The sequence below is a fragment of the Gossypium raimondii genome, chromosome 4 (genome assembly GCF_025698545.1).
Source record: "Gossypium raimondii isolate GPD5lz chromosome 4, ASM2569854v1, whole genome shotgun sequence".
NCBI classification, from domain to species: Eukaryota; Viridiplantae; Streptophyta; class Magnoliopsida; order Malvales; family Malvaceae; genus Gossypium; species Gossypium raimondii.
The window spans coordinates 8893898-8965986 of record NC_068568.1 but is presented as its reverse complement, the minus strand read 5'-3'; the positions used below and the strand labels follow the sequence as shown (position 1 = coordinate 8965986).

Genomic DNA, 72089 nt, shown 5'->3' with positions numbered 1-72089 from the left:
GTTAGCTATCTTGATACTGCCCACGGTAAAAGCAGATTCCAAGACTTTAGTGCCGGAGTTAATTACCAATATCCGTAGCCAAATGGGGTACACGCCCTCTTACCGCAAGGCTTGGGTAGCTAAGCAAAAGGCGTTGGAGAAGATGCATAGTGGGTGGGACGCCTCATATAATGAAATATGACAGTGGTGTCAAGTACTAGAGAGATACGTCCCAGGTGCCATCAAAGACCTTGAAACGAAATATGCGTATTACAACGGCCGATTGCTACGTGGATGCCAAGTGTTCAAACGCCTATTTTGGACTTTTAAGCAATGCTGAGACATATTTCCATACTGCAAGCCATTGGTACAAATTAACGGTACCTTTATGTTTGGTAGGTATACTCATCGGCTATTGCTTGCAGTGGCACAGGATGGCAGTGGGAGAAATCTTCCAATTGCATTTGCAATAACACCGGGAGAGTCATCTGATGACTGAGATTTCTTTCTCTCTAGGTTAAGGAGGCATGTGTGCCCCCAACCTAATATCTGTGTTATTTCAGATCGGGGCGCCGATATACTAGCTGCGTTTGATCGACAGGGAAGCTTATGGTAGCGCACACACCATCGATATTGCCTAAGACACGTTGCTTTCAAGTACTACAGGTAATATCCATCTAAGAGTGAACGACGACAAGTGACCAACATGGGTATTTAGTCTATATTTGTGTTATTTCGTTTCTCAATTTGAATTAATTTTATTGGTAGAAGTGGCATGTAATATTCGCTATGAACTTATATTGGCAGGGTATGAAATAAATAAAGATCGTTTTCACGAGATGTTGGCAACTTTACGTTCAATTAACGGAGAAGGGGCGGACTACCTTTGTAACATACGTTTCGAATAGTGGGCACAAGCATACGACGACGACCTACGATATGGCCATATGACGTCAAACCTGGTTGAATGCATAAATTCTGTTCTTAAAGGGACGCGTCATTTACCGATAACATCGATTGTGCGAGAAACATATTTTCGTTTGGCGGCGCTATTTCCAAAGGGAGCAGCTAGTTATGCAGGCCAGATGCAGGGAAGACTTGTATGGTGCAGTAAGATAGTTCAAGAAATTAACAAGGCTAAGGCGCGGGCAAACACCATGCACACAGTGTGTCACGATCGAGACAACTTATAGTTTTGCGTGACAGAGTTTGACAGACCGCACCAAGGTGTTGTTAGCGGGCAATATCGTGTACACTTGCGAAATAGGACTTGCGACTGTAGGATGTTTGATGCACTTCGTTATCCATGCGCTCATGTTATTACAGCTTGTCAAAATCTCCGTCTGGATCCGATGAGTTATGTGGATGAAGTGTACAAATTAGAAAACATGTACAACATCTGAAGACACGTTTTTCCACCGGTCCTAGATAAACGTAAGTGGCCGCCCTTTATCTCTTGCTCCTTTTAAGCTGTTACCGGATAGAGAATTTCATTGTAAACCAAAGGGTCGACCTTGCTCGACTAGAATACGTAACAATATGGATATCCGAGAAACAGCCAGTCAACATAAGTTATGCGGATGGTGTAGGAATCCAGGCCATACAAGTCGATCATGCCCTAATCGCAATAGTTGAATGTAATTTAAAAAAAATTATATTTTTTTCAATTATTAACTGACAATTGTATTAATTGTTAGTAAAATTATCTAATTATATCAAATTATTAATTGTTAGTACTAGTCAAAACATTTTTCCAAATATAACATTATGTGAATATAAAATTATTAAATGATAATTGTATTAATGTTAGTAAAATTATCAAATTATATTTAAGTTAAGGGTTAGGGTTTTTAAGTTAAGGGTTTTGGGTTTTAAAGTTAAGAGTATAGGGTTTTAAAGTTAAGGGCTTAGGGTTTTAGGTTAAGGGTTAGGGTTTTTAGGTTTAGGGTTTAGGGATTTTAATTTAAGGGTTAGGGTTTTTAAGTTAAGGGTTTAGGTTTTTTAAGTTAAGGGTCTAGGGTTTTAAAGTTATGGTTTAGGGTTTTCAGGTTAAGGGTTAGTGTTTTTAGGTTAAGGGTTTAGGGTTTTTAATTTAAGGGTTAGGGTTTTTAAGTTAAGGGTTTAGGGTTTTTAAGTTAAAGGTCTAGGGTTCTAAAGTTAAGGTTTAGGGTTTTTAGGTTAAGTGTTTAAGGTTTTTAATTTAAGGGTTAGGGTTTTTAAGTTAAGGGTTTAGGGTTTTTAAGTTAAGGGTCTAGGGTTTTAAAGTTAAGGTTTTGGGTTTTTAGGTTAAGGGTTAGGATTTTTAGGTTAAGGGTTTAGGGTTTTTACTTTAGGGCTAGGGTTTTTAAGTTAAGGGTTCAAGGTTTTTAAGTTAAGGGTTTAAGGTTTTAAAGTTAAGGTTTAGAGTTTTTAGGTTAAGGGTTAGGGTTTTTAGGTTAAGGGTTTAGGGTTTTTAATTTAAGGGTTATAGTTTTTAAGTTAAGGGTTTACGGTTTTTAGGTTAAGGGTCTAGGGTTTTAACGTTAAGGGTTAGTGTTTTAAAGTTAATGGTTAGGGTTTTTTGGTTAAGGATTTAGGTTTAGGGTTTTTAGGTTAAGGGTTTAGTGTTTTAAAGTTAAGGGTTAGGGTTTTTAGGTTAAGGGGTTAAGGGTTTTAAGTTAAGGGTTAGGAGTAGGGTTTTTAGGTTAAGGGTTTAAGGTTTGTGAATTAAATTATGTATTTAATTATAAATTATAAATTTATAAATTTTTAATAAGTTAAGGGTTTAGGGTTTTTAAGTAATAACTCAAAAATTTTTCTATTTTATTATATCAAAAAATATCAAAATATTTGTAGAAATAAATTTAAATACAAAAATCAATGTCTGCGCCTGCAGGATTCAGTGCCACATGGCGGCCGTCGACGGTTACGCACTGGATTCCTCCTTTGTCCAGCTTTTGGCGGCGGTTGTGGTTCTTCCGGCGGGGATTCTGGTTCTTCCAGTAGGGCATCTGGTTGTCAGAGTTGGGACGATGAGCCACCTTGATAGAATTGTGAATGTAGACGTGTTTGCATCACCAACGGAGACGGTGTTTGAAACCCATACGGTGGTGGGGATTGGTAAAAAGAAGAGCTCCCCGACGGCCCCTCTTGCGATCCCTCTTGCGTCGCTGGCCTATACATCGGCGGTCCACTCGGCGTAACAGGAAATGGAGTTGAACTGGGCCATTTGCTCCAACTTGCCATAGGACTCGAAAAAGGAAACATATAAGGGTTAGGATACATAAAAGGGCTAGGAAACTCACCTGTCATCATCTGAAAAGGCGGTTCCGTGGGTATTATCGGTTGAACTACTGGGTCGGGTGACTGTGTCGGTGCTCTCGTTGGGCCGGGTGAATGTCTAGGCGTCGTTGAGGGGCCAGCGTCGTCGTCTTGTCGTCTTGGATTTAAAGGACCACGTCTTTCCCTTTGGACATGTAATTGCCGCTGCCTCTCCTCTGGCGATAGTAAATATGGCTTGCCATGGATCCTAAACCATGACATGTATTCCGGCACGCACACTAACTCCGGAATGATGATCGGTTCCATACTAGGTATATAGTCATACCGATCTTCCCACATTTGGATGTACTCGGACCAGAATCTCGGCCAATCCGTATTCAATTGCCGAAGGTCGATTTTGTGGTGATCGTCAAACACCTCAGGTTCTACGAGAATTGGTTGTCTACATCCAAATTGCCGTAACACCTTGTCTGACTGGTGCATTTCCATGGTCCCGTAGTTGATCAACGCGACTTTCACGTGCCAAGTGTTTGGATTTTGTAAGAACTCTTCCGAAATTACTGCCCGAATTGCCGGATCCTCGTACGGTGTCCATTGAAACTATATGAACATGATAGAAATATTAGTTATATACATAATACTAAATACTAAATACTAAATACTAAATACTAAATACTAAATACTAAATACTAAATACTAAATAATAAATACTAAATACTAAATACTAAATACTAAATACTAAATACTAAATACTAAATACTAAATACCAATCAACTAGCGGATGATGGAAATATCAATTTTATTTAATACTTACATGTGCTTCCGACTGTTGGTCTAATAGAAGCCATATATCTTCAAGAGAGGTAGGTAATCGAGCATAACTTGCAAGATGGTTCCACCTAATTAAATAAATTTTTAGCATACTTTTATTTTTAAAAGTCTACATAATAATTGTAAAATTTAATATAAAATTTACCTCGTTATCAGTGGGAATGTATATGGGTGGTCCACTTGAGGACGTAGAAATGGAAAGTGAAACCGTGCCCATGACTGCAGTAGGGACAGGCAACCTCCGATTTTTTCTTTCCTCGGTCGCGTCGCCCTGCACATCTCCCTATATAACGTTGTCGAGACGGCAGACCCCCAACTCAATTCACCAGATGCTCTAAAATCAACGAGTTTCAGCAGCCATCTTAGATGTACGCGGCTCCGTGACAAGTCGGGCATCAGATAACCTCCAATTAACTGAAGAATGTATGCCCGAACATATCGGATTCTTTCTATTTCGGTTGAATCTTCATTCGGATCCGAGAATGTGTCTCGTAACCAGCCCATCTCGATCTTACCTCCCTCCATTTTCTTCGGAATAGCGCCCAAAAGCTCGTAGCACACTGCAAGCCAATCGCTAGATTGGGCAGACCCGGTGACTGGGTACCCCTCCACCGGCAATCCCAATTGCAGACTGACATCTTCCAAAGTGATAGTGCACTCTCCACATGGAAGATAGAATGTGTGCATCTTGGGTCTCCTCCTCTCGATCAACGCACTAATTAGTTTCGGGGTCCACCTTGCATCCTCGGCCTACCGTCGCCACGTGCCAAAAACCCGCTTCCCGCAGGTAGTTCTCTACCAACAGTGATGGAGGAGCATGCATATTCCGGATATTGCATTCTAATATCCAATCTACAGACTTTTATAACAAATAATAAATTAATAATTATCTAAAAATGCATAAATAAAAAATTCTTAAATAATATTTAAAAATTAAATTTAACGCTTACCATTTTCATTTGTTCCACCGATATGTGATGCTTATCAAGACGAGTCAAATCTCCGGCCATTGCTAAAATCGTACAAATTTTTACGGTTTAAAAAATTTTAAAAAAATAAAAAATTTTAAAATTATTTAAAAATAGGGATTTAAGAGAAATTTAAGAGGAACTTTAGAGCAAATTGAAAATAAATATGGATTTGAGAGAAATTTTGAAGGAAATTGAGAGGAAATTGAGAGGAAATTTAGAAGAAATTGAGAGGAAATTTGAGAGAGGATTAGTTTATGAAAAAAAGGGGTGGGGGTATTTATAGTTTTTTTTTGTCCGTTGGGGGGGCAACGATCAATTTTTTGACCGTTGCACTGTTCACGCGCGGGGCAAATCTCGACCACACAAATCGCGTCCTCTGAAGCGCGATTTGTTGCCATGTCAGCAAAGCGGGCTGACGTGGCCGCGATTTGCTGGCACGTACCCTGACATCACGCTGACGTGGACGCGATTTCGGGGAAAAAGGCCCATTCCGGTAAATAATAAAATACCGAGTCCATTTCGGTAAATTTTTAAAAAATTAAGCTTTTTTTAGTAAATTGCCCTAAAAAATACATTACAACATTTATGGACATGCAAAAATAAATACTCAATCCCAAGAGTTTCAACTTTCTAGTTCATGTTCTGCACATTCAAATAAAAAGCATATATTATATTATTATAGATGTGCGTTAATTAGGAAATAATATAAATTTTAAAGATTAAAATGCATCTCTAAATTAAAGATGATCAGATGGAGGAAAGGTTGCACATCAAACATACTAAACAAATAAAAAGTATACGTTGATTCAAAAACAATCCTTCATACAAGGTTTATAACATAAGTGTTGCACTGAAACATACTTGATCAATTTTAACAAGAATTGGAAACAAAGCTAGATGTTTTAATATGCTTACTACTTCTTTTATTAGTTTTTGATTAATGATTAATCAAAGATGCTAAATTTAATCAATTAATTGAAAGATATGGCTATGGCTTTTTTCAATAGGCAACTTCTTAACTAAATATATAACGCTTGATTCGGTTGAAAACATATCACTTGTAATCATTTGAAAAATATATAAGCTATGAAACATTTTAATGCTGCTTAAAAAACTAAGGTTAAAAATGTCAATGAAACTAAACTCTGATGTTCAAGAATTAGCTCATGAATTCAAAGTTGGAATAATACCATTTCTCTTTTTCTTTTTGTGTTCATCTAAACATCTTAAACTTTCGGGACTAACAAAAGATTCATCAAAAGCTCCAATCAAACAACTTGATAATCTTTCCAAAATATTATATTATATATAAAACATACATACAAAATTAATTAACGCTACCCCTACTACCTATCGAACACAAAATTTTATGCAGAAAAAAAACCTTAGTATCTAACCTTTGAAGCCAAGAGTACACAAATAAAGAACCCAAAGAGTTTGCAACATTTAGATTTTGGAGCAAGAAGAGCCCAATAAAAAACATTTCACAACAAAGAAAGAAACAATAAAGAGATAGGAAATTACAAGCGACCCTCATATTCCCACAAAAGATCTGTATTTTGTAGAGGGTTCTTTGGTGGAGAGAGGAAGCGATGCAAACAAGTGAATGGGATATAGAAGAAAAAAATAGCGAGAAAGATTAGAACAAATCCGATAATATTGAGAGCAGTTGTAGGTGGTGGTTGGTAAAGTGGAGAAACAAAAAGTTGGCTGACGATCAAGCTCAACAAAGAAACAAGTAGAAAGAATTTCAAAGAGAATGCTTTGAGAGTCCAAAGTGCCAAAATTCCTTTCACCAATTGTGAAAGCTTTTATTTATGGTGTCTCAAAAATGAGAGTGACAAAATTGATAATTAATGGGAATAATGAAATTAATATTTTTTCAGTTACAAAGGTATTAATGGTTCTTTTTATTATTAAAGGATTTTGTTGATGATGCTGATGATAAGTAGCAAACAAGAGTTCAATATGTTTCTAAAAAAAGGGAAAACCACTTAGTGTTACAAGAAAATGTTAAGAGGAAACATCTTAACTACCTTCATATATGATCCATCAAGCCAAGTTTTCTGGAACATCCCAATAGTAAAGACAACCCAAGAACCTTGCCATATTTTGAGGTTATTCCACTTTTACTTTGGTGAAGCAACACCCTGTGAAACATCTACCGCAAAACATCTCTTAGAATGAAAGGCGATGGATGCTCTTGAATAAGAGTTGTTATTGAATAAGATTTATTCTGACTTGTTCCAAACGCGAGTTGTTCTCAACATAGTTGTTCTAAGAAAAAGTTCTATGGTGATGCTTTTTTTTGATAAAGCTTATTCTGAATAATGGCTCTTCCAAAAAGAAAAAACACAATTACTCTAAATACAAGTTGTTCTAAAGAATGATTGTTCTAAACATAACTATTCCCGGAACACTATTGTTCTAAAAAAGAGTTGTTCCAAACTTTAATTGTTATTACAAGTTGTTCTAAACAATGATTGTTCTAAATATAACTATTCTCGAAACACTATTATTCTAAATAAGATTTGTTTTGAACTTTAGTTGTTATAACTAAAGTCCTGTTCTAAACATATCTATTCTAGATATAACTATTCTCGAACAACAGTTGTGTTGAACAACAACTATTTTAAACAAGAGTTATTGCTCGAAAGAGATATTAAATGAAATGACAATACTAATTATTTGACACTTGATAATCCATTTTTTGAAATATAATATTATTTTCCTCAAAGAAAAAAATAAAATGTTTATAGTCAAAACTGAGTATTTAAAAATTAACATAAAAACAAGATGATTCTTTGCCTCCAGTCCACCTTTGGAAGTGATGGAGGTGACTATAAGGAGCTGCACTTCGATTATAAAACTAGTTAGACTTAATCCTCAAGACAAATGGTTTTTTTTTTTGAGTGATAACCAGTTGGAGCATTTATTAAAAAAAGAAAAGTAAACTGACAGTAATAGTTGTAAAAACCAATAAACAAAGCCAACAACAAGTTAAAAGAAAACCAACAAAAACCAAAAGCTTCCAGCCTAGAAAATGAAATTGATCCCCTAATAGTCAAATAGAGACACGAAACCTCAGGATATTTCCAAGAAACAAGAGCGAGTCCAACAACAAACTTCTGGAAAAATCAATTAAGATCCCCTCCCCTAAACCTCCATCTCTGATTTCTATCTTAGCAGTGACCATACAACCTTGAACCAAAATAACATCCCAACCTTCTTTCTTCTCCTGCGAAAATCTCCTTTCACCTTTACAGACCACAAAAACCAAGAAGAAAGAATTTTGTTCAACCAGGATCCCTCCCGTTCCCCTTCCCACCAGCTACATGGGCACCGTAATGATCTAGATCCAACGCCTCCACTAAATAGCTCTGGACATAAACACCTAGGTTCATACTTTCTCCCCTCTTCAACCCTTTCCTAGCTAGGATATGAGGCATACTATTAGCTTCCCGGGAACATAGGCAAAACGACAATATTTGAACATCCTCGCCTCCGATTTCATATCTTGAGTATACTCCCCTATAACCGAGCCATCAACAAAACTTAGATTCACTTTCTTTATCACCGAGAGCGAATTACCTTTCACCACAATGTCCCTAATCCCTAGATTTATCCCCAATCTAATTGATTGAAGCATACGAGAGTTTCAGTAGCAAAAACCGACGATATGTGTTCATTGACTATTGCTTTAAAACCAATTACCCGACTTCTACCGTCTCTAACAATTATCCCTCAACAAGACTTTAAGGACTGTACTTGAAACACCGCATCAAAATTTACCTTAAAGAAAGGCTCCTCCGATGGCCTCCAATGTTCATGCCCAACTCTCGGTACATGTAACTTCTTTTCAATTCCATCAAGTTCTTGTAAATAAGATGGTATCTTAGTAAAAATGTTTTGTGGTGAGGAAAATGATTTGTCATAAACCCATTTGTTCTTTTCAAACCAGAGAAACCATAACATACATGCAACCAATCGACAGGTATGATTCGATAAAAGCTAGATTCACTAATCAACCCGTCTTGGGGTAAAAACTTCTTTCACTTACGTTTTCTTCCACTTAACTCTTGTACATAGGAAATGAGATTTTTTTTGTCTAATTTATTGCGAATTTAACGCTGCTTTCTTTCACTCATATATAACTATCTAATTTAGTTTATCAACTCAACTTATTTTCTAGAACAAAAGGAATAGGTAAAATAAAAGTTTCTATTTCAATGAATCGTATGTAGAGATATCAATAAAACACATAGAGTTAATGGTATTTCATAACTAATTGATTGAGCTGGTATTGAACATGTACTACAACTAGTCTTGCAAAGATAAATCACATATCTCATTGTCCCATTTTATATCCAGCAGGCCCTATCCCTCAGCTACAAATAGACAATCACGAATGCCATGTTCCAAATTCTCTACACCCCTAGCGCACTAGGTGCAAACCATAGATCCAACTAGCCTTTTGTTGTATAAATTGTAAAAATTAGGGATTAGATTATTGAAAATACGCCATACTGTAATTTTAATCTTTTCTGGAAAGTTAACCTTCCAAATCTTCTTATAGAAAAGATTGTAGCCATTATTGTTAACAGTGGCATTAGTCATTTGAAGACCTTGTAATACTAGCTTGTAGCCACTCCTAATAGTATATTCACTTAAAGGTTCTTCCCCCCAAACAACCATGTCAGACTATGGGTTTAAAGTAAGCAAAATACACATAATTTTTCCCACCACCTCAGAGTAAAAACAACTGGTAATTTTACCCATATCCCATTTTCTTTCATGTTCTAAAATCATATAAGACACTGTAGTGAATGACACATTATCCCCTAAATACTGAATTTTTGGTTCTACTAATCCAGGAACCTAAACATCATCCCAAATACTGATTTTGGTGCTTGTTCCCATTTTCCAACCCATTCCTTCATTAAGTAACCCTTCATAAACCACATGCTCTTCCAGGTATAGGAAGGGTAAGTTCCTAAATTTGCATCCAAAAAATAAGTATTAAGATAATATTTAGCTTTAAGAGGCCTTACTAGTAACGAGCTCTGATCCTTAATCAAGCGCCACCCTTGTTTGGCAAGAGGGGCACTATTAAATTTACCAAGACTTCGAAAACCCATACCTCTATTTTCTTTCAATTCGCACAGCTTCGACCGCACCAATGTATCCCCCGTTTCCCCCTAAATTTTTGCCACCATAATTGACTAATAATACATTCTAAATCCAAGCACAACGAAGCTGGAAATAGAAAACAAGACATCGTAAAAGTGGGAATGGCCTTTTGCACACTCTTTATAAATATTTCCTTTCCCCCTTGGACAACAACAACACACACTAGCTATTAATGTGCCTCTTTAAATGATCCTTCAGCCCTTGGAAAGCTCTTTTCTTACTTCTCTCCACCATATTTGGTAAGCCTAGATATTGCTCAGGGTCGAAAGACATACTAACCCTAAACAATCTGATATACTTTTCCTCTCCTATTCCTCAACATTCGAACTAAAATAAACTAAAGTTTTATCATAGTTCACACATTGCCCCGACGAATCCTCATACTCTTTAATAATTTGCTTTAGAGCCAAAGTCCTCTCTATCGTAGCCCCTCTAAATAAAATACATTCATCAACAAACAAAAGATGGGAGACCTCCGGACCACTCTTATAAATTCTTGCACCCTTAACCAATCCATCTTGGCTTGCTATGCGCTTTAGAGAAGACAACCCTTTGCTACATATTGAGAACAAATACAAGCTAAGTGGATCCTCTTGTCGAAGCCCTTATCCAAGAGAAGAACTCCGCCCCACTTCTCTATTAAGAAGAAAAGAATATGAGACTGTACTCACACATTGAATAATAAAATCCAACCAAACCCTCGCAAAGCCCATCTTCAACATCATCTTCTCTATAAACTCTCATTCCACCCTGTCATATGCCTTACTCATATCATGTTTAACAGCAAGGTGCCCTTTCCTTCCAAGCCTTTTCCGCTTATACACCTCAAGAATTTCATACGCAAGGAGGGTATTATCTGTTATTAACCTTCAAAGAACAAAAACACTTTGTACTTCATCAACACAACAATTTAATACTTTTTGAAACTGGTTACCACTGTTTTGGAGAAAATCTTGTACAACACTGTACAAAGACTAATTGGACGAAAGTGCTTCATACAATTAGGGTTAGACATTTTTGGAATTAGAACTATATGAGTATCATTAATTTTTGCTAACGATGTACTTCTCTTGTGAAAATCAAGACAAAAAGACCCAACATCCTACCCAACTATATGCCAATAAGTCTGAAAAAATAATCTAGGATAACCATTAGGCCTCAAAGCTTTAGTAGGCACCATTGCTTTTATTGCTGCAAAGATCTCTTCCCTTTCATAGCAGGCTGTAAGACACCTATTCATATAATCCATAATGCATCCTTTCACCCCTATTAAAATATGATCAGAATTACACGTACCTTGTGAATGAATATCTCGATAAAGTACTCATTAGCAATGCTAGATATTTCACTACTGTCTTTACCGATTTGATCATCACCACTATCCAACCCTTTTACTTTATTAGTTCGATTTTTTTATGCAGCCCAATGAAAAAAGCTTGTGTTTTGATTTTCTTGCTTTAGCCAATTTACTCATGCCCTTTGTCCGAATACATCTCCTCATTTTCCAACTCTAAATTTAGTTATATTTTACTCCCCAAAAGGTTCAAAATATTGTCCTCATCCCTATTCCCCTCGTTAAGTTTAGCAATTCTTCTACACAAATTCCTTATCCTCTTGTCCTTTTCCTTCCTTAACCAAGTAACCTATGTCTTCAAATCCAACCCCAACGAATCAAGACAGTAAGGAACAATCCCCCTACTGCTTTCCCAAAGCTGATGAACCTCTACCTCACAAGATTCCTCCAATGTCCAAGAAGCCTCACAACGAAATTAAGCCTCCCTAACCCGCCTCTCCTTTTTATCTATAATCATGAACAAAGGGCAGTGGTCAAAAAACAAATGTGATAGATGTTGCACAAAAAAATTGAGAATTTTTCCTACCAAGAAGAATTAGTAACCCCTTTATCCAACCTTTCTCTAATATTGTTATGTTCAAAATTGCCTCACTCCCAAGTAAACCAAGGTCCTTCAAAACCTAGATCTTCCAATTTACAATCCGTTAGTACCCTTTGGAACTCCTCCATTCGCCCCTCATTACGGCTAACTCCCATTTTCTTTTCAAACGAACAGAGAATCCAATTGAAATTGCTACACATCATCCAAGGAAAACTATGATCTCTACCTAACCCACGTAAGAGACCCCATGAATCAACTCGACTCTTCAAATTAGGGGAACTGTAAAACCCTATCATCCTCCACTTAACATCATCCTCAGACTCCTGAATTACCACATCAACATGATTTTTCGAGAAACTCCTTAAACTAACAACAACCTTAGGATGCCAACCCAGATTGAACACACCCCTAGATCCTTTCTCTAGTACATCAATGCCATTCAAAATACCTCCATTCTTATGCACTTTCTCTGTAACACCCTAACCCATCTCTGTCTCTAGATTAGAGTTGCGAAGTATTACGATAGTTAACGAATTCAATAACAATCTAATACAATTCGAAAATAAATTTAAATATCAAATATTCACAATCAATCATTATTCATAGCATATATACGAATACGTGCCTTAAATCGAGCTTACATAGCCCTAAAATTAGTTTGGAAATAAATAGGGACTAATTAGAAACAAAATAAAAAATTTGGGAAAAAACTGAAAACATGGGTCACACAGCCGTGTGGCTAGGCATTGTGATAGAGCCCAGACCGTGTGGCTTAAAGACATGGCCGTGTGGTCAAACTATGTAACAACTTGAGTCCGTGTATCTTAAGGTCACATGACCATATTGCCAGGCCTTGTAACAACCTGAGGCTGTGTGAGCAATTTTGCACCAAAAATTAAATAGGCCACATGGCCGTATGGTGTGTCTATGTGTGACACACGATCATGTGGTAGCCTGTGCCCCAGGCTATGTACACCTAAATTAACTTCTAAAATAAGCCAATTCATCAATCATTTCTTAGGTACCAAGCCAAACCATTTCCAACCATTTTTGCAAATTCAAAACACATTCAAACATGCCTAAAACAGACCAAAACATATAACTTATGTGCCTAACCAATATGCCCTAATTGGCACCATAAGTCAAACACCCATCTAATTCACATTTAATAATCACAAGTTCTTACCATATAAACATGTCAAACATACCAATTCATCCATTTCATTCACATCCATTTTACCATACCTCAAACCACTTTCAAAACCAAACTTTCAAGAGCATGAATCACACCACTTATATATGCATGAGCATACCAAACTAAAAGTACCTATTAAGAAGAACATTTACCATATTTGCAAAACCAAACATAACACAACATAGTTATTCACACATGATCTTTAAACTCCTAGTACATTCCATTTATAACCAAACCAACATGATTAAACTTCTACCGAGTCAAAGAACGGATAGTGTGCACTCTGACTTGAACTTCCAACTAACCTTGACTTTCATTGACCTACAGAGAAAGAAATACAACAGACATAAGCAATGAATGCTTAGTAAGCTTGTATATTAACGTAAAATCAAACTTACTGAATAAGATTCAACTAAAAAATTCATGCATAAAATTTATTAAATAACTCATAAGCTCATTTGTTTCCTATGCACACCAAAAACCTCACAAGGTTAGTGAGTTCACAAATATGAAATTTATAACCATATCATAACATAACATTTATAAATTTCATATATAACTCAATCATCTCATTTTGTTTCAACATCTCACATTTTCATTTTAAGAATCCATGTCATAAATATATTTCCATATATCTATTTCATATAACTCCTTCATATATCTTTTTATACTTGATGAACCATAGTGAAATAACATTGGATACGTGGGAAAATGCTCATGTGAGTTGTGCCAGTAAATGCTGACACGAGCTATAACTGTAAATGCTCACACGAGCAGTGAAATGGGCCTACTCATACGAATTGTGGGTTAGGATGTTAAGCTGCATAATGCTACTCACACAAGCTGTGGAGAATCCGTAATAAATGCAAGACCTCAACCATTGCAGGACATCCAAGAGCAGCACCAAAAACTTTAATAACCCTAATGACATGTCATTTTTATCCTAGCACTCACAAGGTTCAAACGAGCCATGTTTCATATCCAAATCATATAATTATTTACACATTATTTTATCGCAAGTACTTATACATGTAATTTCCCATTTTCAATTATAACCTTCAATTTAGCTAATATTATAATTTAATCCAAATCACTGATTGTCACATAACAATCACTTTAATCTATACATAACACAAATATTAATTAATATTTAACCCAAAATAGCAATTAATAATCGTAATAAATATACAAACTTATCTAGACAAAGACGGTTATGAATACGATGCCAACGACTATTCCGCTAACTTAGCTTTTCCACGGTTTGAGTCCGATTGATTTGTTTCTTGATCTAAATAATAATTTTCATTCAATTAATCTATTCAAATAATTTAAATAATCAAACTTATGCTTATAAGCCATTTTATTATCAATTTATAAAATTACCCCAACATTTTACCCTTTATGTAATTTAGTCCCTATACCCGAAACTTACAAATAATCACATTTAACCACAACCCATGCTAGCTGAATTTCTTAAGGTCTCTCTACAGCCCATATTTATCATGATTTCTTAAAATTTCATGAATTTTTACCATTTAAATAATTTAGTCCTTTAACATTAAAATTACTAAAACTACTTTACAAAATAGTCATATTTAGCTATTAAGCTTATAAAACTACCATGAAACTTTTAAAACTTCACAAAATCAACAATGACACATTTCAAAATATTTAACAGTTTTATGAATTAACTCCCGGATTAGTTAGATTAAGCTACAACGATTACAAAAATATAAAAATCATTTACCACAGATTAAAATTTCATACCATGCACTTGAATTTAGCCTAGCCGAATTCCAAGCTCCTTTAATGGTTTTTTTGCTCTTAAAATTTCGGTAATGGCCTAAGGAATATGATGACTTCTTTTTTACTTAATTTTGTTTAAGTTTTATTTATTTATTTACCTTTTACCCTTCTAAAAATAATATAATATTTAACTAAACGATGACCATAATCGTCCACCATACTTTAAATAGGTTGAAATACCATCATTTCATGCTTTTACAATCATTAAGCACATATAAATTAATAGCGATGAATTTTTACAGATTTTACGATTTAAACTTTTTACTCAATTAATTATCTAAACGTTAAAATTTCTTAACTAAATTTTAGTACAACCCTTTAATAATCATATAAATATTAAAAGATTGACTCATTAGTCGAAATTGTGGTATTGAAATCATAATTTTCGACACCACTAAAAATAAGTTGTTACATTCTCCATTCTGATCAAATTAGTCTCCATAAAGAATAAAACTTAGGGGTTATGAAGTTTCAACATTTGCTAAAGCCTCTTATTAGCTCGTGGACTCCACAATCCACTAACATTCTAACACATGGTCTTCATTGTTGTTGGCCGACCTGCCCCTTGGTGGTCACCGATAATTTAACCGATAATTTATTTTGGTAAGCTAAAGATCGCTCACCGCCTTTCTCGTTAGAATCGTCAGAATCCGAAGTCTCAGAAACTTCATCAGAGAAAACAATTGTTCTTTGCCTTTTATTACCATCCATATTATCAATCGGGTTTTCCTCTAGATCATGAAGCATTGGATCCTACCCAGAACCTATAGAGGAACTCCCCTCCCTTCCAAATCCTTCCCTTGATCTACCTTCTATATTCATTCCCAACGCCCGAATTATATCACTCATTCCCTCAGACACGGGAAAACCCTTTGCAAACCTTCCACCATCTAATTCCAAAGAATCGTCAACCGAACCTACCACACTCCCTTCTCTTAACCACACACTCTCAACTATAACAGCTCGCCTTGCCGGAAGAGCCCGTAATGAAATATCCCACCTCAGTTCCATTTCATTTACATCTATTCTTAATCGGATCGGGCAAAAACTATTACTATGCCTCAAGAAACCACACAAAAAACAAAACGTAAGTTTTTCATACTGAAACCTTACATAAGTATGACTATAAGGGGATAATTAGATCTTCTTTCTTCTTTCCAATGGAGATCTAACATGGATTCTTACCCTAATGCGCATAAAATGTTTAAATCACCGAGTTACTTGCTTCAAGTCATACTCCTCAAACACCCCCCAAAATTTCCCAACTGTTTTGCCACTATTTCAGAGTAAAAGCCAAGGGGCAAATCTTGAACTTGAACCCAAAAAATAAGAATAAAACAAAATCACCAACAACGAGTCCTCCATATTCCGTAACCTATGAAACACCAAGAGATGATTATTACATGTGCAGGGCGCCCCTTTCATCAATGTTTCAATGTCCACCAGATGAAAAAACTGAAATAAAAATCGCCTCTCCACCATATTCAAAATCTCAATGCCCCCTAATGGATGCCAAAGATTCGCCAAAGTATTGCGCATCGCCTGAAATTGGATCACATTGACTATGAAGAAACAACCCACAAGACAAAAATCATACATTCTATTTTAGCCTTCAGAAACTCCCGCAACCTGCAGCAGTTCCTCTTCCTCCTCATCAATGATACGCAGTCTTGCCATTCCATTCTCTATTGAAAGATTCACACACACACTCGACAGCCCCCACGGAAATCACACTAAAACAACAAAACAACTAAACACAAGATCCAATAGAGTCGAAAAAAAAACCCTAACAAAATGACAAGAAAAAAACTTAGAGACATACTACTTTAGAGCAGACAGAGATGTGCTATAAGGCAAACTTCTAGTTTTTTTTATTGTCTACTTTAGAGTAGACAGAGACACGTCATAAGACACATGGTTTAAGAACTCTGCAAATGAAAAAAAAACAAAAGGGAAAAATCTTAGTCATAAAAACAAGGTTCAAAGAATGTCACTTACGAAAATTTATTAATGAACTAAAACTAAAAATAATTAGTCTCATTAGGTTTTTTAAAATAATCTAATTTAATTAATTAATTATGAAAATGATTCAAGCGAAAAATCTATATGACAATGAGTCAATTATCGGCTTTTTAGAAAAAGAATTTTTTTGGGTACCACTATTGTACCAGATGACACCCATATGTACTTTTTGTAATGCCCGTGAAAAATACGGGTATTCATGGTAGAGAAAAAAAAGACTTTTTTTTAATGGGTGCCGACGACTTGGGAAATTTTCAAAAAAAAAAGTTGGTTGACGCTGGTATGTCAGGCGACATCGATAAACATTTTACAAAAATAATTTTTTTGGTGTCGCTGGTATATCAAGTGACTCCCACTAAAATTTTTAAAAAAGATCTTTTTTTAGGTGCCACCGCCATGTCTGGCGGCACATGTGATATTAGAAAAAAACGTTGTAAAAAGAGTAGTTCGAAGCTATGGTCATTGTTTTAGAAGATTTTGAGCTGGCTATTTCGAGATATGAATCGTAGAAGTTAGCAAGGAGGAAATATCTTCTTTAGTGTCAAAATTGGCACGAAATGCCACCATAAATGGTGACGTCGGTAGTTATTGAGTAGGGTTTTCAATTGAGAAAAAGAGGCAAAAGAAAAGAAATAAAATAAAAAACAAAAAAAAAAACAAGGTGAAAAGAAGAAACAAAGAAAGAAAAATAAGAAAAAGGAAAGTTATGTGAATTTTAATGAGAATTAATTGAAAATTTGAATAAAACAATAGAAGAATTTAATTTCCATAACCCAAGTTGTAAAATTAGAGGAAAAAAATATTCAATGGGGATTAAATGGAAATTTTGAAGTTGGTGACAACTTTTTAAAAATATATTTAAAGAAAAATAACATTTAATAAGAAATTTAATGAGAATTAAATGAGAATTTTAAAGTTGGTGATAAGTGATAATTTTTAAAAGAAATATTTAATGAGTAATTTAAAATTGGTAACAAATTTTAAGAGAAATATTTAAAGGAAAAAATACTTAATAGGAATTAAATGAGAATATTGAAGTTGGTGACAATTTTAAAAAATATTTAAAGGAAATAAATATTTAATGAGAATTTTAATGGGAATTAAATGGAAAATTTAAATTTGGTGACCTTGTTGATTTTAAATGTGGGAATTTAATGGAAATTAAATGTTGATTTTAAAGTTGGTGATAACTTTTCAAAAAGCATTTAAAGGAAAAAGTATTTAACTGGAATTTTAATATTTAAAAAATTATTTAAAGGGGACTCAAGGGGACTCAAGTAAATAAGGTTACCACCAAAGAGGTGTGATGTGCCAAAGCGTAATCAGTTAAGCCATCAGCTACAGCTTAATGAAAGATGAGTTAAGGCCCAAAAGTATGCTAGGGCAAGGTAAGTGTGCCCATGTGTGTTATTTTATAGCTGCCGTGCATTTACATGGTAAATCACAAGGATTAAGATACGTGTCAAACATCTAACGAGATAAGAGAAAATATCTAGCTGACCGGATAAGTGATAGAAATTGTGCTCTTACTTCCTCAGGAAGTATTCCTTGTCTATATAAGGATGTGCTGATGGGGAAATCCTTTCACCCTTTAGGATGAATCTGGAACGTGGGTTAAACTCTGGTTTTGTTAAGAAGTTTGCCTCTTGTCAAGGTAAGCCCCCCGATTCTACTTATTGAAAATACAAATCTGTAAGTATGCATGACGAAATGAAGCTATGTCTGGGTTAAAAGTGATGATAAAGGCTACCCAAATGAGCTCGAATGAAATGTTTCTGTCTGTTGAGGGAAAAATAGGCTGCGGTGCCTGGCTAGAAAAAGGATCTAAAGTTTAAGCTGCCTTTGAATCTAACACGTGAGTTTCTAAACTGACTCTTACTTCCATGTTTCCATGCTAAATCTTGTATGTTTTGAAAGGCTAATCTATGAAATAAAAATTTAAGATATGCAAGTGTGATGTTTAAAGTGGATGTGTCTCTGTTATAAAGAAAAGTATGAAAACGATGAATGTGCAAGAAATCATGGACTAAATGATAAGTCTCTGTTCTGTTAAGAAGTATGTACATACATAAACACGCCTAAAAGCACAATTCTATTTCAGCTTAAGTAAGTTTCTATCATGACTACGTCTCTGCATAAGGAGTCAATGCATGAGTTACATAAGTTTGCATGTTGAGTTTGTTTACGTGTGCGGGTTCATTGGGACTATAAATACAAATTCTAATATGAAAGTCCATGGCCATAGCAAGAAGACCATATAGTATAAGACCTAGTCTGGGACTATGACATCATATAGGAAGTGAGAACCATATAGTGTAAGACCTAGTCATGGTGGCTATAGGATCATATGGGAATATGAAGACCACATAGTGTAAAATCTAGTCTTAGACTATTGCGTCATCTAGGAAAAAGATAAATGACGGTTGGGCGAGTACTAGGTGATGAGGGGCAAACCTCATAGGGTTGAGTTTAGGCAAATCTCTATCGTCAAAAACATCAGTTACCAAAATGTGTTAGCCTTTGTGGCTGTTCTCTGATAAGTGGAAGTCTCTGTGGCTGTTCTCTGTTATATGCAAGCCCTAGTGGTGGAATCTGTTATATGTGAGCCCTAGTGGCAGAAATTTTTATATGCAGAAGCTTATATGGCTATCTGATGTTATGTGGATGTTCTTTTTGCTATCTATCTATTTGGAAGGCTTTTCGGCTATCTTGTGTAAGTTATATGGGCACCTTTGTGGCTATCTTGAGTAAGTTTTGTGGTGGCCTTTTCGGCTATCTTGTGTAATAGAGGGAATAATATGGTTATCTCCTTTGCGGCTATCTTGTGTAATAGAGGGAATAATATGGTTATCTCAAAGGAAGAACACACCTTCATGGTTATCTGGTTAATGAAATACCAACATGACTAAGTCGGGGTAAAAGACTCTTTGAATGAAAGGTAAAAGTATGGTATTAGAAACCTGACAAGTGTCAAAAATGAGGTGATGATCAAGGGAAATGGTCACTACGGTGAAAGAGGCCAAAATGAAAAATGTGGTGAGCATGAGAAGACTAAGGACTTGATATGGATAAGAGGATGGAGAAGTAATGAATGATGCATGTAGTATGCTACTAAGGAAGTTTTAGTTGATCGCGTATGAATTGCACCAAACAAAATGGTAAAGTAAAGTACCTATCCAAGATTACGCAAAGTGTTTAGTATGCTAATGAAACAGGTAATAGAGATTCACTAAGTTTTCAAGAACCTACATCAGTTATTTCCTATTTCAGGTTGCAACGGAGGGACGATGCCGAAGCTACACCAGAAGAGGGGTGATTCGTGTTGATATGCATACAGAGGAGAAAAGATATATGGTGAAGCTATAATCTATGCCAAGAAGATAAAAAAGAACATGATACGTGAAAAGAAACAAGGATATGTATCAATGCCAAGTATATGAAATGCCTTATGGTGAAGTCTAGTCTGCGTATAACTTATAGTACTATGATCTTGTATTTGGTAAAAGCGAGGCGTAGTTTTATTTTATAAACATGAATGCATTGTATACAAAGATATTCTTAATAAAATACACGAGGTTATTCAGTATAAGAGTAAATGAAAGTATAAAATTTTTATTAAGCCATCATTGGAATAGTTACATAGGCCAATAGAAGGGTCTAGGTTACATTTGTTTAGGAAGTAACACACGAAACTTGTATTCGGTTGATTAGGTCGGGTGGAGGGTGTTACAAAAGCTATAAAAATAATTCCTAGGCTCCTATTTTCTCCTAATAGTATAAGCCCTAAGTCATAAGTAGCTCCGTGTGGCTATGCGAACTGTGCGGGTAGCACTCTAATGATGTCTGCACCATTATCAGCATCAACTTGCCTCCATCCATTGGGACTAGATTTAAGAGGCAGTGTTGAAACACATTTCTAACTGTTAGCACTTCCTCCAAATCTAGTAAACGACCCTTGCGAAGTCTATAATACTGTCCCTAACCTACTTTAGACATAATCTCTCGCTTCTTGAGACCCATACCCTTACTAGTATCGACCCTTCAGTTGGAATGTAAAAGCCACCATTAAGCTTGTACTTAACCCATATGTACTTGCAGTGGTTTAGGAGAAGGTTCAAAGACTAATTTGAAATGATTGATTCTACATCTTGGTGAGGAGAGAAATAAAATAAACCTACCGAACCCCCTCAATTGCATGCTTTTAGTATATACAAGTTCTGAAAAACGGTGATCAATGGCATTTCCTACCACCGACTGCATTAAATGAAATATGTCATTGCGACCTACCACGAAAAGCTAGATAATTGTCCTATAGTTATCCTGTATCCATTGATAAGGTGGCAGAAGAAAGGGTGGAGTTGTAAATGGAAACTTGCCTCTATCATGTGCAATGGAAGTAAAAAAATATCATCGGTGGTATCACTCAAGTGATTCAATCTTCGATGATTGAGAAGTCATAAAAAAATTTGGCTATTTGAATCCCCCAAGCAGCCAAAATGCGATTAATTTCTTCTTCCTTCATGGTACAAACATAAGCCTTTGCCTCTATCGGAGTACTCACTTTAGGATGTCGCGGAGGGATGTCGTAAATAACACGACTGCTTTTTCTAGTCCTAACCATTGTGTTTTAATAAACCCAAAACAAATACAAGAGCGATGGAAATTTTAAACAAATTACCTATGAAATTGTTCTTATCAACAATGGCTTCTCCTCCAAAATCTCAGATTCAAACAAAGTAATTTTTAAGGCTTAGGTTGCTTCTTTTTAAAAGGTTTTTTGCACATTAACAATTCATGTATCTAAGAACAAGGGCATAATTAGCCGCATACAACTGTACAACTTCTTAACTCGTATCGAAGTGTACATTACAAGTTAAAATATAATGCGTATCTAATAATCTTCTCCTTCTATGACCTCTCATATCATAAAATCATACCATGTCACATTTATGAACAATAACCATACCATGAGATCGCACGATGTAGGTTCGCACCATCATATAGGTGAACGTACATTATATAATTCTATGAGACTGTAGAATGTAGGTTTACACCATTATAAAGGTGAACCCAAATCGTATAAACACGTGTTAACCTTAGATTAGGGTACATGTCGACGTGCATGGTAACCTACCTACGATGTCACATTTATGAACAATAACCATACCATGTAAACACATAGTTTAACCCATCTGAAGGGGACACACTATAAAACACTCAATAGGCTCGAATCGACACGACAGGTTTTCGGGTTCGAACTTATTTTACCAGCTCTATGATGTATTGTCCTTATTTGTTTTAAACCATGTGACAAAAATATTAATCATTTATATATAATTCTTTTTTTGAAAGGTTATTTATAATTTCAATCCATTGCAATAATTTCTTTTAATTTTAATGTCATATTTAAAAAATAATTTAATTAATTATATTCATCACAAAATATTATTACTATTTATTATTTTAATATTTTCTAAAGAAATTTTTGTCACAAAGTGTTGTCGAGAAATAAGATCAAAACTTTATGGTGATATTTGTGATGGGATATGATTGTTGTCACATTTTCATCACTAAATCTTGTCACACTAAATGGTTCTAGATGTTATTTTTGTTACTAGGTCGTTGCTAATCTGTCACTGGTAATCTATAATAGTAACGAAAAAAATTGCCACTGTTAAGACATTTTCTAGTAGTTTTTAACTATTCGTTTTAAGTAAATAAAAACTTTCAGCCATTAAATATATATTAATATGGACAATATTTTAGATCGATATGATAGAGATATTGGATCGATTAAAAATTTACATATATGACAAGTTCAAATATCTTGATAAATTAAAAGGTTAGATTGTTAAAATATTAATCATATAAAAATTATTAAAAAATGTTAAACCACTTAAATTTTACACTAATGCAAGTGAATCCTTTATCATTTATAATTGCACTAATGCATTTGATTTGTTTGAAAATTTGAAATGATAATTTTGTTCATATACTTTTGTAGAGTAATTTTCCTTTGTATCCCATTAGAGGGGACAATCGAATCTTTATATACATAGCTACTGTTCATAGAATTTATGCTCTTAACAGACTCTATGCATGCTAGACACGTATACTACTCTAGGCTACCTGTTGGACACTCCTTGGGCTCCTATGAATCGAGACCTGCGATCTCCCCTTGCGAACTCCTCCTTCTTGTGCGACCAACATACTCTATGCATGCTGGACACGTGTGCTACTCTGGGATACGTACTGGACACACCTTGGGCTCCTATGACCTGGGACCCTCAAGCTCCCCTTATTGGGCCTAAAGAGGGCTATAAAGTGGTGCTCTTTAGGGCTATCACTTCTCATTTACACAGCTTGCTGAATACCCAATGACCATTGGGACATGACATTATTTTTTCGACATGCATGGATGGATTGTGTCCATTCGTATCTGACTATTGGTATTCCTCATTCATTTGAACCGTCAAAATGTGAGGGTGCGAAAATTGTTGAAAAATGGATTTTGGGAATCCTAAATTCATAACTCTTATCCTTTTTCTAAATAGGCTTGACTGAAACCTTCTCTGAGGTAAAATCTTCTATCCTTTTCTTACATTTATCTTTTTTTCTTTCCTTTTTATCAAAAACATGTCAAGAATGAAGATGCTGGTGGTCGATTGATTCCCAGTTTTTCATCATGAGAGCGTGCTTCGAAAAACCTTATAGCAGCCAATTTCTTTACTTGTACTACAAAAGAAGATGAAATGCGATGATTTTTGCATACGCATAGTATCCAATCCCTAATTTTTCCTATGAGTTTTCCATCCTTGAGGGGCGATACTAGCGGTGGCAGCTTCTTGCTTCCTCTCCATGCTTTGGAAGCTGGGTTCTACTTACCCTTACACCCGTTTTTCTACTATCTCCTTCAAGAATATCAGATCACTCTTGGCCAACTTTGTAGGTTCTTTTGGTGGATTGTGGTGTCTTACTTTACTGACTGTTGTTGACGTAAAGAAGCACCATAGCTCGCCGTGTTCCAAGGCTTATATCTACTAAAGGCTCAAAATTGAGAGAACTCATCAGGATTTTACTATTTTTCCCCTCGCGATAAAGGCGATACTATAATCACGAAGTGATTTGTTAATCTTTGACTAAATTGGGGAAACTATATCAGGGTAAGAAGTAAGCTCGCAGACGGATTTAGCTATCCTATAGAGTGATTCACACTGAGCAAGGATATGTGTTCATTTAAGCGAGATGTCAAGACAGATGGTGGTGAAGCCTAATTGTAAAGGCTTGGCGCTGGTAGTTCCCTGATCATTGAAAACCTTATAACCATGATGAATGTATTTCTATACTACTTGGAGAGCCTTAGCCCCAACGGATACAAGTGAGGTGGCAGTTGGGAAGTTACTGAAGCACTAGGTGTGATCTCTGAGAGACAGTCAAGGCTCCACATAGCCTATGGTGCTGACGATGACTTGGGCCTAATCCTGACAGGACTTAAAGAGGAACTTGAGAATTTATTTTACAATTACTATAGGATGAAGCCTCATCCATAGATTCTAGTGATCTCATCGAAGGTAGAAAGCGATGCCAATCTTAATTTAATAACTACCTCTTCTAATACTAGTATTTTTGGTGGTGCAAGCAGAGCTCGCAGTTCAGGAAATGACTCTGGGAAACTACTAGCATTTTGTAAGAAATTAACGAAGCTGTGGACCTGCGAGCTGCTTTGAGGGACCTACGCAAGAAGCATAGGAACGATGTGGGGTCTATTAATGTGGTTATCAGTAGTAAGGAAGAGACAGATAATGGTAGGTTAGAGTTTCACCGCAAAATGAAGACAGATCATGCTGGGCCTTCTGCTGTGACGATCACTACTCCTTCCTGTTTCCCTCTCATCGAACCCACAAATTGTAGCTCACGAAAGTTCTCCTATTGCGGTTTGTGATGGTTCTCCTCTTTCGTATGTCTATCATTCCCCTCCACCTCATATTGAGGAACCATCTGCTGAAAATGAGGGTGAGCTAGCTCAAGTTTTAGCGCGAGGGACTTCTGAGGTATGGTTAAAAATTGGAAAGTCTTTGTGCCAAAATCTGCAAAAACTAAGGTCTGTGTTGGTGGATTATTTGGGAGTTCGTAGAATTCTACACTATTAAAACTCAGTTCCTCTCTACAAGCTCTATTGGCTGAGGCCTCTGTGATCAGTTTGGGCCTTGATTCCAATGTTGTTGGGGAAGAGGCTAATCAGAAAGAGCTTGAAGCAAAATTTAAGAGCACTCACGAGTGAGACCAGTATATGATGAATGAAAATGAAGTGCTCTATAAACAAAATGAAGAGCTTACTGAGAGACTGGGGGTTGAACAGATAAGAAATGACGAATAATCTGATGAGGTCGCAGCTGAAAGAGAAAGACGTAGGGTCCTGAATAATAAGTTAAAAGGAAGTGTTGAGGAGTATAAGGCAGCTGTGAGCCGAATCATTGTAGAGCATGAGGCTGCAACGGTGAGCTTAAAGTTAAAACAGGAAAAAACCTTTGAAAAATTTAAAAATGAGTCTCTAGAAATGTTAGATAGTCTCACTGCTGAGCTTAAGTCTAATATTTTTCTGCATGGTCATGTTGCTGCTGGGCCTTTTGATGTTTGCAAAGTTGACTTTGATGCTCTCTACGAGGTAGATATACGCCAACTTGGTTTTGATGTTTAGTTCCCTTCGAGAGCTGCTTGGGATGAGTTCGTGTAACGCTAGGGTTTGTGCAAGTGTACATAGTCGTTATCAAGTAATAAGTAAGTATCGAGTTATCGTGTCCACAGGGATTGTATTTGTGCTAAGTCACTTAATTTGTAAAATTATATTAACTATTTGATAAATAAAAACACAATATAGTTGAGAAGTGGTGATTAAAATATATTAAACTAAATGCAATTATCCCTAATGCAAATTATCCTAAGTATGCAAAATATATGAATGAAATAGATTTTAGTAAAATTAAACACAATTTGCAACAATTATAACATAAATAAACTAGGATAATTACCTTAATTAAACTCAATTTATTATCAACATGCTTAATAACATTCGAAAAAACATTTCATGGCAACTGGATTTTTCATGAGTTTGGAAACCACATTAGGTCCTTTCGGAATCCTTTACTTAGTAAATACGTATTTTACTGATCCTTATTTACTAAGGGTTTCTTACCATTCATTTGAGGTAACAGGGACGTGTTAGGTTTGAAACAATTTAATCACACAAATCTAAAAACTATGCAGATAACAGAGCTTGGTTAAAGTTGTTATGCAATCTACAATTCAATCGGGTTAGGATCTAAATTGAGCATTTACATTTCAATTATGTGTCAATTAGTCGTCGTCTGGTTAGGATCGCTCAGCTAATTCAGGTGCATTTCAATCACGTATGAATGAAATACAGACTTGATTTTAATTGAAAACATGATCGATTGAGGCACAAACATTATAAGCATGAATCAAATAAATATTATTAAATCAAAATAATCATCCTAGCTTAAATAAAATTAAGCTATCATTGTTGTAAACAAGAACAAATAACACATAGCAAACATCTTTAAATTAAATTTAAAGAAAAGAAAGATTAAACCCAATTCAGAGTGGCTGTCACCCAAGACTCTGACTGACGAGGCTCATTTGCTTCTTTGCGTTGCTCATTTGCTGATGGGTCTCCAAGGTGGCCGACTAAGGGTTCTTTAAGAGGCTGAATTGCTAAAATCCTTATGCAAGGATGATGAATGGGAAAGATAGCTAAAAGAGTTGAGAGAATGATGAATGAGTGAGAGATGATGGGATGAGGGATGATTGAAAAAGTGAGAAATGAGCTCTTATCTATAGGTGAGGCAAGGGAGCTAGTTTGCTAAAAATAGGAGTGCCCATCCTTTGAAGCTTTCTCCAAGAGTGGCCGGCCATGAATTTAGGAAATGTGGCTGATTTTTCCTTGGTTTTTGGTCAATTTGAGTGCCACAACAACTCAGGACTAAGACTCGGCCATTAGCAAATCTTCAAGAAAATCTCTAATTTCTTTAACTCTTCAAGGACTTTGTATAATTAAACCAAAAAATAGTTTATGACATCCATATGCAGCCGAAAATTGGGTTGACTTGGTCCCCAATTTGGACGGTTTTGTAAATAGAAGAAAACTCTCAGACCTGTCCAAAAATAGTAGATAGTTTAGAGGACCAAATAATATAATTTAACCACTTTAATTAATCAATTTAATTAATTAATTAACACCTAATTTATTAATTAATTATTAAAAATGAATTATTAAATATAACTTTATATTTTATTATTTAATTTAATCATGCATGACCCACTTTATAGCTTAAAAATATAATATGCTCAAATTAATATAAACTAAGCCATTTTATGCATGAAAACTATATAATAAAGTATAAAATCACATTTTAATAATTTTTATGTCCTAATTTCATATTTTCGTATATTTTATTAATTTATTAAACAATTATTTGGTTTTAACAACAAATTTAAATAAAAAGGTGATGAATTATATAGGAAATCCTATATATTTTTCAGTTTACAATTCGCGTCCAAGTGGAAGAACTCAAAGGATTTTTACCGTGATGAAGGTCCCTCTAAGCCCATCGCTGTGCCTACCAATGACAATACCACTGTTGGCCCTATTGAAAATGTTGAAGTTGAGGAGAGGGAAGCTGAGATCATCAAGAATCTTGGGTTGGAAGAGAATACCCCTTAATTTTTTGTCAACATGTATTACTCTTTTATGACTTGGATAAGAAAATTTTAAAGTTTGAAGTATTTGAAATTTACTTATTGATATTATGGCATTCTACTTTACTGCGAACCCGAGTAAATTCTTAATTCAATCAAACTTTAGCCTTAAGCATGTTTTGATCTTAAAGAAATATTAAGCCTAGTCGAATCTTGAACTTAAGCATATTTGGTACTTGAGTAAATTCTGAACTCAGGTAAATTTTGAATTATCTTCTCCAAAATTCGCAAGCAATTTAGGGTGATTTGAGTCACCAACTTGATTAGAGCTGCAAACTCAACTATTCGAGCTCATAGAATATCAGCTGAGAGCGTATGCTTGCGCTAACTATTTTTGGAAGTTACGGTATTAAACCTATGAGCCTTAAGATATTTAGCTGAGAGCGTAGGCTCGCGCTAATTTTTTTGGAGGCTACGGTATTAAACTTGCGAGCCTTAAAATATTCAGCTGCGAGAGTAGGCTCGCGCTAACTATTTTGGAGGTTACGGGGTTGAGCTCTTAAGCCTTAAGATATTTAGATAGAAGTGTAGGCTCGCGCTAACTATTTTGGAGGCTACAGTATTGAATCTACGAGCCTTAAGATATTTTGCTGAGAGCGTAGGCTTGTGCTAACTATTTTGGAGGCTGCAGTATTGAACCTATGAGCCTTAAGATATTTCCAAGTACAAGTGTTTATATAGAAAGTACTTTTATTCAAAAAATGAAAATTTACACATAATACTTTTGAGGTGGTGAGCATTCTATGTTCATTGTAGAATTGTTCCCTCCATCCTTGCTAGTTTGTATGCTCTGTAACCAATCTTTTGTATGACCTTTAATGACCCTTTCCAATTTGGATCCATTTTTCCTTACTGCGAAGCTAAAAAACTAACCTTAGTATTTCTTAAGACAAGATCACCTACTTGGAATTGCTTTTTTTTTTTTACCTTGAAGTTGTAATATCGAGTTACTTGTTGAGCACACGTTGCATTTTTTTACTTCTGCTACTTTCCTAAATTCATCAATCAAATCAAGATTAAGCCTGGTGGCTTCCTGATTGGCTTCTTCATTAAAATATTGGGTTCTGTGCGATCTCATACCAATCTCAGCGGGGATTACAGCCTATGCGCCATAAAAAAGGGAAAAGGTGTTTCTCCTGTTGCAGTGTGGGGTGTAGTTCACAGAGCCCACAAGATTCCAAGTGGCTCTTTCAACCTATCACCCTTGGCCTCACCAACTTTCTTTTCTAGGGCCGTTAAAATTTTCTTATTCATCGCTTCTACTTACCCATTCATTTGTGGTTTTTTTAAGTGAACTTGGAGCCAAAGCTATTTCGAGGTTAGTACAGAAGTTTTTAAATTTTCCCTAAAATTGTGTACCATTGTCTGTAATGATCAGAAGAGGTACCCCAAATCCGTAAACAATTGACTTCCAGAGGAAAGATTCCATCTGCCTTTCTGTGATGGTTGCTAAAGCTTCAGCTCCAACCTATTTGGTGAAGTAATCCACAGCTACCACTATAAACTTCTTCTGTGTCGTTGCTATTGAAAACAAAACAAGGATATATATTCCCCAGGTTGTGAATGGCCAGGGCTTGACATAACCTGGAGAGGCTCCGCAGGTTGTCGCTGTACCTTGGTATACCTCTAAGAAGAGTCACATGTGTGAACCAACTGATGTGCATCCTTTTGAACTGCAAGCCAGTAATACCCTTGTCTAAAGATTTTCTGGCCAAGTAGCCTGCCTCCCAAATGATCACCTTAAATATGCTCACGAATTTCCCACATCACATACCTAACCTCAGGTGGTGACAGACATCGCAACAACAGATGTGAGAAACTCTTTCTATATAGTACACCCTCTAAGAAGGTATACCTAGCAATTGTAGGACAAAATAAATCATTTTAATTTATCATGTAATTGAATGACTTAATCAACTATCTACACAGTGTACATATATCTAACTCACTTATCAAGAAGTTTTAGATATTTGCAGTTTACATAAATGACATACCTCGCAATTTGCTTAATAGTTTTGCGAGCTCCTTTTTGTCTATATTTTCTTGTATGCCCTGGAGTGTGCGAACTATAGGAGTCATCCTAGTCTCCTCCTAATCTATGCACATCACTTGTGGCATATCATAGCTCAGGGTATCCCTATACTCAATCAAGGTTTTCCTCTTTTCTCAATGACAACAAAGGATGCTCACTTGGATAGAGCATCTCCATGTGTGTTGTCACTTCTTGGGAGTTGCTTAATCTGGACCTTACTAAATCCTACGAGCAATTGGGTTGCAATTGTGTGATATCTTTTCAGCACTGCTCTTCTACATCGTACTCACCGTTCATTTTCTTAGCCACCAACTGTGAATCTGTATAGATGATCAGATTCTTTACCCCAATTGACTTGCTAACTGCAATCTCGATATCAAGGCTTCATACTCTGTAGTGTTTTTTGATGTTTGAAACCCAAAAGGTAGTCCATACTGCCACTCATCGCCACTAGGATAAATTAGGAGTACACCTGCTCTTGATCCTGTTTTAGCTACGGAGCCATAAACATAAACTAGCTAGCTTTCCGAACTATTAGTTGCATATACACCCTTTTGAGGTGGGCTGATTACTATGTTGCGTGCAACAAGTGAAAAAAAATCTTAGGGCACGTTTGGTTCGCTGTATTGTATTAGAGGTGTAATGGGATAGAGGTGTAATAGCAAATCAACTGTTTGGTTGAATGTAATGGAATAGAGGCGTAATAGTAATCTTGTGTTTGGTTGAATGGAATAGAGGTGTAATAGTATAATGGAAAAAACTAAAATGACTAGAATACCCTTAGCATAAATTTATTTTGGTAAATGATTATTGTTATTGTTATTTAAATTTTAATAAGATTATTATTATCAATAATAAATAATTTAATCATATTTAAACATAATTATTATTAAATATATTATAATTAAAATATATAATTTAATAAAATTCTTAATAATTAATATTCTTATATGAATTTACTCAAATCATAATATAGATAATTTAACATAATTATTATTAAATATATTATAATTAAAATATATAATTTAATAAAATTCTTAATAATTAATATTCTTACATGAATTTACTCAAATCATAATATAGATAATTTAACATAATTATTATTAAATATATTATAATTAAAATTATAATTTAATAAAATTCTTAATAATCAATATTCTTATATGAATTTACTAAAATCATAATATATGATACTATAAAATATAATTTGAAATAATTAATATTAAATATATTTTTATTAAAATATATGATTTAATAAAATTTAAAATAATTATACTTAATAAATTTTCTTATATGAATTTGTATAATTTAAAATAATTATTATTAAATATAATTTAATAATAATATATAATTTCATAAAATTCTTGATAATAAATTTTCTTATATGAATTTATATAATTTAAAATAATTAATATTAAATATAATTTAATAATGATATATAATTTCATAAAATTCTTGATAATAAATTTTCTTATATGAATATATATAATTTAAAATAATTAATATTAAATATAATTTAATAATGATATATAATTTATACATTTAACCAAAGCCAAGCATTATGACCTTTAAGCAATGTTGAACTTGATCACCCAAATTTTCACAAATCGCTAATTACTTAATTCAAATCGCATTGTACAAAATGCCTACGATCATTTCAACCTTCCACTACCAACTAATATGTTTTCCAATTTTCTAGCCCACCCAAACTTTACAAAATGCCGATAGCATATTAGTCACAATCATATTCACATCACTAACTATATCCGAAAATGAATGACCCGGAAAAATTACAAATATTACATGGATTTCATTCAATCAATGTTGATGTAGAAGCATCCTTGCCCTATGTTGAAGTTGAGTCAATGACCTAATACAAGTGCCCTCATCGCATGTCTTTAAGCGTGTAAGGCTGATTAGTTCCCGAATAAAAACTACATGACTACTTTGCATTGGCAACTTGTCTTGAGATCCCTTGCTTTGGTGTTTCCGTGATACTGACCTCAAATTCTCTAAACTTATTGGCAAATTGTTCATAGTCTCGAGTCGAAGCCCTGAAATGATTACCGGTCAGTGACATTCATCATAGCAGATGCTAAAATTTTGCAATTCAATCGATTCTCTATAAACAAAGATGTAGATAAATACAACAAAATACATCTACATCTTTTGTCCTAAAGGTTCTTAATAATGAAGGTATTGATTAATGCACATTTCAATAATCGAGAATATGAACTAAATTCAAGGAAAAATCAACACTAAAATAGCAATGAGCCCTGCATTTTACAAATTTTCACTAAACAAATTGGCAGATAAAGATTTCAAACTGATGCTGTACAACTCAAAATATCTCATTCACTCTCTCTGCACCTAATATAATTTGCCAATTATAAATGCTATAAACTTTAGTTTAAAAAATATATTATCCAACAGAAAGAAGACACACCTTGGAATTGTTCCTATAGTCCACAGCTAAACGGTGGTAGTGTGTTGAAAACATCCCTCAGCATTGCACCTAATATAACTCATATTTCAAATTAACTCATATTTCAAATTACAGCAAAAGGGTCAACAAAGAACTTAATTTGGAAGGTTTCGAAAGATGAGTGAAAATTTCGCTTGGATGATGGAAAAAGTTGCACCAACTTACAAAATGGAGGACCTAATGCACATGTTTAAGGAACTGCTACAAAGATTTGATCGTCATCAACTAAGTCCGTCCATGCCAAAGCCCATAATTCAAATATCGTTAAAAGAAATGAAACAAATGACACTCACACTTCTCCAATATTAGATTGACAAGCGAGATCAAACAACTAGAAGAACAATAAATAATTGAAATGGCCAAAGAATCCTACTTTCAGACCTAACGCCATTTTATTGGGCTTGAATTGGTAACACAAACACACACAATCAAGAAATTAAATGTAGATGAAATCTAACCTTGAATAACATTGTTATCTTGGTCAATTTTTTCCAATGCAGAATGCAAAATCTCAGCTTTTCCAGCCCATTTTGACTCTAGCAAGAATATCACTTCCAGTTAAAGCAATGGGAATACTCTCTTCCGAATAGGAGATGGTCTTTCAAAGCCCTTCTCATATATTCCCATAAGAAGTTCACGTTTGAAAGTAGTCTTCAAATTCATTTCATTTGGTAGCGGTCACATCCTCGCACAAATTTAATAGGTAGATCAAGACATAAGAGTCAAAATTAAAATTTTAAAAATATCCAAATACCAACAAAAGAACGCCATGCCCTGTGAAATTTATATCGGAGAAACAAGATGGAGTGCTATCGAGGATAAAGAAATGCAATTGCAAGCCTAAAATGGCCCTTTGTTCGAAGGCCTCAACATCAAGGAACTAGTATCGGTGTCCTTAAGTTATAATCTTTGAAACTGTCCATTCAAAATCATATACCCTATAGGAAATTAATGAGTAATTCACCGCATTGCCTAAATAACATAAGCGAAATTTTTCCTTCGAGAATTTTCATAGTTTAACGAAGGTATGGCAATTATATATAGCGAAATAAACAAAACCAATGCTACAATTTCTTTAACCATAACTCGTAAAAGCGAAACTTCAAGGAATTTTTAAACGATAGGTAAGCTATGCAATATTATTAAAAGGTTGTATTAACTTCAATATCTACTCGATTAATATCATAAACAAAAATACCTCCGTTTTGTAGCGTGTATCCGATGGTGGCATCTTTAGCCTTGCCTTCCAATCTTGTGAACTGAAAGATGAAAAGAATGTAAAACCGTGCACAATTCAATATGAAATACATAAAAGAAAATTCAATAAAAAATCAATAATCAAACAATGCATAAGAAATTTAATTTGTGAAAAAAATATAATTATGAACATTCAATAAGTAACATGTACAAGAAAATTAAATAAAATTAATCACAAATGCAATTAAAAAGAAGAAAGGAGAAGAAACAAAATGAACCTTGAGTCGACGGCTTCAGATTGTACGGTCTTCTCGACCTCATCGGCGACAATGGAGTCATTTTGGCGGGCAATTGGTTTCGCTCGAGCCATCTTTGTTGATGTTGTTGTTGCTGCAGATGATGATGATGATGTTGTTGTTGTTGAAAATGATGATGATTCTGCACCAAATTTCTCTCACAGATCTCGGTTGCTCGACCTCGATTGAAAGCTAGGGTTTGCGTTCGCTCCACGGCCACGACTGAGCACCGATGGATACCTCCCTCTATTATTCATAGCACGACCCTAAACTCCCCAAAAAACAAACAAATTCTAAAACCTAGGAAAAAAAACAGAAATCTATATATACAACCGCAAAAAAAGGAAGTTAAAGAGTGGAGTTTCTTCCAATGGGTTAATGCCGTAAATAGTGGCAAAATCGAGGGTCATCTTACGAAACAACGCTGCTAGGGTTGGTTAGATGAAGAAAAAAAAACCGGTTAGATGGGAAATTTGAAATGAAAATGGTGGGTGCTGCTGCGCAGATCTATTGAGAAAATAATAATACAAAAAATATATATATAACAGGGAGAAGGTGAAACGGCGAGGAGAGTGGAGAAGAAAGGTAGAAGGAAGAAACAAAAGACTTTGGGTAAGACAGAAGCGTCAATCGGGAGGCTAAAACAGGAAGAAAATTGAATCAGACCTAAATCGAAAGGAAGGATGTATTACAAATCGGTGGATTTCACCGATTAAGTAAGTAACATATTACACCCGTAATAGCATTACCATGAACCAAACAACGGAATAAAGGGGGCTTAAGTGGGGCCCACTGATTAGGGGTGTATTAGCTATGCCAATACACCCAACGAAACATGCTGTTAGTATAAAGCACAAAACTCATCATGTGTCATCATAGAAATAATAGATTAAATTGTTGGTGTTCACCAATGTTCATATGAAGCTATAAATAACATACACGTTTAACTTTATAAAATATTCATTATCCAATATATCAAATTGCAAACTACATTACCTATTGCGTTAATATTTTTCTCAAAAGAACATTCCACCATGTCGTAGGGCAAACTCTACTCCGAATTTAGTGAACTCAATACTCCATTTTGTTACCCTTCCTGAGGTATTAGCCTTGGTTAATACTTCCTTCATAGTTTGATTAGTCATGACAATAATCGGATGGGCCTGGATGTACAGACGCAACTTGCAACCTGTAATAATCAAAGCAAAGATACACTTTTTTTTTTATTTTTGAGTACCTCAGTTCACTATTCTAGGGTACCTTGCTAATGTAATATACTGGAAATTGGTGAATACCCTCTGATCTTACTAACACTGTTGCGACTGTCTCCTTCAAGGTAGCCAGATATAGATTAAGGGGTTCTCCCACTCGTGGTGATTTTAGAAGTGAATGGGGGTAACATACAACTTTGTTCTTCAAAAGCTGCCTAGCACTTTTCAGTCTACGAAAAAGAGGTTCTCAAAGCCTTGAAGAAAGGAAGGCACTTGTCTGCCATTTTAGAACTAAACCTGTTAAGTGCCACAACTCTACTTGTGAGGCGCTGGATATCTTTTATAGTCCGCAGAGGGGGCATTTCCTAGATCGCACAGATCTTGTCCAGGTTTGCCTCTATTCCCCTCTTTGAAATAATGAAGCCCAAGAATTTGCCAACTTGCACACCGAATGCACACTTTTCAGTATTCAGCCTCATGTTGTACGCCCTCAAAACTACAAATGTTTTGGACAAGTTTCGTGCGTGCTCCTCTATAGATCCAATTTTTTACCAACATGTCATCTACATAGACCTGAAGTCCATGCCCTGTCTAATTTTTGAAAATTCTATTCACTAATCTTTGATAGGTCGCTCTAGCATTTTTGAGGCCAAAAGTCATAACCCTATAGCAGAAAAGTCCTTCTTCAGTGGTGAAAACTGTCCTTTCCTGGTCACCCTAATCCAATAGAATCTGGTTATAACCCGAAAAAGCGTCCATGAAGCTTATGAACCTGTGATTTGCAGAGGCATCAACTAAACAATCAATCAAAGGTAGAGGAAAATTGTCCTTAGGGCACGCTTTGTTGAGGTTGGCAAAATCAATACACATTCTCGATTTGCCATTCACTTTCTTCACCATGACCATATTTGGGACCCATTATGGATACTTAACCTCTTTGATAAAACCTACAAACAACAGTTTAGTTACCTCTTGCCTCAGTACTTCTACCACCTGAGGAGCAAACTTCCACTTCTTCTGCTTAACTAATTTTTCCTCTAGAAACACATTCAATTTGTGGACAATCACCTGAGGGTCCACCCCTGGCATATTTGTCGCTAACCAAGCAAAAACATCTGAATTCTCCTTCAAACACTAAATCAACATGTTCTTTTCTTTTGTCATCAACACTGATGAGATTTTTACAATTTTTCCTTGTTGTCACAAAATAGCTGCAAAGTCTCAGTATACTCTGTAACTTCGAGTTTCTTATTTCTCTCTTCATCCCTTAAATCCAGGCTGCCCAAATCCAAGACTTGACTTGCTAACTATGTCCCATGTGAACTTTGTCCCATAATTACAGGCTCTCAAGCTTGTTTAATAGATAATATATGACACTACCTTACAGTTTGCTGATTTGATCGCAAGAACCCAACCCCCGTTCTCATTGGGAACTTGACCTTCATACAGAACGTTACGACTATTATCTTTTCCATCATCATTATTAGTCGTCCAAAGATAGCATTGTAAGCCATAGGATGGTGTACAACAAAGAACTGGACATACTCCGTAGTTGTGTGCTCGCCATCCTTCAAGGTGACTAGTAAAGTGATCGAGTCCTTCACCTCAACAGGATGGTTTACAAAACCATACAACGGGCTGGCTCTGGGTAATGTTTGCTTCTTCAGCCCCATTTTCTGATATGCTTTCCAAGATAACACATCCACTACACTCCCATTGTCTACCAGTATCCGTTTAACATCGAACCCTACAATTGTCGCAAAAATAACCATTAGATTATTACCCTCTTCGTCACAGACCAACTCATCATCATCATTTCCAAATTCAACACTCCATCTACCCTGTCGACACGATCTCTTAGGGCACTAATAGACATCACACTTCTTATATGCACTTTTCTCTTTGCATTAAAGCCTACCCACTCTTCATTTGTAGCTACAATCACATGGATGGTACCTTTAACCTTCTTTTTACCCTTATGATCACCATGCGAACTCTGGCACTGCTAGAAAATACCCTGATCATCAAACTCGGCGAGCTTGTTGTTTCTCACTGCTTCTTCAATAGCATCTTTTAGAGTGAAATAGTGTTCAGTCTTGTGCCCAACATTATTATGGAGGGCACATCTGTCTCTCGAATTGGATCTCCTCATATTGTGTCTCATTAGAGATGGCTTGGGCAGAATACCAAGACCCTTTTATCTTGTTCAGAATGTAAGTATGAGTAGTATTCAAAGGAGTGCAAACTCCAAGCCTGCCCTAAGCAATGTATTTCTTGGTATGCTTTGGTTGAGACCTCTAGGGAGCCCTAGGAGAATCACCTTGTGTCTAATTTCTCTGTTTCCTATCACCTCTTGCTCGCAATGACTGGCTAGGAGGGTCTTGCCTACTGCGAGCTCCCTCATGATTTCTAAACTGTTTGTTTTCCCTTTGAAAGGTGCCACACAATTCCCTTTTAATTTCCTCTGCCTTTACGAACTTGTAGGCTCGCTCGTACAGATTTGACAATCTCTATAACTTGTTAACAGTAAAGGAGTACTGTACATGGTTATTTTGCACCCCCATGATGAAAGCATCGATTGCCCACTGATCCTCCAAGTTCTTAGTGTTCAAAGTCACCGTATGAAATCGCTTCATATAATCCTAGAGAGACTCTCCCTCCCTCTGTTTCACTGACATCAATCCCATAGGCATGATCATGATTACCTTGTGGGCCCTGAATCTTCCCAAGAACATCTGGCCCAACTGAGAAAAACTCTAAACTGAGCCTTGGGGAAATGACAAGTATCAGTCCTTTGCATTCTCTTTAAGCGTTGTGGAAAAATTTTCCACTTTGCTGAATTCGATGCTCCCAGCACATTCATATAATTGTTATATTGCATCAATTGGGATCGACGGTCTCTGCTCCCTTCAAACATGTCTTTTGGAACTTTAAAATCACGTGATAAGTTCATCGCTGCTACCTTAGGGGCCAACAGATTGTTAGAGCAAAAAAGTCAATCCATGTCTTGAGTCTCAAAGTGCAATGCTCTCACGTCCCGTCGCAACTCGTCCATCTCATTTCTCCATTATCTTACATGCATGCCCGGAGCTTTGTCCTATACATTCACATTGTCATGAAAATCAAAAGTTTCAGATTTTACCTTCCATCTTAACTCCTCATTCTGTTTCAATAACTCCTGCTGAAAAGTTTGCTACTGCTCGAACCGTCCCTTTTACGCAGCCATTTGATTTTTCATAAACTTCATTTACTCCTAGAGAGCAAGGAACTACTGTGATGATGCTTTCTGGTTGGAAGGGAGTGGCAACGCATGGCCAGTTGATATGTTTAAGTCCAATGGACCGAAAACTCCCTGATAAGCCGCATTTCCAAAGTTCTCCAGTAGATCGGCAAACCAACCGACAAACAAATATGCTTCATTAGGTTGACAGCCAGAACCTGAGGCTTCAGCCTATTCCGACGAAAGACTGAAGGGGAAATTCTCATTTGGGTGAGCCATCTTCACTTCTGGTAACTTTTCTCAAACTTGAAAGAAATCTGTTGGTCGGAAGTTTGTCCACGCTCACTGTACCAATTGTTGAGTAATTTTTGTTGTGTCCCATTAGAAGGGACAATCGAATCTTTATATACACAACTATTGTTCATAGAATTGAAGCTTTTAACAGACTCTATACATTTTGGACACGTGTACTACTTCGGGCTGCCTCTTGGACACTCCTTGGGCTCTTACAAGTCGAGACCCTTGAGCTCCCCTTGCGAACTCCTCATGGCTTGTGCAAGCTAGGTCTACAATGTTCCCTTGCAGACACCCTTTGCGAGCTTCATACTGTAAGGCTAGCATGTATCCACATTTGTGGGCCCTATTCGGGTCCCAGGTAGGCGACCCGGGCCCTATCTGGTTTTTAGGTTACTGATTATAAATGCTTAACACTTTTGTATCAAAATTGTCACGGATAAATTGCCTATAAACCCTCCAACTTATTTTCTTTTTCACTTTTCTTCTATATTTTCTTGTTGAAATGAATTGTATTATTTTGTGCGTAGGTAAAGTTGCTTGTGTACTTAGCAGTTTCTAATACGTTGTAGTTTGATGCTATTTTGATTAGTAATTTACAAATTATACTATTTTAGTAATTCTTTTATTTTAAATAAAAAAGGAATATAACAATCACATCAAAGGGAGAAGAAAAATGATGTAAAGAGGGGAAAAGAACACAAAGCAAAGCAAAAGTAGGATTCTACACAAAATCACAATTATTCTGAGTAAATTTCAATACCGCAAGCAAAGCAAATAGATTCCACAACCTTTTTTTCTTCCATCCTTATCATATGCATTTTCATTCCATCATTTTAGATTTTAAATTAATTTTCAAATTTTAATATATTTTCAAATTTTAGAATCCCATGTGTTGGCCTGATAGTTAGGGTGTTTATCACTCCAGATGTGACTTGGGTTTAAGTTGTCTTAGTTAAGTTACTGCTAAGCCTTTACCTCTTCTTATAATTTAGCAAAAAAATATTTTTTATATTAATTAAATCTATTTAAAACTCGAGTCAAATTAGACTTAAATGTACATGTTTTAGAAAAGCAACTTTCTAAATTTTGATGATATTATTTATTTTCTTATTAAACATAAAATTCAACTTCTTCGTACTATATGTACATAAAATTTATAAATTGATCCGTAATTTATACATACCCATAATAAATCCAAATCGATACTTAATACCCAAATTAACAAAGATTAATGAAATATTTAATTAAAACATATTAAAAATTAAACCAATTTAAGATTTAAAAATAATTTCGAGACTTTCGTATTAGTCATGTAAAACAAACCAAACAATATAATGAACAATTTTTAAAAATTAAAATTTAATTCATTTGGATTTGAGTAACTATTTGATTAATTGTTTTTGCCAAAGTCGGTGACCCTACAAATCCAGGACGATGAATTGGGATTTGAGATTGATTTGATGATTTATGGGGTCATAATATTGTGGTGGGTCCAAAATCTTTGGGATTAATTAGTGGGAAATAAATTAATTCAATTAGTTAATTGATTGGAAGAAAAATTGTTTCTAAAACAGAAAGAAAACTGGAAGGAACTAACTATTGGGCTGACGTTTGTTACCCTTTTTCCTTCCATGAATTGGTTAAAAAAATTGGACTAATATTCCCCCATTTCATTAAATACTTTCTATGACAATAGGGTTTGAAAAGCTATTTAATAATCGAATTTATGTGTAATTGTTTATAATTATATAGCATAGAATGTTTGGATAATTATTATAATTGGTAGGTTTAATTGAATTAAGTGTAATTGAAGTAATTATGTGGGTAATTACACTCAAATACAATTACCTCATGGCTTTTCAAACACTCATACATGATTTTACTTTTAAAAATTTATTTTTGCACAAGTTTAAGTTATGAAAATTATATTATAAGTATGAACCCATATGAGTATTTGAGATAGTTAAGACCAAAATTTCTAAAGTTATATTATAAATCTTAAAACTATATATTATAAAAGATAACTTATGCGTGCTTTATAAAGTTATAACAAAAATTGTATTGTTTAAATCCTAAAAAATTCTAAAGTTGTGGTCAAAAGGTATATTATAAAAATAATTTGTGTTATAAAAGTGTTGTAATATACTTATCTATAAAAAAATTATGGAAAAAATATGAAGATAATTTATTTACGTGTCCATACCATATATTATAAAAATACTAACATATAGAAAATATGTTATAATTTTTTCCATAATTTATTTATAAAAATAAATTTCTAAATTTATGACAAAAATTTATATTATTTAAAGAGTGTAGTGAAAGTTATTGGACACTTTACAAAATATTTTTGATAAATGTTATATATTATAAATTTTATATTATTTAAACCAAATTTACATGTTATAAAACAGTTATAACTTAGCATAATTGTTTCTCCAAATTGAGATTATATAAGTTTTATAATCAAAATTATAGACCCTAAGTAAGTTTTATCATTGTTAGAGGCGGAGTTATAAATTTAATGATGTTGAAACATATCCTAAATAAGTTTTATCACTTTTAGAGGCAAAGTTATAAATTTTATAGTAAGGATCAAATTTTAATGATAATTTTTTGGAAAAAACTTAAATTTTATCATTATTAATTATAATTTTACAAAATTTAAAGCCTTAATAAATAATTTGTTACTCGATTTTGACAATATTTTTGAAATGTGGTACTTGTGTTATTTTTGGTTCAAGCTAGTACTTGTATTTGACAAAAGTTACATATTTTGATGCCCAAAGGTAATGGTGTTAACTTTTTAGTGTTCAATTTGGATCTTAAGGTTGATTTGGAGAAAGTTAATTGCTAATATTGTTATGTTCGAATTTTCCATGATTTTGTTAATAGAATAAATTTAGTGTTAGTTGTAAATTTGTTTAATTTGGCATTTAATTTTTCAAATACAATACAATTGATGTGATTTAATTCGAGTCTTAAGGGTGATTTGATGACTATTAAGTGATAATATTATTAGCTAATTATAAATTTTCATCAAAGTAACTCTAAAACCTGAATTAAACACTAACAAGTTAACACTATTACCTTCATGTACCAAAATGTATAACTTTTGTTAAATATAAGTACCATATTGGACTAAAAAATATTAAAAGTACCAGTTTAGAATAAGATGTCAAACTCAGGTACCAAAGTAAGTACTAAGCCAATTTTAAAAGCTTAAAAGGTAATTTTCTCAAACTAAGAGGACTTGGCCCCTTGGTGCCACTCCATGTCTGTAACAGCTCACTTTTCAGTGGTGCCGGAAAACTAGGAGTGAGCATTCGATCAAATCGAAAGGAAATTTTTTGAGTTATTCGAGTTTTCAAATCCTATTTCATCATCCTCACTTGATTTGAAATTTTTACGAGTCGAGTCGAGTGAGATGGAATTCAAATCGAATCGAATATATTTGTTCGAGTTAAATTAAAAAAATGACTTTGGTGTTGTTTATTTTTATGTAATTTTTAAAAATATATATATTTTTCTTTAAAGTTTTTAAATATGATCATACAACAAAAAATTGAAGTAAACAATTGAACAAATAAAAACAACACAACATCAGTTCAAGTAAACAACAATAATAACAATAACAACAGCACAACAAGATTATAATAAAGAAACATAAGCAAAAGTCCAAGTAAACAACAACAACAACAACACAACAAGATTATAATAATAAAAACATCAACAAAAGTTCAAAATACAACAAAAACCTACACGACTACACCAGTTCAAACAACAAAACAAAAAATAAAAACAACACAGCACAACAAAAGTCCAATAAACTAGCAACAATAACACAACAAATTAATAACAATAACACATTAGTTCAAAAACCGTTATAGAATAACTTAAGCTTCTTATTTTGCTTTAAACACCATTGATAAACTTGAAACATCTAGTAAAAGTATTGAATGAGTTAGTTAAATGATAAAAAATGTTTACAAAAATAAATTAAATAAAGATTTAAATTTATAAACTAATATTAAGTATATTACCTTCTTGAGCTTCGGGCATTTTGGATAAGTCTAGCAAATTTAAAAACAAAAGTATTCATTAAATTATGAGAATGCTTACTAATATAAATAACACAAAAGGTTATTTTGTGAATCAAAATTAATATATTACCATCTTCCATGGTTTAAAATTCATCAACTTAAGCTTCAAGATTGATGGCATCATTAGATTTCCGAAGCCAATCTTATGTGCAAACCAAAGCCTCAACCATGAGAGAATTTAGAGAACTTCTAAAACTATCAAGAACAAGTCCACCCATGCTAAATGCACTTTCCGAGGCAACTGTTGAGATAGGAATAACAAGAATATCTCGAGTCATTTGTTTAAGAATAGGGAATCTAAGACTATTCATTTTCCACCACAATAATAAATCAAATAAACTTGAATTGTCTACTTCTTCCTCCTCACCCCAATACCTACCCAACTCAGATTTACTTTCTATTCCAACTTTTTTTTCTTTTCTTAAGGTATTTTTGTTTGGCCAAGCCCATTTGCATTTCCAAATTGATCTATTTCTATTGAATTGAAAAGATTTTTTGAAGAACTAGATTTACCTTCAAAAAATTGAATTCTCTCGGCATTAGAAGAATACACATTAAACAAGCAATGCAATTCTTTATTAATCATTTTCATAATGTCATTAGCAACATTAGGAAAAAGCAAGTTGACCTCAAAGTCCAAAAAGTTCATTTTACATCGCAAATCAAAGATAACAGTCAAGTAAACTAGCATGTTGATCTTGTTTCCTTCACCCCGATACTTATCATACTTATCCCTCATTTTTTGAAGTCATAGAAATTATGTCTAAATCTCCACAATCTTGCCACCCATTAAAAAGACGATGCACATCCGTCAATACTTTAAAAAGTGAACGAGAGGTAACATGTAAAGAATCGAACACCTTCAGTGTAAGATGATAAAAAAGCTCTAACATGTTTATAGCTCTTCGAACAATTTCCCAATCATCAAATGGAGGAACTCCATCTCTAGCAATGAGGTCAAGAAAAATTTTATGATCATCACATACAGATTATTCAAATGCAAGCTCATATTTTTCTGCCACCTTTAATATAATATAAGCTGAGTTCCCTCTAGTAGGCACATCTAAACACAATTGAGCCTTACTATCTATCATTTCTTCTTTGGCCCATTGGTTAAATTTTGTCAACCTTGATGGTGATGCTCTTATATACCTCACAACACCTCTAACTCGATCTACATACACAGAAGCATCCTTAATACCGTATTGCACAATGAGATTAATAATGTGTGCAACACATCTCATATGCATAAATTTCCATTTGCAACAGAAGCATTTTGATGATTCAATTCCTTTCTCAACTATTCAATGACAACACTATTGGCGGATGCATTATCAACCATAATAGTGAAGACCCTCTCAATTCCCCAATCTTGAATACATTTTTCAAGGGGTTGACCTATGCTTTCACCTCTATGAGCAAATACATTTTTCAAGGGGTTGACCTATGCTTTCACCTCTCAATTCCTTTTTTGCAACCTCTACTCATCATCCACCCAATGTGCTGTTAAAATCATGTAATAAATTCTCTGCAATGAAGTCCAAGTGTTTGTCATCAAACAAACTCTACTTATATCTTTTTTCCAAAATAATTCTTCATTACACTCTTCATGGAGTTAAATAAATCTAGACAAACCCTTCTAATTGTCTAACAAGATGGAATACTATACCGTGGGCATGTCATAGAAAGAAAGTATTTGAAACTCTCTCCTTCCATAATTTTAAAAGGCAATTCATCCACAATTATCATATGAACCAATACCTTTCTAGCAACATCTTTATTAGACACCCAAGTTGATAAATTTGTTGTTTCTTGACTAGTCTTCACAAATTTTAATTTCGATTGCTTCTAGTTAGAAGTATTACCTCGAGATCTTTTTACACATGTTTTCAAATGACTATTAAAATTCATTGTAGAACCCGAAGTTGATTCCATGGTGTAAATAACTTCACAAGCATTGCACCTTGCTCTCTTCTCCCCCTCTTCATTTACATATTTGGTGAAATGGCTCCAACAAGTTGCCCTTGGAGTAATCTTTCTTCAAACATTTCCCTTGGTTGTTGTTTGATCATCTCTACTTGGCAAAGAATTTTGTGAACTTTGAGTTGAACCATCTCACTTTAGATCACTTATCTACACGTTAAAAAGAACAAATTAACTAAAGAAACAATGAATCTATTATCTATGTATTAGATAGACAAAAAGCAAGTAATCCATTCATGCAAACAGAATTAAAGCAAATAAAAGGGATAAAAGCTTACAGAGAAAATAATTAGTGGATGCAAAAGTATACTGACTTTCGTTTGATATCACCAATTATTAAATATCACCAATTGATATCACCCACTATCTATTTTAGTATCTGATTTAAAGTTCTAAATTGAGTTTGATGTCACCAATTATTAAATATAATAATTATATTATAAGAATAATAATGTTCAAAATTGTCTTTCACTTCATCCTCTTTAGATGAAATGTCTAATGTTTTACTTGGGAACTGTCATTTCATCCCTAAGAAGAAGCAATGTTTTTGCCACAAACTTCTTTGATGGTTTTCTTAATAACTTTTTCTTCTTGGATTCATCATTATAGGATATTGATGCAGAGATTGTTGAAGTAATGCCGATTCTAGAATCTAAAGATGGTGGAACCTATATACGTACACAACTAAGTCATCATAAGTTCTTGAGTTAACAATTTGATTTTTAATTAAAAAATGATAAGTATATTTCGTGAATTTAATTAAATATTTAAAATCTAATATATATTTAACTTATTTCATTAAAATAAATGAAGTAAAAGGAAAACAAAATTCAATTAATGTATTTGTGCCAAAATATTTTAAAAAGGAAAAAAAAAGACAAGTCAAAATATAATGGTTATTATTTGATACAATGCTTGTGAGTTGTGATGCTACCTACCGTCTTACACCATGCTACTTATAGAGAACATCTAATAGAATAAAAGCTCACACAAAACCCACACATTGCATCTTGAAGGTTTACTATTTTGAGTTTTAAAAAGGGTCAATTGTTGTGAACTAATGTGCTTTTGTTATGGGCTTGGTATTTTTGTTATATTTTGGTAGATCCAAGACTGGTGAAGGATCCCTCATGTGCAGCTTTAAATAGTTGAAAATTTTCACTCACCCTGCCTGCATATTTCAATTTAATATTTGCACTCTACAACTTTTATTTCATTTCTATGCTCACATTTTCTACCAAATTAATGGCAACAATGATAGCTAAATATAGATATATAATTAACAATTATTATATATATTATTAGTTTTTATGGAAAAAAGTGAAACTTGAAAGATGCAGAAAAGTCAAGGCTAAGATTGAAGTGAATGGAGCGACTTCTACTAGAAGGAACACCAGTTTCGGAGCGATTGGAGACTGAAGATGGTGAGGAATTTGCCTAACCTAAGAAAGCTCAATGAATTGATGAAGAGGAAAAATTGAGGCAGGGATTTTGATTTTAGGGGGTTGAATGAAGAAAAAGAAGAAGAAGAAGAAGAATGGAGGGTTTAATTAAGGTTTTTTTTTAAGAAGAAGAGAAGAATTGATTTGAGGGTTAATTTAAGGTTTTTTTTAAGAAGAATAAACTTGACATTTGGGAATCAGGAGTTTCAGGTTTGAAATGAAGAAGAAGAATAGACAATGGAGCCTGGACTTTGGGGAAAAAATGGTAGGGCTGGTCGGGCTTTAGGAAATTGGGAAAATGATAGACAGGCTTTGGGGGGGAAATACGGTAAAGTAAAAGGGTTTGGGCTTTGAGAGGAAATGGGGTAAAGTAAAAAGATTTGGATCTAGGGAAAAGAAATTTAAAATTCAAAATGCTATAGTTTGTATTCGGCTTATTCAAATTATTCAAATTCAAAAATTCAACTCAACTCAAACTCAAAATTTGAAAAAAAATTCGAGTTGATTCAATTAACTCGATTTGAATAATTTGACATTCGAAATTTTTTCGAATGTTTCGAGTTAAATCGAATTTTGCTCACTCTTACCGAAAATAGTGTCTTTTGAATCTCCTTTTTCGATAATTGAATTCGTAAATATTATTATTCAATATTTATGAGGTTAGTATGAAGTTCAATTAGAGTGTGGTCCTTTAGTTTTGTAATTTGATAATTATTTAAGGTACAAGTGTAAATACCCTAAAGTCAGTGGTGTCCGAGAGTAAAGTATCGGGACCTCGTTTCCATAAATCGAGCCCGTAAATATTTTTATTAAATGTTTACGGAGTTGTTATATAGGTGAATTGAATTTTGGATAGGTAATTTTGCCGAATTAGTGATTAATTATGGTACAATGACTATATTGTAAAGGTAATAAAAATTATTCGCTGTTGATTTTTATTAGTTAAAAGGCTTAGATAGTAAATTAACAAAGGTTTAAAGTGGAAATTCACCACTTTTGAAAGGTAGTGGACGGTTGGATTGATTTCCTTTATTAAAATAGTAAAAATTTAATAAAAATAAAAATAAAAATATGATATACATAAAAAAAATAGTTATCATGCATTTTATTTCTTTCATCTTCAACTGAAAACACAAAGAAACTTGAGAAACCATTGTTTTACTTCAAGCTTGTTCGATCATCTTACATGATCGAGACTTAAACCAATCGGAAGATAATTGCAAAAAAGAGAAAATTACGAATTAGTCCTATATACCTTATCGATTACTATTTTTTCTAGAAATGATAAATTGACTGATAAATTAAATATGATGAATTGTAATTTAAAATATTTAATGAATTGATAGTTGTTTATGACTAATCGAATCATATTCATATGAATTTAATTTATTAAAAAGATAGAGGATTAAATTGAAAATATTGTAACTTGGTGAAATTTTGAAATTGGCTTGGAATTCAGAGGAATCATGTTATTCTATGTATGAAATGATATCTTGATTGATGAATTGATGATATTAAGATTGATAGAATGAGAATCGAATTTATAATGAAATTGGATATTTGTTTAGCACTTTTATGCTCTCTAATTAACACTTCTGTGCTCTCTGTTGCACTTCGGTGCCTCTGTTCAGCTATACGGTGCTTTCTAGTGTGGTGCAGTTACTTGTGTATTCGAATTGGTTTACTAGAGTTCATTAGACTAAGTGGTTAATGTAATTTATGAATCGATAACGAAATGGTATGAATTTGTTTACTGAATTTCAATGGGTAATACGAATGGCACAGAATGAGTAATCGAATTAACATGTGAAATAAAAATGTTCAAATAAAGTATAGACGAGAGTATTGATATATAAGTATGATTATTTTATGTTTGGTTATTGTGAAATTGAGATGATTATATGAGCAATATGCTTTAATATGTTTACAAGTTGTACCGTATATGGTTAAATATGTACTAAGGCTCACCTTGACGTTGTGGTCATTATTATACCAAGTACTTAGTTGATATATTATTTTCATATCAAGGTAAGTTTACCGTTTTTGTACCTATGAACTTACTAAGCATTCGAAATGTTTACCTAGTTATTTTTCTTTCTCTGTAGTTTGGTTTTTTGCGGAACCTATCGATCGGATCACTACGGAGCTCACACTACCCAACTGTCTTTTTGGTAGACTTTTGAACAATTTTAATCTCGATTATGCGGCATGTATATAGGAGTCTTATAAAATTTAGTTTTGGAACATTTGTATATTTATGCATATATATGAGAAGTGCATAGTAATGTTTATTTTGTTGAGTTAGTATGTTTGGTAAGAATGTGACTTATTATTATGATATGATCTTGATATAAGGTTTAAGCATCGTATGTGCATTGTGTATGGCTTGTTAAATGGAAAATTGTTAGGTAATGTGATGGCATGGAATAGGTTGAGTTTTATAAGTTGTTTGATATGCAAAGGTGCAAGGTTAAGGCATAATGCATTTGTTGATTTTAGAAAGGATTAAATAAATGTTTTGGCATGGTTTATATAGGCTAAGTTGTGCATTTTTGCACCTATATGATTGATGATTTAGGTGGCCAAGTGATATGGTAACAAAAGTCCTAATTTGCACAAAAAAAACAAGGTCTAGATCGTGACATCGTGAAAAGCTCGTCGTGATGAGTTTGGGACTTCAAGCCACTGCACAACGAGGAACCTTATCGTTGCAACATGGTCAAGTTAGTCTATTACGATGTCGTTCTAAACTTTTTAGATCTTTGCAGTTTGGTCTTTGTTTGATCCCGTGTCAACTTTAGAGTTTATGTAAGCTCGAATAAGACTCGAGAAAGGTTTTAAATTGTATTGAATGATTGAAATGATGTAATTTAATGGTTTTCATTTTTAATTGTTCGTTAAATGTCTCTAATTTTTCTATTTTTTTACTGTAGCATTTTGTAGCTTTGACCTAGCGGTTGAATCCGGTGAGGGGTGTTACATTTAGTGGTATTAGACGAATTAGTTGATTCAAGGATTGAACGTTGTGCATGTTGAGTTTAGAAAATACATGCCACAATAACTTGTGATAGTTTGAAGCTTTCTAATCCAATTTGACTATGTTTTTCATATAGATATACAATGTCAACCAAATTAAATCTTGCCATATCAGGTGATGTAAACAATAATGTCCCTGCTTCTGAACAAAAAATTGCTTGTGGTATGCCCATTCCACTAAGGCTGAGGATTCAAGCAAGATATGTCTTCTTACAATTGGTAAACCAATGGGTTACTGAATACTTTGAAGCCACCCCTTCAACTCCACAATCCCAAATGCAACTTCCAAACCCAATCGTGTCTCCTGTGGCACCTCTTCGCCCTCAAAGTCCAAACACGGTAAATGTTCATTGGCCCCCAATCGAAAAATTTCAAAAATTTGAGATTGAAGAATTTATGACAAAAAGGAAGAGATACATAATGAGAAAAAACAAGGGTTCAAGAGCAGAGATTCTAGAAAAACACAGTATAGCAAGGTCAGTTCTGATGCCTCCACCTAAAAAGACGAGAGATCTCCAAAGTCATTTTTCCACTTCTTCAAGTGTCCTGAGGAATGACATGTTGAGAGGTAATACTTCGCGATTCTAAGCTACGTCTGTGATTGGTGGGGGGAATATTCGCACTGTAGACAGAACTACAAACATTGTGGGAGAAACCATAAAGGTGAGTGCAGGTTTGAGAGAAGGGCTTGTTTTAAATGCGGATTCAAAGATGATTTTAAAAGATATTTCCCAAGAAAAAATATCTAAATAGAGTCACCAAAGACCTCAAACTATGATAGTTGCCAGTACAGTAAAAGTTTAGAATATGAATAAACCAGTCTGTGAGCACTATAATAAAATTCATTTTGAAACCTGTAGACAGATAATAGGAGCATGTTTCAAGTGTGGCTCCACTAAGAAATTTTATGCAAGATTGTTTGGGGAAGCCAGATGTTATTAGTGATCACCTACAAAACAGGTGACGACTTTACTGAGGGGTAAAATTCTGGGATCTGGCAATAATGTTGGAGCTAACCATGAGGGAATCGAGGATACAGTTGTAAGATTTGAAGCTAGTGTGCCAGCCAGAGCTTATGCGATACAAATAAGAGAGAAGGCTACAGTCCCTAACGTGACTATTGGTACATTTTCTTTTCTCCATATCATTATATATGCTCTGATTGACTCTGGGTTAATTCATTCATATATTTACACTGTATTAGCAATTAAAATAAATATGCCAATAGATTTGACTAAATTTGATATTAAACTGTCAAACCCGATAAGTGAATGTGTCTTTGTTAGTAAAATATATAAAAGTTTTCCATTGAGAATTTGGGGTCGTGATTTTCCTACCAGTCTAATGTTATTGCCATTAATGAGTTTGATGTTATTCTCGATAAAGATTGGTTAACTTTGCATGATGTCGTTGTCAATTGTATATAGAAATGAGTTGTACTGAGATGCCAAAATGGTGATTTGATCAATGTTAAGGCGAATAGACCTGATTATTCTACCAATATCATATCAGCGATATTTGCTCAAGAATTGATCAAAAAGGGTTGTAAAACATATCTAATTTACATCTTAAGACACCTGAATGTTGGGAGCAATGATAGAACAAGTTCCAATAGTTAATAAATTCACTGATATATTTCTTGAAGAATTGGCAAGTTTACCACCTAAGAGAGAGGTTGAATTTGTTATTAAAATAGCATTGGGAATTGCTCCAGTACCTATTGCACTGTATAGAATGACACCGACAAAATTGAAAGGATTGAAGGCACTGCTGCAAGAATTGTTAATTAAGGATTTATATGACCGAGTATATCACTTTGTGGTATTTCAGTGTTGTTTGTGTAAAAGAAGAGAAAATCCAAAAATTGTGCATTAACTCACGACGGTTAAATTGAGTGACGATAAGAACAAGTATTTGTTACTCTGTATTGAAAACGTGTTTGATTAGCATAAAGGAACGACCTTGTTTTCTAATATTGGTCTTCAATTGGATTATTGTTAGTCAGATTTAACGAACTGGATGCATTAAAAATTACTTTTTGAACCTATTACGGACTCTACGGGTTTTTGGTAAAGTCATTAGGGATTGTTAACGGTCAGCCGTTTTATTGGACCGTGTGAACATATATTTTCAACCATACTGGGATTGGCTTATAGTTGTGTTGTTTGATGATATTCTAAAATTTCTTGAGAAATATAAAATGAACATGACCAGTATTTGAGAATAATACTACAGACCTCGCGAGAGAAACAATTGTACTGGTGAGAAGTATGAAAAGAAAATTTTTTGGATATGTGAAAAAATGTATGATACGTCAGCAAGCAAGTTGAGCATCAAGTTCCATCAAGGTAGTTATAATTTGTAATGATTTAGAAATGAAATGGCAACGAACTACTAAGTGTTTCATATCAGATTTACCGTTGTTGCCAAAAAAGAAAGATGCAATCTGAGTTATAGTTAACAGTTGGATCAAGTTAGCACACACTCTTTCTACCTAAACCACCTACTCACTTGAGAAGTTAACAGACCTTTAATATAGTGTTTCTTCATCAGACTAATGGACAATTAGAACGAATGATTTAGATATTAAAGGATATCGACTAGCACTGCCATCAGAACTTGAAAAAGATTAATGATGTTTTCAATGTATTGGTGCTACGTCATTTTCGTTTTGATCACTCCCACATGATTTGCCTAGATGAAATAGAATTGTAGCCCGATTTTACTGATAGTGAAGAACTGGTGAAAATTTTAGCTCAAGAAGTGAAAGAACTACAGAATAAACGAATATCATTGGTGAAAGTGTTGTGGTATCGACACAATATTGAAGAATTTACGTGGGAAATGAATAATTAATGAAATCACAATACTCAAACCTTTTCTCAGGTAAAAAAAATTCGAGGACGAAATTTCCTAACGGGAGAAAGTTGTAACAACCCGCTTTTTAATGGTTTCGAAACCCTATTTTCTAATAATTGATTTTTTAAATATTAAATAATAATATTTACGAGGTTATTATGAAGTTTAATTAGAGTGTGGTCCTTTAATTTTTTTTAATTTGATAGTTACTTAAGGTACAAGTATAAAGACCCTAAAATCAATAATGTCCGAAAGTGAGGTATCAAGACCTTATTGTCATAAATCGAGCTCATAAATATTTTTATTAAATGTTTACAAAGTTTTTATGTAGGTGAGTTTAATCTTGGATAGGTAATTTTGCCAAATTAGTGACTAATTGTGGTACAAGGACTAAATCGTAAAGGTCGTAAATTTTAATCGCTATAGAATTTTATTAGTTGAAAGTCTTAGATGGTAAACTAACCAAATTTTAAAGTGGATATTAACCACTATTGAAAGGTAGTGGACGGTCAGATTGATTTCCTTTATTAAAATAGTAAAACTTTAATAATAATAATAATATGATATACATAAAAAAATTATCATCCATTTTATTTCTTTCATCTTCAACCGGAAATAAAAAAGAAAACTTGAGAAACCATTGTTTTACTTCAAAAATTTTTTATCCTCTTGCATGATCGATATTTAAACTAATCGGAGGATAATCGCAAAAAATAGAAAATTGTGAATTAGTCCCTGACACCTTATCGATTGTTATTTTTGTCAAAAATGATAAATTGAATATTATGAATTGAAATTTAAGATATTTGATAAATTGATTGTTGATTGTTGATTATGACTGATCAAATCGTACTAGTATGAATTTGATTTATTAAAGAGATAAATGACTAAAATTGAAAATAGCGTAACTTAGTGAAATTGGCTTGAAATTGAGACAAATCATGCTATGCTATGTACGAAATGATATGTTGATTTATGAATTGATGATATTGAGATCGATAGAATGAGAATCGAGTTTATAATGAAATTAGATTTCTGTTTGCACTTTTGTGCTCTCTGTTAGCATTTTTGTGCCTTTGTTCAGCACTGCGATGCTTTCTGATGTGGTACAGTTACCTGTGTATCCAAATTGGTTTACTAGAGTTCATTAGACTAAATGATTAATGTAAATTATGAATCGATAACGAATTGGTATGAATTTGTTTACTGAATTTTAACAAGTAATACGAATAGCACGGAATGAGTAATCAAATTAACCTGTGAAATAGTAATGTTCAAATAAGTTAGAGACGAGAGTATTGATATATAAGTATGATTACTTGATGTTTGATTATTGTGGAATTGAGATGATTATATGAGCAATGTGCTTTAATATATTTACAAATTGTACCGTATATGGTTAAATATGTACTAAGGTTCACCTTGATATTGTGATTGTTATGTTAAGTAAATTATACCAAGTACTTAGTTGATCTATTTATTTGCATATCAAGGTAAGTTTACCGTTTTTGTACCTATGAATTTCTAGGAATTCGAAATGCTTACCTTGTTTTTTTTTTCCTTCTCTGTAGTTTGTTTGTTTGTGGAACTTGTTGATCGGATCACTACAGAGCTCACACTACCCAAATGTCTTTTTGGTAGACTTTTGAGCACTTTTAATCTCGGTTATGTGGCATGTATATAGGAGTATTATAAACTTTAGTTTTGGAACATTTGTATGTATATGTATATATATATGAGAAATGCATAGTAATGTTTATTTTGTTGAGTTAGTACATTTGGTAAGAATGTTGATGCGGAACCCCGGATCTAGACACAAGAGAAACACAAATTAGAAATAAAAATGAGAATAAATAAAATTAGTTAAATAATAATAATAAAAGGATAGATTTGCCCTATGGAACCCTTGGTTAACTTGCAACCAAAAACGCCAATGATTGAGCGGCTCCCTACGAAACCCCTAAAAGAAGAACCTCTAGAAACACCGATTAACGGGAAAGAAATTTGAATATTTGTAACTCTGAAATACCCTCAAAAGTAACAAACTTCAAACTAAATAGCAAGAGAAGAATCACTCTACTCTCAAAAATTTGCCTCACACAAATTTGGAAGAAAACAAATACTCTCTTTTTTATATATCCTTCCCAATGTGTAGAAAGCAAGCCTATTTATAGGCAAATTACAAGAGTAATTGAATCCTAATAAAACTCTTTTCATCGGTTTCATCGATTCTCTTTTTTTTTTTGAAATTTGTGTTTATTCTCCTCTTACTTTTAAAAAAAACAGAAAAAAAGCAAAAAGCGCAAAAAAAAGAAGCAAAAAGCACAAAAAAAAGTTGCCTACCTTTCATACGTAGGTTTCTTCTTTTCCTATTATTGTTATTTTTTTATTTTTATTTTTCCCAAAATTGAATTTTTTTTCCTTCTTCTTTTCTTGACTCAAGTATAATTAAAGCTTCAATTTTTGAAAATCTTAAAACACCAAACATTTTCGATTTTTTTTAATTTGGGTAGAGTTTTCTTAAGTTTTCTTCTTATTAAAGCTTTTCTTTGACTCTAGAGTTAGGGATCGTTGCAGGTCTACGTTTTTTTTTGTTTCTCTTACGCTTTCTAACACTTTATTTCTTCTTGTGTTAGCAGATATTAAAGGCACGCACAATTCCTTCATCCGTGTAGCCTCCATTACAAATTGCCTCGTCAAGTTTATTGGCCTCTTAGAGCAATTAGGGTCTTCATTGTTTCTTTGAAGTTTGCACCTCCGTTATTTGATTTTGATTAGTAACCCTCTCCAAACATAGTTACAAGTTTTGAATCATTCAGAGAGTTATTATTTTGAGAGCTAACAAGTGAGGTTATTATTATTTTTTCTTTCTTGTTCCTGTTTGTTTAATCTTTCACAGATACAATGCCGCTCACTAGATCCCAAACTAGTAAAAATGAAGAGGATAAGCAAAAAAGAGAGAACGATCCTTTGGTTGAGTTGTTACAAAAAGAGATGAAAAAGTTGCAAACTCAATTCGAACATCGCATGACCCAGATGTTACAAGAGCAAAAGGAGTATCTTGATGCAAAACTTACAACTCAAGAGAGATACATTGCCGATAATTACAAGAAGTTGAACAAATCCTTTATAAGCCGATCAAATTCGCGCGATCAAACTTTTAAACGAAGGGAGGACCATGTTTTTGATGATGACTTTGAGTCCGAGTATGTACCTAGAGAAAGGTTGAAACGAAACAAAGACATCCCCAAACCAAAATTTCCTTCTTTCTCAGGGAAGAATGATGCTGATGCTTACCTTGATTGGGAGGAAAAGATGGAAGCAGTTTTGCTTGTTACAACTACTCTAATGAGAAAAAGGTAACACACGTTGTCGCTGAGTTCATTGATTATGCACTAACATGGTGGAATCAATTATGTAAAAGCAGGATTCTTTATAGAGAGCAACCTGTTACTACTTGGGTTGAAATGAAGCGCATCTTACGAAAACGGTTTGTTCCACCATACTATTATCGAGAACTCCATCAAAGACTCCAACATCTTGTTCAAGGAGATAAATCTGTGGATGACTACTACAAAGAGATGGAGACTATTCAGATTAGAGCTAATCTTGTTGAAGAGGCCGATGTGACTATGGCTAGATTCCTTGCCGACCTAAAGCCTGAGATTGCAAATCGAGTTGAGTTACAACACTACATGGATGTTGAAGAGATGCTTCAAACCGCACTCACCATTGAAAAGCAATTACGAAAGAAAGGGACAACGAGGGGTGCTAGTTCAATTTCTAATCCTGCTTGGAGAGGAAATTGGCAAAAACAAGATGATAGATTATGGAATGGGAGAGATGCACGGTTCAAGCCAAATGAGCCTAGAACTTACTCCAAAGATAGAGGTATGCCTAATTCATTTAAAGGTTTTAGTTCTACTAATCGAGCTCCATCTTCTTCTTCTACTTCTCCTAGTACCATTAAGCAGCCAAAAGATATTACTTGTTTCAAATGCCAAGGAAGGGGTCACTATGCTCGAGAATTCTCTAATAAAAAGTCATTGGTGATTCGAGAAGATGGCGAGGTTGATTTTGAGTCTGATAATGAAGATGAGATGCCTCCTTTGGAAGATGCTGATGATGTGCATACTCATGATGAGTATGAAGAATACTTGGAGTATGGTAAGAAAGCACTTGTTGCTCGAAGGGCTTTAAATGTCCAGTTTAAAGAGGAAGGGCGCGAACAAAGAGATAACGTTTTCCACACGAGATGTTTGATTGGTGGACAACCTAGTTCATTGATCATCGATAGTGGAAGTTGCACCAATATGGTGAGTTCTTCCCTTGTTGAGAAACTTGGCCTACCTTGTGTGAAGCATCCAAGGCCATACCGCTTGCAATGGCTGAATGATAGTGGGGAGGTAAAAGTATCTAAACAATGCTTAGTTTCATTTTCCATTGGTAGATACTCTGATAAAGTTTTGTGTGATGTTGTTCCAATGCAAGCTGGGCACATATTACTTGGACGGCCATGGCAGTTTGATCGACGAGTAAATCATGATGGTTTCCTTAACCAATATACCTTTGTGTTCCTCGGAAAGAAGTTTACTTTGGCTCCACTTCCTCCTCAGGAAGTCTACAATGATCAACTCAAACTTGCTAGTGAGATGGATAAGGGAAGTGAGGTAAAATCATTAAAAAAGGCTGAGAGTAAAGAGGCCCTTAATGTTAAAAGCCAACTTAAAGGCCCAACATTGGTAAGTGATTGCACACACAAGTCACGAGATGAGAGAGTGAGTTTATTCGCTAGGTTTCGAGATATCAAATTTGCTCTTTGTGCAAAACAAACATTTGTAATTATTAGGTTTAGAGAAAACTTTGTTTTGACTAACCCTAATACACATTTGCCTAGTTGTTTTGTTGATCTTTTGCAGGATTTTGAGGATGTATTTCCTTCTGAAATGCCTAAGGGATTACCTCCTTTACGAGGGATTGAACATCAAATTGACTTTGTGCCTGGTTCGAGTATTCCGAATAGACCAGTCTATCGAAGCAATCCTGAAGAAACTAAGGAGTTGCAAAGGCAAGTTGAAGATCTCTTAGAGAAAGGGTTGATTCGTGAGAGTCTAAGCCCTTGTGCGGTCCCTGTACTTCTCGTCCCAAAAAAAGATGGTTCTTGGAGAATGTGTGTTGATTGTCATGCTGTCAACAAGATTACAGTAAAGTATCGATATCCAATTCCTTGATTAGATGATATATTGGATGAGCTTAATGGTGCATGCATTTTCTCTAAAATTGCTTAAAAAGTGGTTACCATCAAATAAGAATGAAACAAGGTGATGAATGGAAAACTGCTTTTAAGACTAAGTATGGCCTGTATGAGTGGTTAGTCATGCCATTTGGCTTAACTAATGCTCCTAGCACATTCATGAGATTAATGAACCACATACTTAGACCTTTTTTAGGAAAATTTGTCGTTGTGTATTTTGATGACATACTGATTTATAGCAAAACTTTGAATGATCATGTTGGGCATGTTAAATTAGTATTGGATGTGTTAAGGCATGAACGACTCTTTGCTAATCTTGAAAATGCACCTTTGTATGGATAAGCTTGTTTTTTGGGTTTTGTGATAAGTTCTCAGAATCCATGTGGATGAAGAGAAGGTAAAGGCAATTAAAGAATGGCCTATCCCTAAAACTGTTTCTGAGGTAAGGTCTTTCCTTGGGTTAGCTGGTTTCTACCGCAGGTTTGTTTGTAACTTTTCCACAATTGCTTCGCCTTTGACTGCACTTATTAAAAAGGATGTATCTTTTCATTGGACAGATAAGCAAGAATTAGCATTTAATGAACTTAAAGATAAATTGTGTAATGCTCCTATTCTTGTTTTACCTAATTTTGAAAAGACCTTTGAGATTGAATGTGATGCTTCTGGTGTAGGTATAGGTGCCGTCCTCATGCAAGATAGTAAACCACTAGCCTACTTTAGTGAGAAACTTGGTGGAGCACATTTGAACTATTTGACCTATGATAAAGAGTTGTATGCCTTGGTAAGGGCACTAGAAGTTTGGCAACATTACCTTTTACCAAAGGAGTTTGTGATTCACACTGACCATGAATCACTTAAGCACTTAAAAGGACAAGGTAAGTTGAACAAGCGACATGCGAGGTGGGTTGAATTCATTGAATCTTTTCCTTATGTTATAAGGTATAAGAAAGGTAAAGATAATATTGTGGCTGATGCTCTATCAAGGAGGTACACTTTACTTAGTACTTTGCATACTAAGTTATTAGGTTTTGAGTATCTCAAAGATTTATATGCCACTGATTCTGATTTTACAAGCATTTATGACGCATGTGAACATGGTGCATTTCACAATTTTTATAAGCATGATGGCTATCTTTTTCGAAATAATAGACTATGCTTACCAAAGTGTTCAATGCGAGAATTGTTGGTTCGAGAGGCTCATAGTGGTGGTCTTATGGGTCATTTTGGAGTCAGTAAGACTTATGATGTTTTACATGAGCATTTTTATTGGCCTAACATGCGAAAACTTGTTGAGAAAATTTGCTCTACTTGCATTACTTGTAAACAAGCTAAATCCACTGTGATGCCTCATGGTCTATATACTCCTCTTCCTGTTCCTAGTTCACCTTGGACTGACATTTCAATGAATTTTGTAATAGGTTTACCAAGGATAAAGCTTGGACGAGATAGCATCTTTGTGGTTGTGGATCGATTTTCTAAAATGGCTCATTTCATTCCATGCCATAAGACTGATGATGCAACCCATGTTGCCGATCTATTTTTTCGTGAAGTTGTGAGATTACATGAAATCCCAAGGACTATCGTTTCCGATAGAGATGCAAAATTTCTTAGTCACTTTTGGAAGGTGTTATGGGGTAAGTTAGGTACTAAACTACTTTACTCTACTACATGCCACCCTCAAACTGATGGTCAAACCGAGGTGGTAAATCGAGTTTTGGGATCTTTGCTTAGAGCCATAATAGGTAAGAATGTTAAATCTTGGGAAGAATGGATACCCTATGTTGAGTTTGCTTATAATCGTTCATTCATTCTTCCACGTGTTTTACTCCTTTTGAGATTGTATATGGCTTTAATCCACTTACTGTTTTAGATTTGTTTCCTTTACCTTTGAATGAGATTGCTAATTTAGATGGTGAAAGGAAAGCTGATTTAGTGAAAGAGATACATGAGAAGGCTCGTAAAGCCATTGAGAAAAAGAATGAGTCCAATGCACATCGAGCTAATAAAGGGCGAAAGCAAGTCTTGTTTGAACCTGGAGATTGGGTATGGGTGCATATGAGGAAGGAACGATTTCCTTCTAAGAGAAAGAATAAACTTGATGCACGAGGAGATGGACCATTCCAAGTACTCGAGAAAATAAATGACAATGCTTATCGCATCGATCTTCCTGGTGAGTATAGTGTTAGTGCTACTTTCAATGTTTCTGATCTTTCTCCTTTTGAATTTGATGTAGGTTCAGATTCGAAGACGAATCTTCTTGAAGAGGGGGAGAATGATACAAGTCAAAGAGGTGACACTCAAGGGGTTGTTTTTCCTTGTGGTCCAATCACTCGAAGCAAGGCACGGCAATTAAAATCAAAGATGAATGCTTTTGTCCAAGACTTTGTAATTGGCGTTTTTGGTTGCAAGTTAACCAAGGGTTCCATAGGGCAAATCTATCATTTTATTATTATTATTATTATTTAACTAATTTTATTTATTCTCGTTTTTATTTCTAATTTGTATTTCTCTTGTGTCTAGATCCGGGGTTCCGCATCAAATGTGGCTTATTATTATGATATGATCTTGATATAAGGTTGATGCATGGTATGTGCATTGTGTATGCCTTGTTGAATGGAAAATTGTGTGATAATGTGATGGCATAGAATAGGTTGATTTTTATAAGTTGTTTGATATGCAGAGGTTTATGATTAAGGCATAATGCATTTGTTGATTTTAGAAATGATTAAATGAATGCTTTGGCATGTGTTTTGGCTTGGTTTATACAAGTTAAGTTGTGCATTTTTGCACCTATATGATTGATGGTTTAGGTGGCCAAGTGATTTGGTATCAAAAGGCCTAATGCACCAAAAATAGGGTCCACGTCTTGATGTCGTGTAGAGATCGTCGCGATGAGTTTGGAACTTTAGGCCACTGCGCGACGAGGAACCTTGTCGTCGCAACGAGGCCAAGTTAGTTTGTCACATTGTCACGACGTCTTTTTAAACTTTTGAAATCTTTGCAGTTTGGTTTTTGCTTGATCCCATGTCAACTTTAGAGCTTACGTAAGCATGAATAAGACTCAAGAAATGTTTTAAATTGTATTGAATGATTGAAATGATGTATTTAATGGTTTTCATTTTGAATTGTTCGCTAAATGTCTGTAATTGTTCCAAATTGGTTTAAGTCAAGTGAGGGATTGAGTCTGAATTTTGTTGGTATTGTTGTCATGACAATTACAACGATGTGTTTCAAGCTTGTTTAAGTATGTATTCTTCTTCTTTTTCTTTTTGAGTTTTCATTATATTTCAATTTAAGAGTTTGGGGATTATAAGTAGTTGAAGAATTGTATAATTTTTGTTAGGAAATGATTTTTTTAAATTTTAAGGGTATTTTGTAAAACAAAATATATCAGTGTTATTTTCATTTACCAAGAATCAATCGAACAAAAATAAAGAAAAAAATTGAATTCTATAATTGAATTAATTAATTAGACAAGTAATTTTTTTCTAGAAAAGTCAAAGTTGATTTATAAATATGTTATATATGAAACTTTTCTAGCTAAATTAACCATAAAAGAAATAAAATAAAACCAAAACAAGTTAGCTAAATAATGTTAAATTTAACACTCAATGATTATATTTTATCAATTATATTTTTATTTTTAAGATAAATTGGACCATTAGTTTCAAAAAGAGTCAAAACGTTTTTTTAACACAAAATTGATTAAAACATTACATTTTAATAATATTGGCATGACAACTCGCATAGAAATCACGTTTACTTCATGCTAATATGATATTATTTGCCTTATATCACACTAACAAACAATATAAAATTAACAAAAATAGTTAAAATAAAAATCAAAATTAAAAAATGTAAAAATTCCATAAAAATTAGCATGGAGCACATGTAGGCTGTAATGTTTAAAAATTTAATGTTTTAGTCAACATTTTCGTTCAAAATAACAATTCAACTCTTTTTGAAAGGTCGATAGTCAAATTTGATTCTTTTCAAGAAGTTGAGGGCCAAATTTAGCTTAAAAAAGAATAAAAGTCAAATTGACAAAATATGAAAATGTTAAGGGCTAAATTTGACATCATACCTTTAATATTAACTTCACTTCTAATTAGAGGTGTTCATGGCCATCATCGATACGATCCATTGTTCAATAAAAAAAAAGTATATAAAAATCTTTTTATATTTAATTAAAAATATATATATAAACACCAATACTGTAATTGACATATATATATGGAGTGACCCGTGGGTTTACGAGGATGGAGCATGATATTTATTTTAAAGGTCAATAAATATTGAATTTTATAAAATTTGAAAGTTAAAATTAAAATTCTCATACTTTTCGATTGAAAATTTTCTATTTAATTATTAACATCATTAATATATTTATTTTCTATCTCATAACTTAGTCAAATAAATTTTAATGAGAAATACTGATGAATTTAATGATCTGTTAGAAGATTTCAAAATATAACTTTCAAGTATATAAGAACTACATCTTAAAATTTATCAATGTACAAGGACTGAAGAGGAATTTAGCCAATTTTCTCCGCGGGAACTCAACTAAAGTCTAAAAGCTTTTAAAACTAGAAGGAGAGATGGTCCATGACTAGTTATATATTCTGCCATTAATTACACAAAGAAAAAAGGTGTAAAATTCTGAGTTCCGATTTCAAAGGTGAAGAAAGAAACAAAAGACTCATTCTCTTTCACGTCACCATCTTTAATTATACACCCACTTGTCCCTCTCAAGGTACGTAGGTACGGTCATTCTCTCTAACTCCTTTGTCATTTGTCAAACTATTTATTTTCTTTGCTTTCGTTACGCATTTTTCTTTTCTTCTGTTTTGAAATCTTTTGATTCTTTATCAAGAAAGTCGTAAAAGAAAACCCGACATTTTAGTACTTTTTAGGGTTCTTTGGGTAGTCATCTTCAGGCTTTAATTATATATTGTTTTGGTTGCTGAGAAACCAAAGGAAATTAATGAACTACTTAGAAAACTTTATGTTTTGCTTTTGACTTTCAATACATAATGAAGTGAAAAATGTTCCTCAAGGGTGTCCGAAAGTCGCATTTGGTAGTTGTTACAGATATTCAACCTGTTGAAACAACAACAAAAAGAAAGTTGTTTCATGGTGTTGGGGTTTATGTCGTGACTCCAACAACTGTTCTTTATGAATTAAGTTTTCTTGGAGCTATACAGAAAATAGGACAAAAGTACATTGGTGTCATGCATTTTGGTGGGCAAGAAAATGATGGGAAAAGCAGAGAATTGGTTAGAATTGTAATCTAGTCAACTGTGGTCTATCATATTCCTGATAGTTTTTAACTGTGTGCTGAGCTTACCAGTTGAAGTTTGGAATGTTGCAAAAGTGGGGGCTATGTATGAACTAGGACTAGGACTTGGACTGGATGAGTTGGAGCACGCGTAAAACCCTGCAGTTCCTATGTATGAACATGTTGAGGGAATTGCATTGGACCAGAACAAGCCACAGATAGAGAAACGAAACAATATGCAAAGCCGGAGAAAGATAATCAGTGACTTGAAAATGAAGGATGTCAAACCTGATTCATCAAATGGACTCGTCATTGGGACCTTCAATGAGCCGGAGCACGCAAAAAACCCTGCAGTTCCTATGTATGAACATGCTGAGGGAGATGCATGGGAACAGAACCAGTCACAGATAGAGAAACAAAACGATAACCGAAGCTCGGGAGAGACGATCAGTGACATCAAAATGAAGAATGTCAAACCTGATTCATCAACAAGACTAAAGATTAAATTTCCGAACTTCAAAGAGGAGGAGCCTGCGAAAAATCCTCCAGTTCCTATGTATGAACCTGCCGAGGGAAAGACTATCAGAGACTTAAAAATGAAGGATGTCAAACCTGATTCATCAAGTGGACAAACAATTAGACTTGTAACCAAGAACTTCGAAGAGTCTGAGCATGGGAAAAATAGTCTGGTTCGTAAGAAAAAAGGCCATTGCTCCAGAGATGTCACTGTGCAAAAACTCGCTGAGGGAGATGCAGAAGACAATGGTCAAGACTTGATAATGAAATTGAGTGAATTCAAAATGAATGATGTCAAATCTAAGCATGGGAAAAATCGTGGAGTTCGTACAGAAAGACATACTACTCAGGTGAACTTCGCAAAACTAGAAACTAATACTTTGAGAAGATATATAAGGTACTTCAAAATCAAGGGAATCCGGCCTGGTTCATCAAGGGTAAAAATTATCAATGCTGTGCAGCAGCACTTTGCCTCACGACCACCACTCGATGAGCAACAAGTGATGACTAATTTCATCGATGCAGTGAGGAAAAATAAGGGTAAAACCTAAAGATTGAGGGGGTTTTGGATGCTCAGACAGAGACAGAGGTGTTATATAGCTAATGCATAGCTAGATTTTGACACCATTTTATTAGTACACAGAAGCAATATTTTTTCGATCATTCTCTTAGTTCCGATTTCAATCATACCAAAAACTATAATGGTCAATGAAGATGTATTCATGTCAAATTCAAGTACAAGGAAGGGTGGAAAATATCCATTCTCTGCCTAAAGCTGAAATATAAAACTATAAATAGGGGCATTCCCCCTTAAACTATAGTTTACAATTTCTGAACATGTAAAATATCATTCCTATATATCCTTTGCTTACTTGACACTAACTCCATGCTGCAATTTGCTAGCAGAGAGAACCGCACCAGTAATCAAATTCGGCCAACTCCTTCGAATTTTATTTTTCAAGGTTTACCTGTAGATTTGAAGGATAAAAACTCTGGGTTTTGCTCAAAGTACCCACCAAGTTTGTTTTTTGTTTCCAAACATTCCATGTGTGGAATCCCACAAGTTCATCAGCTACTTGGTGCAACATTAAATCAAGTATTTGCTCCTCAAGCTTCACACAGATTTCTTCATAGTCTTCAAACGTGAAAAGTTTCTTCGTTATCCAATTTGAGAATTTTATATCTTCATCTGTCATTTTGCTAGGTCTATCCACCAACTCCATGAAACACGCAGTCTCCTCGTTTTTCGTCGACTCAAAATCATTGACATAGAGGACAGAAACTGGGCTTAAACTTGAACTTGAACCCTCCGAGTTACTGTCAGTATACTCAACTTTCTTAACTGCACGTTGGTTTTTTTTCTTCGTCTTAACAGAGACTTCCTCCAATGGAGTTTTTGCCTTTGAATTTACACCAATGCAGCCACTGGACTTCAAAGATTGTTTACTAGAAACTCTCCTTGGCTCGTTTTTAAGCTTAGATATCTTCTTGTTTTTCTTCTTGGAACATACTTTCTCTCTAACATTCACATTTTGCTTAACATTCTTACCACTTGATCCATTTACTCTTTGGGATTTCCATTTCCTTGGCTCAGACATTGTTTCTTGATTGTGCTGCAACAGCTGCGGACTTTGCGGTAGCTCCTGAAACGACGTCGACGTTTTCACTCGACGATGAGTGGCTTTTGTTAAATCAAAATCCAGCATATAATCCATGAAATTGACTGACTTGCTCCGAGGAACTGAAATTGGAGTTTTGGCTCTACAAACCCAGTTGCTGTCAGGCAATGTGTCCAGCCCCATTAGCCTAGCCACTATCCCAGGACCACTTTCAGATGCTTGGACTTGAGCCTTAGCCATGATATCAACGGCGTTTAACTCTATAATGGGGTCTGATGGATGTGTTTGAGGACTCCCCGAACAAAAAAGCCGGCGGAAAACGGCGGAGAAACACCCAGAACTTGAATTTTTTGTGTTCCTCATGGCTTACTAGCACCAAAAAAATAATGAATAGCTGAAATGTAGTGAAGTTAGTGAGAATCACAAATTTGCTTCCGTGATTGTGAGATGATGATTATGACAATGATGAATAATGGCTCAAAATATAGTCAGCAAAAACAAGGGGGACGACGGCTTCGATTTTGACTCGTACGAATGAGTTTTTTAAACTTGGATTAATTACTCCAAACATCCTCAATTTATAGTCTAATTTTTAAATTGATCCTATAACTTCAAAAAATTTTAATTGAATTATCAAAATATCAATATCATATAATAAGATATTTCCATCTATTTAACCTTCAATTTGAACATTAGATACTAGCTCGGATTTTACATTTTGATTTGACATATTAAAAAAGAATTGAATGTGTCCTTAATATTTAAGAGAGATATTTCTTTTTCTTTCATTTTATCATATATTAGATCTAAATGATCTAATGTGAAGGCATGTGCTTAAAATTTGATCATGTGTTTTAAATATATTCTATGTGAAATATGGACTAGATTTAACATTTAAGTTGACAAAGAGGGTAATGGAAGTACAATATATTTGAAATTTGAGGATTAATTTAGAATTTAGAGTATATTTTGGGTATGTCTTGTGGTATTAACCCTAAATAGTTTTGTAATTTGATTCATATGCCAGGTAGAAAGGTCGGTCTATAATCTATACACCCAAAGACTAAAGCTAGGTTTGGTCGTCGGGTTCACATTAGAAAACGAGAAAAGCACTAGACCTACGCGCAATTAAGTGGCGTACAGAATGTAGGAGCATTAAGACGAAAAGCGTCAGCCGTGCTTAGACTACGCGCCATGATTGGAGAGTAAGAGGAATAAATAAATAGTGTTGCAGTGTTTGGGCAGCCGAAGTTGTGGACTTTTGATTTTGGAGCAGAGGATGGAGGTGTTGACCTTGGTAGCGCGTATTCACAATCACCGACTTCGGTCGCTGCTGCTGCTGATGGGGACGCCTTCTCCGAAATTTCTTTCTGCTTATAGTTCTTTTGAGTTGATGGCTTGACTTCAATTTTTTAATTTGTTTACTAAGACTTGGTTGGTTTTTTTTTAAATATAAAATATTTATTTTTTCATCATCCAAATAAAAAATAGAACTTGTGTGGACTAAATTATTATTTTTTATCTTAAACGCTTAATGCATAATTTAGTACTTAAGTTTAATGTTCTTTTTAATATGGTATTTATATTATTTTTAGTGTTTAATATGGACTTTAGAGTTAATTTGATTAAAATTTTATAATTAGTTAATTTTAATAATTAATTTTATCAAATCAACCCTAAAATCGAAATTAAATTACATCCATCGGATTATATTTGACAAATTAAACGTAAAATTAAACAAATTCATAATTAACACTAAAATTATTTTAATAAAAATCATAAAAATTCAAATCTAATAATATTAGAAATCGACTTTCATTAAATCAACTCAAAACTTGAATTAAACACTAAAAGTTAACATTGATACCTTTGGGTACCAAAATATTTATGTTTTGTCAAATATAGGTATCATATTGGACCAAAAATAACACATGTACCACATTAGAAAAAAATGTCAAATTCGAATATCAAATAATATATTAAGCCTATTTCAAAAACCTTTTCGAATATTTTTCAATTTTTTTTTTTTGATTTTTTGTCTAGCACAAACTCACACAATTTCCACTCTAAAATGAGTTTTTAAGGTTAATGTAATTTTTAACCCTTAATCTTAATAAGTCCACTTTGATATTTTGGTTTGGACTATTCTAATTGTAACACCTCTCGCCTAACTCAACTGTTGGGTTCAAGTTATAGGATGCGATATCCGTTGTCGGAGCAACTACAGTCAGATACACCGTAAATATAACATACAAACATACAATCATGTCATAAACGCATTCACATTATGATATACAATTAAATCCGAGCCTTGATCGAACTTACAAAAACTCTTTATCATCCCGGGAATAAACTTAGACTAAATTGAAAATTTTTAAAATATATCGAGATGGTATCGCGATATCTAAAGCCCAATATGACAATACCGAAAATACTATCACATATAAACAAGGTAAGTTGAATTTATAATTGTATCACGTAGTAATTCAAACATATAATATTCTAGTTCACTTATAATCAACATTACAATGCCATTCACAAAATCAATCAACACTTAATCAATTCAATATCATATTCATATCATTTTCCAAATCAAATCGATTGATTTGTCACGTTCTCTTATCAATCCTCTAGACTTGTATATCCAGTTTGCATAATCTTTTGTATACTATCTCAATTCATATATTATAACTCTTCTTTTAAGCATTATTTCACAACATCAAATCAATTGATATACCATTATCAACTTTACATTTTATATCTCTATTAACTTGACTCGGATTTGAATGAATACACGGATTCAACCAACACACCAATTTGGCACTTAGTGCCTCATCGAACAATTCTGAAGTAAATAGTTTGCACTCAATGCTCATCGGTATAACCAAAGTAAAAGTTGCGCCTAGTACTCATCGACACATAGTCGAAGTAACCCGTACTCTGTCCATCCTATGACATGACAACTATATTTGACTCTACCTAAACAGTTAATAGGTTAACTAATAATCTAATTTCATTATTTGTTTGATTATCGTTCTATCAATTTCAATATCATCATTTCATCAGTGAAAATATCATTTCAAAGATAGCGTGTCATGATTCATCTCAATTCCAAGAAAACTTCACAATTTCACCTAGTTATATTATTTTCAATTTTATTCAATTTAATCCTCTATCTCAATAATCAATCAAATTCATACCAATATGATTCGCCAGTCATAAGCAAATATCAATTTTTAAATATCTCATATTGCAATTCATCCTATTCAATTTATTAGTCAATTTATTCTTTCTTTACGATTTAGTCCATTTCTCACCTTTTATACCAAATTGCAAACAATTCAAATTACTATCAAACATACAAAATTCATAATTAAAATATATAACAATTTAAATACAATAATACCTTATGAACTTACCTGAAGAAAATCAACAATTAAGTTGGAACTTCAATTACTATTCAACAATTTTGTCTTTTCCCGATTATTTCGATTTGGTCCAATTTCTAATCTATACAATTATTCAATTCAATTTATCAATTTTAAACATTTTATAAAATCTTATTAAAAGTATGAATTAGTTCAATTTTATTTTTGAATTCCCTAAATTTTTACATTTTATTTAATTTAGTCCCTAAAATCGAATTTGCAATATCTTTCAAATTTGAGCTTCGATTTCAGAACTGATCTCAGTTACATCCTTTTAAGACTATCTACTATCAATAATTATAGAAATTTTACACAAATTTTGAAATTTATACACTTTAATCTCTATGCTCAAAAGCTAGCAATTAAATCTTATAAACTAGTCATTTTTCACTTCTAAGCTTAAAATCTAACCATTGAACACCAATTTCATAAAGAACTCATCAATGGAAACTTTTAGAAACATTAGCAGTTTTGCAAGTTAGTACATGGGCTAGCTAAATCAAGTTCCCACCTTCTCAAAAACATAAAAATTACAAGAAAATGAATAAATTGAACTCATTAATCTTTAGCCGAAAGATTGAAGCTTTGAACCTTAACTTTCTTCTTTTTGCTTCGGTTGAAGAAGATGAAGAAGAGGAATGTTTTGTTTTATCATATTTTGTATTTTGTACTTATATTAATAATTAATTTATTTAATTAAAACTTAATTAAGCTACCTTAAGCATAATTAGTTGTTTGGCTATTATTTAATGGTCTATTCACTCATTTGGTCCTTCAATTAATTAAAAATATAAAGTGATAAACTTTTACAATTTTTACAATTTAGTCCTTATTCTTTAATTAATTATCTATTTGACAAAATTTAAGAGACCAAACTTTAATAAACTTTAATACTAACCTCGTAAATATTAAATAATAATATTTATGGACTCGAAAATAAAAATGAGGTTTTGAAACCATCATTTTCGATACCAATTGAAAAAGCAGTTGTTAAATTGATACCTAAACATGGGATTGTTAAAAAAAAATAATTTGGCATCCTCAACCAATAAGATGCCTCCAAGTGTAAAGAAAAACTAATATAATTTTTTTTTCATTTTCATATGCGAAAATATTAAAGGAAACGAGAAAAATATTTTCCTCTAATATTTGAAAAAGAACAAGAACTCTTTTTTTTTTTAATTAGTCGAACCATGGCAAGAAAAAGAGGGAATCGATCAAGAAGTATTAGGAGAACGCACATTTTTTTTTAACTCGATGTTATACCATGTAGATGTTGTGGCGCAGCCTTTGTTCCCATTAGCACAATGTTTTCCTTGCATTTCTAAGGAAAATAAAATGGCTTTAATTATTCGGATTTCATTAGAGGAATGTTATGGAACGAACTAGAAAAGGAGAAATTGACAGAGAATAAAGGGAAAAAAGAGAGAAATCCGAGAGAATAAGAAGGAAGAAGAAGGGAATTGAGAAGAAAATAGAGAAACAAAGAAAACAAAATAGTTGAATTTGGGACAATCCAACCTATGGTTACATGGTGGTCCTTCCCACTATCCTGTTGGAAAATTGGGTTTGAAAAACATAGCGAAAAATAAGTTTAAGGGAAAAACCAGAGTTTTAAATCCTTTTTTCCAAAAAAACAAGAACTTGGTTGTGATATCTAAAGTAATAAAAACTTGATCGAAATTGTACCTTTTCAATTCGTCTAGGGTGAACGCTTAATCGAGTAGTCTTCTCTGCTATTCTCAAGCTTATGTCTGTCGAGTGTGGGCTCGTTTCGAATTAGAAAATTTTTCACAAAATTACCTATGGGGTAATTTCACAATTTCTCTAAACTTTTACGTCAAGTTGATATCTCTAGAAACTTTCTAAAATAATTTCAGAGAATTTTCTCCCTTCAACTTTCTCTTGAATTCAAGTGTATGAAAAATAATGACCTATAGTTGTCTTTATATGGAGAGAATTTAGAGAATTCAATTATAATTAAACTTAATCACTTTAATATTAAATTAATATAATACTTATCAAGATAAATATTAAATTTAATTTAATATCAAATCTATTAAATTAATGGAATATTTATCTACAAGATAAATATTAACTTAAATTAACATTAAGATAATCACTTTAATATTAAATTAATAAAATACTATGAAGATAAGTATTAAATTATATTAAACATTAAATATATTAAAATAATATTATTTTTGGAATAGTTAATTTAAAATCAAATTATCTGGTAGAGTCCTATTAGGAGTATGATTCCTCCACCGCTCAACCACTAAAGGACCACCCACTGGCCATTGGAATGTCATTGTCACTGCCATTGGCACCATTCTCCGGTCACTGAAATGTCGTCATCACCGTCGGCATTGTTGTGTCTGGTGGTGCCAATGCAGGTGCAACACCCTCACAGCATCCCAAGCTGATTCAGTTGTTACCGGTTCGGTCCGAGCCAATGACGGCTCGACCAGTCTGGTCCTACCACTAATTAGACCGTCGACTCGGTTTCACATACCAGGCCCAGTTCGACCAATTTTTGGGTCTCGTTCTCGGTTTTGGGTTCTCGGACCCAATTTTCAATCTTAGGTCCAATTTTCAAATTCAATTACCCATTGGGTCAATTGTCTAACTTAAAACTTAATTTCTAAAAATTTCATATTAATTTTAATTAATTTTTTAATTTAATTTTATTTGATCAAAATTAAATTTTCTAAAAAATAACTAAGATTTTCCAAATTAATTTTTCAAGAAAATTCTTTAATCAAAATTTCTAATTGAACAATTCTCATGACTGCCTAATTTAATTCCATATCGAATAAATCGACTCAATTAAATTATTTACAAAGTCGTAGAATTTTCTACAATTAGACTCGAGTAATTGCAATTATATCTAGAAGCATCATTTTGATAATTCACAATTTACTTAATTATGGAGTCAACCCACAAGAAGTACCATGATTAAAAACTCATTATTTTATACTCTTTACGAAAGCAATTCATCCAATTGTTTTGTCTAATGACTTTGTCATGTGTGTGTTACCCTCATATGATATTCTTGATTCCTTTGAGCTAAATCCGTTTGCTCAATACAATCCTATTTTATCTCATTATCACCATTGTGTCTTCTTAAAGATTAATATGATCACTGTCAACAAATGGCCTTGATAAATTTCTTGTTCGAGGACAAGCAACCCATGGCCACATTCCATATTTATCAATCCACACAATGTCAATGAGAGGATATCATTAACTCTTTAATCGAGCTATGAATTCCATTGTTGCTAATGAAACCATGCCATACACAAGTCATGTACCCAACATACGTCCTATGAGCTTGACCATCTTTAGAGCATAATGTTTCACTTATATCAAAGCACATGAGTTATATATGCAAGGTTAGTAACTAACTCAGGATTTAGGTAAATCACACCATGAATGTCACAATTGAATTAATTCACAAACGGATTCAGAATTAATTCAACTTGGGTCTAGTCATATGTATCATTCTTTCAATGAGGACATCTATGTCTCTACCTGTGGAGTCAACTACTCCGATAGCAAAGACTAGTCATCTCCCTAATTGGAATTGTAGACGACATGACAATCCTTCTAAGTATTTGAACCAAACGCTCACTTTGATTTATTTTAAGGGATTACAGACTCGTTTAGATTATCTACTAAAGTAAATTGTCTTTCTCGTAATATAAATGTTCTTCAGTGTCATTTATCATCAGTTTGAACTTAGACAATCAATGATCTAATATTTGTTTGTCACAATTTTGTTATGTATGCAAAACATGAAAGACAAAAACACAAAAGATATAACAGTGAAATGTGAAATTAAATTTATTTATTTATTCATCGTTCAAATATAAAGAAAACAATTACATATTTACTACAATATGTG

At 33.8% G+C, this 72089-nt stretch overlaps 1 protein-coding gene across 1 annotated transcript; it reads right to left on the bottom strand.

The window, feature by feature from the left end:
* Positions 1-64003: 64003 nt before the first annotated feature.
* Positions 64004-65117, bottom strand: LOC105779064 (uncharacterized). The gene is made up of 2 exons (XM_012602814.1): positions 64104-65117; positions 64004-64024 (listed from the first exon to the last, which is right to left on the bottom strand). Exons 1-2 carry the CDS (start codon positions 65115-65117, stop codon positions 64004-64006), a joined length of 1035 nt encoding a protein of 344 aa, XP_012458268.1.
* Positions 65118-72089: the final 6972 nt, after the last annotated feature.

Coding starts and splice junctions, on each gene's coding strand:
- LOC105779064 (XM_012602814.1), bottom strand. CDS start 65,117: ATGAGGAACACAAAAAATTCAAGTTCTGGGTGTTTCTCCGCCGTTTTC. Junction 64,025..64,103: donor TTTATCCTTCAAATCTACAG/GTAAACCTTGAA, acceptor AGCAAATTGCAG/CATGGAGTTAGTGTCAAGTA.